At 65.0% G+C, this 68,926-nt stretch overlaps 1 protein-coding gene across 1 annotated transcript; it reads left to right on the top strand.

Annotated features, from left to right (window-relative positions):
* The first annotated feature begins 15,842 nt into the window (after positions 1-15,842).
* On the top strand, positions 15,843-45,918 carry WSCD1 (WSC domain containing 1). The gene is given in 10 exon segments (XM_053892375.1): positions 15,843-15,970; positions 22,614-23,274; positions 27,618-27,732; positions 29,054-29,177; positions 29,179-29,239; positions 32,695-32,816; positions 39,466-39,625; positions 39,954-40,118; positions 41,402-41,602; positions 42,141-45,918. Coding segments are annotated over 9 exon segments (1,728 nt in total). The 5' UTR covers positions 15,843-15,970; positions 22,614-22,847; the 3' UTR covers positions 42,494-45,918.
* The last annotated feature ends 23,008 nt before the right edge of the window (positions 45,919-68,926 follow it).

Consider the following 68,926-nt stretch of genomic DNA (forward strand, 5'->3'; position numbering starts at 1 on the left):
TCCCCTCGATTCTGTGACCGTAACCCAATTACACCAGCGGTGATGGGAAGCCGTGTGGGCGGGGCTCGGGGCCCGGGGCTGCAGACCCCGCGTGGGGGCCCCGCTCCGCACCCCGGGGCTCACAGTCTAACGGGGACGCAAGTCAACCAGTGACTCGTGGTGGCCGTGGGTCTAACAGACGGACTGAGGCGCGCAGGTCAGGGACAGGCCGTCAGGTCGGGGAACGCGGTCAGGGGCGTGGGGCCCGGACGGGGAAGAACTCTCGGGAGACGGCGGCGGGTTAAGCTGGATGACAGTGAGCGCCTACCTCTTGCCCTTCAATCCTTACGAGAAGCCCCGCACGTCGGTGGCCCCAGCCCGGGCGCGAGGATGAAGAAGCTAGAGCTCAGAGAGGGGTTTGCTGAGCACCAAGCACGCGGCCTGCATTCTGTGTGCACACGGTACCCCGTTTAATTTAATTCCTACGGGTACCTTGCAAGACAGACGTTTTTATGCCCACTTTGCGGATGAGGAAACTGAGGCTCAGAGGGGTGAGTCAGCAGCAGAGCCAGGGCCCTGACCCAGATCAGAGCCATGGCGGCTTCCTGGGACAGCACCCGGTGTGGCCAGAGGGGAGAACCCGGGGGGAAGGAGAGGGGCACAGAGGCTGGCCTGACTGTGGTCCTCTCTGATCCATGCTGGTGCGGCCACTGGACAGTTTGAAGACAACAGTAATGTGACGTTGAAAAAGGGTCACCCTGGGGGCACCTGGGTGGCTCGGTCGGTTGGGCGTCTGACTTTGGCCCAGGTCATGATCTCACGGTTTGTGAGTTCGAGCCCCGCGTCGGGCTCTGTGCTGACAGCTGGGAGCCTGCTTCAGATTCTGTGTCTCCCCCTCTCTCTGCCTCTCCCCTGCTCGCGCTCTGTCTCTCTCTCCTTCTCAAAAATAAATAAGCATTTTTTAAAAGAAAGGTCCCTCTGGCCACTGTGGCAAACCGACACCGTGGACAAGGACATGTCCCCACCGACGGCGACAATCCGAGGGCAAGATGAGGGTGGCCCGGCTGGGGGCCGGCAGGCGGCGGGCGGCCGGGACGTCACGTGAGGGTCAGCGGAGCTTGCTGGGACAGACACAACAGGAACCGACCTCCAGGAGTCCAGGAGCCCACGGGGTTTGGTCTGAGCGCCAGGGAAGGCGGGGCAGCCGCGAGCGGAGATCCGCCGGCAAAGCAGGAGCTGGGCTTGGGGTGCAGCGAACGTCCGCCGCCCGTCTGTCCCTCTGGCTGCAACATGGTCTGCTACCCGGGCCAGAGCGGTTTATGCCGCGCGCCACGGCCCCGCACGCTGTGCCCTGTGCGTAAAATGCCCTTCCGGCCCATCGTCCACCCCGCGCCCCACCGAGTCCTCGGCACCCGCCCGGCTGCCGGTTAGGGGCACCGTCTCTGTGCACACTTTGTCCACCCGGAAGGGCGCGTGACCAGCTCTGTAAGTAAGTGTCTGCGTCTCCCCTGGGGCCCAGCGCCCCCAGGGGAGCCTCGTTTGTGTCCAGACGCGTGGCCTGGCGTAGAGGCTCCGAATAAGGCCTGGGGCACCTAAGCCACTTGCTCAAGCAGTCAAGCCTGGATTTCCCCGTGTGGAATGGGGTCATGGCGGTGCCTCTGTCCGGGTGTCGTCGCAGGGGTGAGGGAACCGGTTCCTGTAAGTGCCTGGCACTGGGCCGCACGTACCGCCGTCCCTCGGCAAGTGCTAACTTCACAGAGGGACGCGGGTTCTTCCAGCGGGGGGGTCCAGGGGCCGCGTGGGGGTGACGGGGTCGGGGCCGCGGTCAGGGGGGAGCTGACTGACCCTGCGCGTGGCATGTTGAGGTCAGAGCAGGACGTGGCGACATGGGTCCCGCGTGGCCCAGGAGGGGGTCCCACACGGTGCAGCCTGAGCCGGCTCCCCCGTGTCCAACGTCTGCACCCGCTCGGTGCGAGATATCCCCCCGGGCTCGGGAGGCCTCACCTTTCCGCACAATTTACAGTATCGACCCGCTAATCTTAGACACGGAGTCAGCGGGTGATGCAGGGAAGGCGGCCTTCCGGGGGCGTCCCAGAGAGCATGCCCGGTGGCCTCACTCACACACAGGGCCAGGACCCACGGACGCCGGCCTGGGCACCCACGGCGACCTGGTCGAGGGAAGGTGTCCCTGCCCAGGCGCTGGCCGGCGGGACCAGGCTCTCCCCTGGCCGGACACGGCCGCCCAGGCGCCTGACCCCTCCCCTGCCCTCACCTTTGTGAGCCGCCCTCCAAGCCTCTACTGACTTCCTCCAGGTGGAGCCCCTGGGAGGGAGCCACCCGCCAGGCCCCTTCAGGCCTCGTCTGTCACAGGGTCCCAGCGACCCGCCGGGCAGGACGTGTGTTAGGACGACCGCACCCGGGGCAGAGCAGGGAGCCTCTCGGGGCCCCGCACGGACGCCTGAGATGGACACACCCTTGCTCCGGGACCGTGCCTGTCGGTCCCCAGACCGGGTCCCCGTCCTGGCCGACCCCGGGGCCAGGCAGCCCCCGCAGCGGTGCGTCCAGCTCTGAGCCCGCATCCCTCCCGCCCGCACCCCCAGGGCGGCCGCGAGGAACCCGGCACTAACCGCACTGAGGGCCTCCGTCTGGGCACTTTGCTGGGTGCCACAGCCCCGCCTCGCGCCCCGCTGCTCACGGCATCCCTCCCCCTGCCCCCCGCCCCCCCACCCAGTGCTGCCAGAACCAGCTGGAACCAGGGAGAAACACCTCCTTCCTCTCCCCACCCAGCCAAGCGCTTTGAGAAGCAGATGTCCTTGGTGCAGGCTCTAAACGGAGGGGTGAAGGCACCCATCTTCCGGGCCGTTTTCTGGGGCAGGGTCATCTCACCGACTGACCCCCAGGGCTCTATTCCTCCCTTGACCCTGACAAGCTGGAGTCAAGCTCAGACCGCGTGGCTGCAGCGTGTGCTTCTGTCCTCACTGGCCACGGGAGGAGGAGGCTTTTCCTCGGAGCCCTGCCTGGAGGAGGAGGCTGTCCCGCGGAGCCCTGGGGGCCAGGACAGGCTATGGGGCAGGGCCAGAGCTCAGGTCCTCCCTGTCGAGGCCAGGGTGGGCTTCTCCATGGGGAGGGGAGGTTTCCGAGGCGGGGAGCTGAGCCGCTGGAGGTGCCTTTGGGTTAAACCCAAAAGCAGCCCCGTCACGATCTCCCTCGTTCTCTTTTATTCGAGCTTTGCAAGAGACACAGCGAGAAATCGGTTCATTCATTCATTCATTCGTTCATTCCCCAGAGAGCATGTGTGCGTGATTTAATACCCTTGGCCCCCTGTGCAGGGGGAGGAAGACCCCAGTGCCTGGGATGCAGCAGCTGACCCAGACCGCCCTGCCCCCACCGTGCTCACCAGGGGCAGACAGGGGCGGCTCAGGGACGGAGCCCGGGCCCTGCTGTGTCCGCTAGGTTACTGGACCCGGGAAGCGTTTCCAGGGGAAAAGAGTCAGCTCCAAGATAGAATAAGGCCACAGTCGGAAACTCAGTGAACTTTGGGGCACCCGAAAGTGGAGGGAAAAGGGAACTTTCCGATTAAGTTGCAACCACCCTGCTCGGAAGGCGGTTGCCATGGTTACCCCAGAGTCTCTGGGGGTTTGTCGCTTGGGCAGCGGCTGGTAGGTGCTGACCCGGGGTGAGCCCGCTGACAAGGACGGCGCGGGGTGTGCTGAGCTCCGGGGCCGCGAGCAGCAAAACCGAGGCTCCCCGTGTGGCGGTCACAGCCCCGGGCACGGGGCCCACACGCCTTATTCCATCGAGCCTCACGGCGTCCTCGGGAAGGAGGTGTTATTCCCATATTACAGATGCGGCAGCTGAGGCCCCAGAGGCTCAGGCACTTGCCAGATGTCACAGCAGACGGCCGGGCCGATTCCAGGCCCCGGGACGGGCACGGCCTGCGCTCTTCAACGACAGGGTCCTGGGACTTGGACCTGGTAAGATGCCCTGGTGGCCTCTTACCGGAGCCTTCTCCTAGAGGGATGCTGGGTGTTATTCCCCAGCCGCTTGGGAGAGGTGTGCCCCCTGGACGACAGCAGAGAGGGTGCGAGGCCAGGCGGCTGCTGGTTCTCCCGTCTGACCGACTGCCTCTGGGCGGGCGGCCAGGACGGACGGACGGACGTTCTGTCTGGCTGTGTTCACCTGCCATATCCATCCCAGCGTGCCGGGCCGGGGCCCCGTCATGTCTGGTCTGTCCCCCGCACCCGGGACTCCCAGCATATTTGTAGTCACTCATCTATTGAATCATCACGCACCACGTCCCTGCTGGGCGCCGGCCCCGAGCTGGCCCCAGAAACACGAGACAAAATGCCGGTCCCTGCCCTCCCGGGCGCCCACAGTCTGCAGGGGGCGCACAGGGAACCCCAGAGTTTTGCAGAACAAGGAGTCGGAGGAAGCCACAGCGAGCGAGGGCCAGCTTTACCTGGGGGGCGAGAGGGTTCACAAGAGGGTGGCTCTGGTCTGGGAAAGGAGGTATGCACCCATCAGCTGGAGCTGTTCCGGACTGAGAAACCCACAAACCCCCTTGCGGTCGGACTGTGACCGCTACGTGGTTCGTGTGGAACGCTCGCGGTCCTTCGGGGGTGGGTGGTCTTGGGGACCCCTGGCCAGGACTGGTCGTAGGACAGCAGGGAGAGAGACGGCATTCCAGATACGGGAACAGCAGAGGCAAAGTCACGGAAGCAGGTGTGCGGTGGGGGGGAGGGGGGCGGTGGGCAGTGGGCAGGCAGTGGGGGGTGGGGGGGAGGCCGCAGCAGCGGCCAAGGAGGAAGGGACCCAGGTGACCCTTACAGACTCCCTGCCACCAGGCCACCGCCCCAGGGCCCCCGAAGTCTGGTCCAGCCGTCTTGTCTCTTCCTCCCCCACCCCGGGCAACGCGGGTGATGGTCTGAGGGGTCTGGCCCAGTGGTTCCCTACCGGGGCGGCTTTGTCCCCACCAAGGACACCCAGCAATCTGGGGGGGGTGCACTACTGGCATCTAGTGTGTAGAGGCCAGAGATACTGCCGGACCCCCACCCCCCACAGTATGTGGACAGCGGCCACGGCCAAGGGTTCCCAGGCCCCACATGTGGATGGTGCCCACCCGGGAAACCCTTCCCGGATCCGCGCAGTCTCCGAGAACTTCTCGCAGGGACGGAAGCGTTCGGTGACTCCGCACCGTCTAACGTGGCCGCTGACCACACGTGGCACCTGAACCCTTGAAACGTGGCTCGTTGGGCTCAGGACCAGTTTCGATTTGATCTTAATTTGTGCCGGGAAACAGCGTGTGCGGCTCACGGCTGCCGTGCGGAACCGAGCAGATCCACATGCCAAGCGGGATGCGTGGTTCTTGTTCTGTTCCCCGGGAGGGGGGGGTCCCCTGAGTCTCCCTCTCGTGCGGCAGGGTCTCCCCGAGAACATCCTCTGGGCAGTGCAGCTTGGAAAGAGGGGCTTGGGGTCACCCGCTCACTCTGAGCCAGAAAATCCCGCCGCCCACGCTCTGAGGTTGAGCCTGCACCTGCACCTGCTGGAGGGGGTCGGGCTGGGGGCGGGGTCAGGACTGGGGGCGGGGTCAGGACTGGGCGGGGTCAGCTCTAGCAAACCACTCACCTAATAGCCCCAAAGCCGTCTTTTCCTCCTGGAGTCTGGCAGCAATAAACCCGATATGCTTGTCTTTATCTTTGCTTTTTATTTTATTTTACAACTTGTTCAAAATCTGGGAGGGGTGCCACTTTATTAAGAGTTTCCCCAGGGCGGGGCGCCTGCGTGGCTCAGTCGGCTGGGTGTCCGACTTGGGCTCAGGTCATGATCTCACGGTTCGTGGGTTCGAGCCCCGCGTTGGGCTCTGTGCTGACAGCTCGGAGCCCGGAGCCTGCTTCGGATTCTGTGTCTCCCTCTCTCTCTGCCCCTCCCCTACTCACGCTGTCTGTGTATCTCTCAAAATAAATAAATAATCTTAAAAAAAAGCTTCCACAAAGATCCTCATTATTTGTTCCATTAGGAGGTGATAATAATAATAATAATAATAATAATAATAAAGACTGGAATTCAAGAAGCCAAACACATACACGGAAGGTTTGGGACAGCCAGAGCCTGTGGCTGTGACCTTGGGCAGGGCGCTTTGACCTTGCTGGTTTCTGGAAGCTCTCCTTAGGCTGGATGGTTGTCTTTCCTCTCTTCCGTGCCGGCGGAAAGATCGCACCTCAGGCCAGGAGATGTGCTCGCTGTGTGCGAGGCTTCTGATGCACAGCAAAACTCGGGATCCGGGAGCGCCCTCGGGAAAGCTGGGAGCTGCTCCTCACCTGGCTTTGGCCCAAGCCGAGCAAACAGGGAGTAAAGGTGGGACCCACAGATTGGACTTGAGCAGGTAGCCGGCCCGAGGACCCGCCCTGGGGATGCCGGTGCCCCCGCCGGGGCGGCTCGCGGCTGGCTGCCAAGGGGGTGGAGGGACGCGGGCTCACGAGGAGGAGGGGGGTTTCGGAAGCCGGGCGGGGGGAGGAGGCGTTCTTCGGGGTGGGGGCCCGGGAGCCGGTCACACGGAGCCTGCATCCCAGGCCGCGCGCCGGGTCCGCTTAGTGGACGCCCTTTCCCGGCCCTCACACCCTCACCTGGGGGGACGGCTAGGCTCGGGGTCCGGAGACACCTTTGGTACCAAGAGCCCCCGGCCACCGCGGCGCCCTCGGCTCAGGGGGGCACGGCCGCCCGTCAGGTTCTGTTACTCTCTCCGGTCTTTGGACCCAAGGAAATAACCGAGCAGCATCTCTGCGCCTCCGGCATCTCCAACCGCGGCCACGAGCTGAGGCCCTGCCGGGAACGCCGTGTTTCCCGCGCTCCCTGCCCTCCGGCCCCAGCGAATTTAATTCTGCTCCTTTAATCATTTCTGGGAGTGTAGATTCTGTTGGGCGAGCGGGTTGCCTCCTGCAGAAATCAACCCGAATCCCGGAGCCACACGCTGCACGTTCCAGAAGACGGAGCCCTGGCTCGCTTGCGAACGAGCGGGGGACGGAGGCCGCGGTCGCTCTGGAGGTGTGGGGTGGGGGGGGGGCGGCTGGACCCGCCCGAGCGTGCAGGGCTGGGGCTGGGCGGGCTCCCCGGGACCCCTCACACGAACTTCCTGCCTGACATTGCACGGTGGTCCCGGCACGAGCCCCTCCCCCATCACCCACGCCTTCCTTCCTTCAACAAAACGCGTGTTCCGGGCACTGGACTGGGTCTCGGAGAAGGCGCAGGCGAGGAGCGTGTGGTCCTTTGCAGCCCTCCGGGGAAATACAGGCGCGTGTGGAAGACAGGTGTGGCGGGCGCGAGGCATCCTGGAGCGTGAGGTGGTCCTTCAGTCTGGGCTCCGCTGAGAGCACCTGACCCTGGGGGCGGCGCTCAGGCCTCCCTCCCTCTGCAGGACCTTGAGACCGGATCGGGGACCTCCTCCCGGTGGGTAGAAGCCACAGGAAAAGCCAGAGGGCCGTGAGCTAACGCGTTTTCCCTCGTGGCCGCGTTGAGGAAGACGCCGGTGTGGGGGGACCCTCGTTCACACACGACCGAGAGCTGCGAGGCGACAGCGTTCAAGCAGGTGCAGGCCCGGAGCCCGGACGCCCGCATCTCCACTCCCCTCCTGGGGCTCGACAGGGAGCGCGGTGGGTGTCGCGGTCCCACTGAGGGCAGGCTGGGGGCCTTTTGTGCGAGCCCGGAGGGTTTGGATTTCACCCTGGAGGAGCCGGGGGGCCGGCGAAGGATTTTGAGGGCCTGGCGATTCGTCCTGAGTCTGTGCTCACACAGAGCCGACGGCCGTGGGCGCCACGAGGGCGAGGGGACCGTTGCTACTCGTGATTCTGACGGCGTGGTCCTCGAACACGGGCCGCTTGGGAAACTCTTGACTTGGTTGAGGACCCGGCCAAGGAAGTTCCGAGGCCGAGGTGGGGGAGAGCACCCACTTAGGGGATGCCGAATCCATTAACACGGTATTTTTGAACAAGTGTCAGCTGGAGGGAAATATTTAAATAGAAGTCATTAGTGAGCATATTTCTGAAGCCGACAGTGTCTAATAAGCCAAAATTGCTTCCCCGAAAAACGAAACCTATTGAAGATTTTCAGCCCCCTTTCTGAAGTGCTCAATAAGGGAGGGGGGAAAAAAAAATCCATCGCTCTCCCTGGATTGAAATTGCTGAAAGGTAGGAGTTGATTTCTGGTTAGGCATTGTCCGACCACGGTGATACAAATCAGCCCTTAGGATAATTTATATCTCGGAGAGGAGTTCGGAAATGGGTCTGCTCGGAGCTAAAAGCATCGTAAATAAGCTGGGTTGGGCGGCTGTGCGGCCGCACCAGCTGCGGTGGGGATTGATAGACCGGCCTCCCGGCCTCCCCGCCCCCCTGCCCCCCCCCCCAAGCTCAGCCCGCCCCGCCTGGGCCACGTGCTGCCACCCCAGCCAGGCCACGCCCATGGCCTCCTGGGAGACGGGCCTCGTCCGGGGGCAGGGACCCATCCACCCTGGGGCAGGGACAGAGTCAGGACCTCCGGACGGCTGGTGTCTCACTGGGACGCGGAGGGACAGACCAGCAGAAGAGGACCCCACGTCACCGGTAAGAATGAACTGCCCGCGTCACGATCACAACACACACACACACACGCGCCACACATCTGTGTGACTGCACGTGCAGCCATACACGTGTGCACCTCTGTGTATCGACTCACGTGGGCGCACGAATGCACGCTCGTGGGCACGCCTGCGCGCGCGTGTGTGTGTGTGTGTGTGCCTGCGTTGGGATTGGGGGCACCCAACCCAGCCTGGGGGAGTCAAGGAATTTAACCCAGGGGCTGACGGTCGCGTCTTGGGCAGGGCTGACAAAAGGTGGGGAGCAGGCCTGGCTGGATCAGGCCTGGTCTGGTTCATGGGTCCCCACCTTGCAGGACCTTGAAGGACCCCGAGTGGGAGCGACTTGGTCAGATCTGCAGTTTAGAAAATATAAACGCCCGCGCCTGAGGGGAGATTAGTTTTCTCCAACTTTTCCCTCAGAGAAGATTCCTTCCGAAGTCTGTAACAGACGCGACGCTGCCTCAGTTGTTGGGAAAAGCAGGGCCGTCTAGGGAAAGACGTGGTTGCCCGAAACCCCTCAGTCTGGCCACAAAAAATGGAAGGAGGTGAGGAAATTGAATACAGATGGAGTAACTGATGACTCCTGGGAGTCTGGCCCCGGAACTGTCGGTGTCACCGTAGGCGAAACTCTGGGAGGTTAGCTCTGCAGAGCGTGTTGGAGAGGTGGGTTCTGAGGAGACGGTCCCCGTGACGGGATGAGGGGCCAGGCCTGCCGTCAGGGAGGGCAGTCCCGGGGCGTCGGGGCGGCCGCGGCTGGACGCGGGCTCCAGGGCAGGGTCCGGGAGACAGCGGGGCCCGACCTCGGGGCGGGAGGCAGGGCCAGCGGGGCCCAGCGCCTGCAGGGGCGCGGGTGGCTCCGAGGTGGCTGCCGTGTTCACTTGGAGACGGCTCCGTCTGCCTGCAAATCCAGGTGACAGAGACTTAGTGGCTCCTGGCACTTGCTGTCACTTTCCATTTCCCGGCTCCTTGGAGCTGGGTGGGAGCTGGGTGGAGGCGCGTCGAGAGCCTGACGGCCACCTGAGCCCTGTCATCGCTCCCTCGGCGCGGCTCGGCAGGCGGGAGGCGGGGGGAGGGGGGGACCGGGCGGGGAACCAGCCGGGTCGGCCTCACCTGGGGACTCCAAGGAGGCTTGGTGGCTGCAGAAATGTCTGGAACTCAGCCTGAGACTCTGTGGGTCCAACTCATACACACAGAACCAAGAAGAGAGGGTCCCACACGCCCCGCAGAGGTTGCCATGACAACAGGCAGCCGGGGTGAGGACCCCCACCCCCGCCTTCCCCACAGGTCCACCCTGCCCCCGCCCACGTGCCAACCGGTACCTCTCAGCACCCTCCCCACCCCCCCGCCCCGCCCCCAGTCTCCAGGTTCACACCCGCCCTGGCCCGGCTGCCCACCCACCTGCGCGGCCCTCATCCGGGAACGGCCTCTGCTTCCGCCCTCGGGCTCTCCTCTGTCCTCGCTGCTCTGTCACCTGGTGCAGGAGGGGCAGCAGGCCCGTCCGAGCTACACACACACCCCCTCCCCGCGTCGGGCGCACCCCTGCCCGCATCCCATCCACGGAGGACGGCGCACGCCTCCAGGCTCCGGGGAAGCCGCGTTCTCGAACCTCGGCCCTGCCCGTGGGTCTGAGTCTGGCGTCCAGGGCGGACGCGGACGTAAAAGGGCCCGAAGGAAGATATAACTGCAAAGTGTCGGAGCGCGTGGGGAGGACAAGAAATGACAAAGTCACGGGGGAGGCGGGCGGCTCCGGGCTGAGGACCCCAGGGGCCTCGTCTCCTCCTTCTCTCCACCTCTCAGATGGGAAAACTGAGGCTCCGCGAGGCGAGGGGCTCTGCCTCGGACGCACAGCACTCGGGGAGCGGGGCAGGCGGGGCACGGTCTCGCTCCCCTTCACAGCAGGTCCCTCCCTCGGGTCCCCTTGGGGTCACACGCGGAAGGAAACAGAAGGAACTAGGACACGGCGGATGCTCTGTCCAGGTAACTTGGCCCTGTGCTCCTGCACATGTCCCGCCTGGAACAGCTTTCTCCCGACGGCGGGCTGGCTCTCTCCTCGGCCTGTCCTCCGAGGACCCTCCATGCGGCCCAGGGCCTCTCAGACACAAGCAGCCATCCCCCGCCCCATCCCTCCCGGGTCCCTGGGGCTCTGGCGGTGACATCGGCCGCATCCTCTGTGAGTTAGCAGTGTCCTCCCACAACGTTCCTTCATCTCTGACACGGAGGGCGAGCACGTGCGTGTGGCCACGAGGCGGCCGCACGGGGAAGGGGCCAGAAGCTTCTCTGGGCGGAGAAGTGACAGTGGCTGCGTGCCCGCAGGCGGGCAGGTGAGCGGTCACAGGGACGGGGCCCCGTGGGGGTGGGGGATGGGCCCCTCGCAGCCACGGAAGCCGGCCGTCCACGGGTGGCCCTGCAATCCGGCTCAGCCACTGCAACGGCACGTGTCGTGGGGGTTCGAGGAGGAGGGTGTACAGCAACGTCCCCGGCAAACCCGGGCTCCTCCCACCGCCAGCCGGGCCCAGCGGGAGGCAGAGAGCGGGATAGGTGGTTGCGGGTTCACACACGCACCCCTGTGCCTCCTACCTGGCCCCCGGGTCCCCCATCCCAGCCGCTGCCGGAGCACAGGCCGCGGGGGCGCCGGCGGGCGCTGGCGGGCGGGGAGCGTGCCCTTGACCCCCCCACGCACGTGGCGGCCGGCGCTCGTGAGGACCTCGCTGACCCCGCGCGGGCCCTCGGGGGAAAGAAACCACGTGAAGGCCCACACGCCAACAGCAGTTTCTTCTGCACCAATAGACCTTATTTTCCGACACGGGTCAGCGGGAAGGGGTCCCCCGGGGGTGCAGCCGGGGCCGCCCCAGAGGCCGGCTTCCCCTGCGCTCTGCCCCCTCAGAGGGCCGGCCGGCCCCCGCGGCCTCGCGATGGCCCCTTCCCTGTGCCGCGGAGACTCCCGAGGGCCGGGCGGAACCCAACAACCCCTTTCGTGGACAGACTTCCCCTCTTTGGAGGCTCGCCGAGGCCACCGTGGCCCCTCGTCTTGGGAGAGGCGGGCAAACAGGCGATCCCACGGGGGTCTGCGTGCGCGGAGCGGGCCCCAGCAGTTCACGGCGCTGCAAAACCCGAGCATCCACTCCTTCCGAGTGCTGCCAGAGGGTCCATCCCGGTCTCCTCGCTCCATCCCCGAGGCGGGCTGCCTCCCGCGACGACGCCGGGAGCGGGACGAGGCCTCGAGGGCCACTCCGGGCGGTGGGGCCGGGCGCCGTGCCTCGTCATCCGGCCCCGCGGCAGGGGGCTGCGGCACGGGGGGCCGTGCGTACCCCACCCCCGGGGTCTCCCAGGAGGCGGGCAGGACCCCACGGACGACGGCCAGGCTGGACGTAAACGGGGATCAGTCTGTGACCTGAGCAGGAGGGAGCACTACCTGAATTCCTGAGAAGAACCGCGGCGACCACCGGGGACCCAGTCAGATTCATTAAAAAGATGTCACGCTAGACTTACCGCATTTTTAAAAATCAATCAATTATTTACTTAATAAATATTTAGCGAGGGTGCCGATGTGCCCAGAATTCAGCTAGACCCTGACAGCAGAGTTCTGAACGAGACAGAGAGCTCCCTGTCTCCGTGGTGGCGGGAATTCTGGCTGCGGGGCCCTGGGGGTCGGGAAGGAGGCGACAGACAAGAACACAGGCGCCCCAGGTCACAGGTGCCACCCGGGAACTGGACGGCCAGGCAGGGGCTCCCCGGGGAGGTGCACGCAGCAGCCTCGTAGGTCGAGAAAGCACCCACACGTGGCGTTTCCGGATCGCAGGAGCTCGGGAGGGAGCCCTCCATACGCTGTTTGCTAAAATGCACTGTGGGCTCATCCCGCGGCAGACCGCGTGCCGCTCGGGCCGCGAGCATTCCGCCGGTCCTCCCAAGAGCCCGGCAACGGGTGCGTTTTGGAGATGGAGACAGGCTCAGACAGCTGGCGACTTTCTCAAGGTGGTGGTGGGAGGCGGGGGGGAGCCAGGACCCGCCCCCGCCTGGGCTTGTCACCCTGAGGCCGGCGACGACCAGGCTGCCTCCGTCAACGGGGGGCAGAGACGCGGGGCTGACGGCTCCCAGGTGACCGAATGCGTGTTTCCCGAGGTTGAGGACCAGGCGCGGTGGCGGTGGCTCCGGCTGGGCCTGCAGCCCCACCCTGCCCGCTGGGGTCAGCGATCTGAGCGAGGGCTCGGCCGGCCAGTCCGGGTCCAGCCTCCTCTGCTGCCACCGCCGACCTCCCAGCAGGCCTGGCAGGTTCCCTGCGCCTCCCCCAACACGCCGCGTGTTTCGTGCCTCCTACCTTCACACGGGGGGCCCCCTGCCTGGACCGGCCCCTGCTCCCTGTACCCCAGAGAGTGTTCTCTTCTCCCTTAGGAGGCAGCTGAGATGCCACCTCCTCCATGGAGCCTTCCCTGAATTCCTCCTGAGTTGGTGACATGCAGCCATCACCCTGCTTGCCCTTTGCTACTGCCGGAGGACAGTGCCGACCAAGTGGCGATGTGGTGAGGCTGCGAGCACCCAAATGATACAGCAGACCTCCTCCTCGGTGGTACGTTCTGGCTTCGGGTGTGCTTCCTGGTCCAGGTCTTCACTGGACACTCGGTGAAGGTTCTTCTCAGAGTCTCTGGCGTTCGACACAAAATCTAACACAATGGGTGCCTTGCTCAGTGAGTAAGTGAGAAGATGTGTGGATGCATGGATGGATGGGTGGATGGAAGGAAGGAAGGCTGGCCGGTTGGATGGCTGGATGAGTGGGTGGAACGATGGATGGATGGTGGAGGGATGGATGGATGATGGAAGGAAGGAAGGAAGGAAGGAAGGAAGGAAGGAAGGAAGGAAGGAAGGTTGGATGGCTGGATGAGTGGGTGGAACGATGGATGGATGGTGGAGGGATGGATGGATGATGGAAGGAAGGAAGGAAGGAAGGAAAGAAGGAAGGAAGGAAGGTTGGATGGCTGGATGAGTGGGTGGAACGATGGATGGGTAGATAACCCAGCAGATGATAGGAAGCTAGGAGGCAATGTGAATACTTGGGGTCCAATCACTGGGATCCACAAAGAGAGAAGCAGATAGAATCAAGAGCCAAACACTGTGGGACTGAGATGCGAGCCGACGGTCTGGTCCCCGGTCCCGGACCTGCAGGGGACTGGGAGGTGGTGCTTCACCGAACGGTACCTGGACACGTCAGCACCACTGTGGGCCCATCAGAGAAGCCCCCCGTGGCATTAGGGTACCTTCCGAGACACGGGCTGAGATGCCGTGCAGATAGGTGTCGAACAGTCCCGGCGATGCAGACGTGACAGTTGCGAGGCAGAGCTGGACGGGGGGCTGGGAGCGGCTCCCCCATCAAGCCTAGTCCAAGTGGCCCCCTCATGTCCTCTGATCTGTCACCACTGCCACAGAGAAGGACCTCATCCCGGCCCTGAAACGCTCCCGGCCATGCGCACCCCTTACAGGTGACCCGAGCCGCGTAGCCCACGCCTTCTCAACCACTTCCTGGATCCCACCACCCTCTTCCCTTCTCCACATCCCTCCAGAGTCAGCAGGTGCTCCTGTCTCCCCCACACAGGCGGTGCACGTCCCTGGAGGGCTTTGCACAGCAGGAGCGGCGTGGCATCGGGCACAGAAATGGCACAGACGCCCAGCAGCTTTTTCCTTCTCTTTCCTGAGGCAGCTCTCCTCCCGGGCCGCAGCCACGTCACTTCTCCGCTAAGCTCCTCTGGGCTCGGCTCGCTGTGGGCCTCGGACACTCGTCCCCCTTTGGGCCCCGGCCGCTTCCTCTGTAGAGTGGCCGCGGGAAGGCAGCCCCTGACTCGCTGTGAGATTCCAGGGACGTAACGGGCAGGAGGGAGCCTGGGGCGGCGTCACCAGCAGGACACGGGCGCAGTCACGCGCACGCGGTAAGGGAGACGCACGGGGCTGTTCTGCAAAGCCAGGAATGCCGGGCGGCACAGGATGCGTCTGTCACCCCTGCCACCCTCGCCCGGTGTCCCCAGGGCTCCAGAGGGGGCCGACTCTCTTCTGACTCCGGGGCTTGGCCTGCTAGCTGTGTGACCTTGAGCAAGCCCCTTTCCCTTCTGGTTGCCACCCGGCTGACCACCATGAAGCGGGGCTCCCACCGGTCCCCGGCCCAGCCAATCCTTACCCCCCTGCACCTGTTGAAAACAGGCTCCTGGGAGCCTCGCCAAGCAGCTCTGCCCCTAGCGGTCATCAGAGGCACGACGCTCCCTCTCAGGAAGCCGGGTTAGAGCCGCACCACCAGAGCCCTACCAGCCGCACAGCCTGTGCGGGTCCTCAGCCTCCTGGAGCATCTGGGCGGCCGGCCCCGGGTGAGGACGGGACCGCCGATGCGCCCACAGGGGTGGCCCCGTGGCTGGGGGACTGTGGGGAGCAGGGGCAGGGGGACGCTTGGAGGGGAAACGCTCAGGGTTGGACCAGCCCCGTTTCACGAGGGGGATTGTGGATGGCAGTGTGGAGGCACACCTGTCCACCTCCGAGCGTGCGTGCGTGCGCGTGTGCCTGTGGGTGGCCCAGTGTGACCACACAGGAGTGCGCCCATCAGCTGACCCCGGGTGTGTGGCCCTGCTTCCGTGGGGCACCCTGTCAGGGCGTGGGTCAGTCCCCGGTGTCGTGCCCTGAGTGTGCGGGGGCCGGGGGGCGGGGGGATGGTGTCCGTGTGTTCGTCCGCTCCTGGGCTGGCGGTTGTGTGCGCGGCTGTCCCCGCCTGTCGTGTGCACGAGGGCGTCCGCGGCCAGATGTGCGTGGGACGGTGGCCCCGCGTGTGTCTGTGCGACCCTGTGTGTGTGCCTGCCACGGGGTCCCGGGCTGTCTGCGAGCGAGTGGGACAGAGCCCGGTGTGTGTGCGCACACGCGCGCGTGAGAAAGCGTGGCTGTCGGCGTGGCCCGCGGGCCGGGATTCAGTGTCTGCACCAGACGGTGCGTCTGTCCCTGTGAGTCTGCGACCGAGCGAGCGTGGCAGCCCGGCGGAGCGTGTGCGCGCGTGCCCCGCCCGCCTGCCCGCTCCCTCCCGCGGGCCCCCGCCCCCAGCACGACCCCTCCCACGCGGCGGGCCGAGCGGGCGCCTCTAGGACCCGGCGGCGGCCGGCCGCTGTCCCCGGGCCGCGCGAGTGAGCATGTGCAGAGCCCGCCCGCCGCCCGCCCGCGCCGCCCGGTCGCCCGCAGCCCCGGAGCCTGGTGGCGGCGCCCTGTGCCCGGAGGGGGGGGGGGAGCGCGCGTCGGGCCGCTCGCGGCGGGGGGGGGGGGGAGGGTGGGGGCGCCGGGGCTCCGGGCGCTGCGGGGCCGCGGGGCTCGGTGCCCGGGAGCGGGCGCGTGGCCGCGGGAGCGGGCGCCCCAGCCGGCCGCGATCGCGGGGTGAGTGAGTCCTGTCTCCGGGGCGCCCCGCCGGGATCCCCAGCGGGACCCCCAACGGGAACCCCCCCCCCCCCGCGCGGGCGGGGGCGGGCGCGCTCCTTCCCAGCCGCCCGCGAACAAGTTTGTGTAGACGCGGCCGGAGCGCGGCGGGGGTGCACCTGCTCCGGGCGGCGGGCCGGGGAGGGGGGTGTGGGTGCGCGCGCGGGGGCAGCGCTCGGGAGGGGCCCCCGGGGGCGGGCGGGGGCGCGCAGGGCAGCTTCGGACGCGGCGTCCCCTCCTGGAATCCTCGGCGACCGTCAGTGTCCGCGGAGGGAGGGAGGGAGAGGCGGATCCGGCCGGGCAGGGGGCGAGCGCGGGGTTCGGGGTGCGCGCTGCCTCTGGCAGGAGCCGCTCACTCACCCCGAGAGCGAGGCTTCCGGTCAGCGGAGGGCTCTGCCCGCTGTCTCTGGGTGAACTTGAACCGAGGCAGAGGCAAAGGCGAAACGTAGGTATTCGCGGATCTTGTCCGGAAAATTACCCCAAGTAGTGGAGGGAGCCGTGCACCTCCCCAGGTGTGGACGCAGCCGGACTGGGGGCTGCTCACTGCGTTCTTCTTTTAAGTCTGGAGCCTCAGGGCGGCCCCGCAGGTGGTCTGGTGCCCGGGGTGGCGCGTGCTGGCTCGCCCCCCACCCCCGCCCCCGCCCCCGGGGGTAGGGGGTGGTGCAGAGGGACTCCCGTCCTTGTCTGAGCAGGGGCACGGTTGGACACCGGGGTTGGGGCTTCCACGGCCCCGCGCCCTTCCGGGGCTGCTGCGAAGATGGACAGACTGGGAACTCTGCTGTACTTTTCTGACAGATGCAGACGCTGTCACCCCTGTCGCTGGAACCGGGAGGGTCCCAGGTCGGGCTCAGGAGATGGGCCTTTTGTTTTCTCCTCTGAATTGCCTGGGAGGCCCGGGCAAGGGAAGGGAGTGAGGCGGTGGGGAGGGAGGCAGGAGGGAAGAGCCGGCCCCTTCCTGATGATTGCAAACTGCAGGAGGGGAGGCAAAGGGGAGGTTCCCCCAGTGTGCCCCTCACCCCCCCATACCCTCGGCTGGGGCCTCAGAAGCCCCTTGGGGAAGGTGTCCAGTGGCCACCAGAGCCCCTGTAAGCTGCAGCAGAGTGGCTGTCTCCCAGGCGCTCCCCAAAGGAAGCTTGGCGAGTGGCTGGGGGTGGGGGGCTGACCCGGCAGCCCCCGCTTCCCCAGGAGAAGCCCCGGCCCACGGCCGCGTGCCCCCATCCCCAGCGTGAGTATTTCCCAGCTCCCTGGAAGCTTGGTTTGGGGGTGAGGGGCTCCCCCTTTTCGGCGGCTGCTGGAGCCCTGCGGGGTGTGTCCTGTGGCCTGCAGCCCATCCGCCGGAAGGGAAAAGAAGCCTGGTTAGGCAGAAGGCCAGACCCCATCCCTGCCCTCCTGTGTGCCCAGGCGGGCGGGGGTGCTTGTCCGGGCCGCCAGTCTCCCGCCAGGTCAGTTCAGGCCCAGCCCCGGGGAGCGAGTCACAGGGGCGGCTCCCCCTGCCTGGAGCCCAGGACCGGGTCCTGCCTGAGCAGGCACTCTTGGGAAGGGCCGGTTCCCCCGTAGACACTCGCGGCCCGTGCTCCCGTCTGGCTCAGACCCCGGTCGGCCGCGGGGAGGCCGCCGCACAATGATCGGAAGCGTGCTGCTTGCGGAGACTGTGGTTGGCGAGAACCGCCTGCCGTGTGGACGTGTGATGTGGATGGAAGAGTAGGCTGGATTCATTTTGTGAGCTAGTGACGCGGGCACACCTGTTGGCTGCTAGGGCCCCTTCCTTCTCCCGGGCTTCTCTTGCTGCTGGAGACCCTCGGGGACGTGAGCCCCTCCCAGAGGGCGGCTGTCTTGGCCTGAGGGGGCCCGGAGGGTGCTGAGGACAGGGGCGCCCAGGCACCCGCCCGGGAAGCCCCCATCCCAGCGCCAGCAGGAGCCAGAGGGGCGAGGCTGAGCCTGCCCAGATTCATCCGGATCGCCCAAGGGGCTTGAATAACCCTCAAGGGTTCGCCATCGGGTGGGAGAGACAGAGGAACAAAACAGGGATCTATGAAAGAGGTGGCCCAGCGATAGACCAGAGAGGTGGTGATGGGCTGTTTCCAGAGGGTGGGTTCCACTCCTGAGTAGGGGACGGACGCGCCCCTCTCCCCTGAGCCCTGGAGGGTGGCGGGGGGCACCGATTCCTGGGGGTCTGCCCTGTGTTCCACTCGGAGGTGCCCGCAGGGGGCTCACGGGCCGGGAGGGAGAGTGGGCAGAGCGGCTCGGAGCGCTGACTCCAGGCGGGACACGTCAGCCAGGGTCAGCTCACAGAGCATCCCGTCCCGCCGTCGAGCTCCGCCTCAGGGAGCAGGAGGGCTGCCTGCAGGAGGTGGCATCGGACCTGAACCTTGATGGCCACAAAGCACGCGCGAGCCGTACGAGGAAGGGCATGGGGGCCGGGGGGCACTGTGCTTGGGACACGGCCTTCTGGAAGGATCCTTGAGAGGAAGGGGCTGGCAGACTGGGTGTCAGACCGAGAGGCCTGGGCTTGGCCGTCCGAGTCCTGGGGACACGTTGGAGGCTGCAGCATTACTGTTTCTTTCTTTAGAAAGGTCGCTTTCTTAGGCTTGGCCTCTGGGAGAAGGGGAGTATCCAAACAATGTGCACGGAGCTGAGCAGGGCGGGGGCCTGCAGGGGTGAGAAAAGACAGAGGAGGGCTAATCCAGAGCCCTGAGCCCAGCTGGAGGCTCATGCGCACCTGAGGACCCCTCCCCACCGGGCCGGCCGCGGGTCCTGGAGGCTGGGACTCGGCTGCTGGGACCCCACCGCCCGTCTCTCGTCGGGAGGGCGACGTGCTGGGCCTGCTCCTTTGTCTTTCAGGCCCTCACCCGACTGGGAGCACGTGGCTCTGAGCCCAGAGGGTCCCCGTCCCCACTGCCCCGGCCAAAGGTGCGGAGATGCTTCTGGGGGCCTCTGGAGTCTCCCTCCTCACCTGCCACCGCCTGTCCTCTCTGGCCGGGGAGGGGGAACGGAGGCAGTCACGTGACTGAACCCCGGCGGCCCGGAGTCAGGCCCCGGCCCCTCTGAGGGCTTTGTGCAGCCCCCAGGCCCCACGGGCTGCCCTTCTCCTCTCCCCGCTGCCACCGTCACCTGCCCAGTCCCCGGACCCCTCAGCCTAGCTCCCGGTCCCACCTGCAGGCCGGGCACCTGCCGCGCCCTGGGGTCCAGCCGGCAGCAAAGTAACAGGAGAGGGCTCGGGTGCTCCCGTCCCCACCGGCGCTAGGCCCCAGCTCCCTCCCGAGACCCCCCAGAAGCCCCTTTGCCCCGGCTCCCTCCTTCCTGAGTGGGGCGACCCTCCCCCAGGCCCTGCCTGCCCTTCTCCGGGCTGATGTCCTTCCCCGTCCCCCCGAAGCTCATGTCCATCCCCGTCCCCCCGAAGCACTTTGCTGGATTCCGAGATGGGAGGGGCCCCGGGGGGCGGAACGCTGACCCCCACGGCGACATCAGGGTGTGTGCTGGGGGGGGCACACCATGCACGGCACCGTCTCCCCGAGCCTGGACCTGGCTTGTTTTCAGAGGTGCTGGTGGGGGCGCCCTGAACTCCTTTCCAGAATAGTCCTGCCCGGTGTGGGGCTGGAGCCGGCGTGGGCGGGCTAGCCCCGGTGTGTGACCGAGGGGCCTTGGCGGCTGTGGCTCTCAAATGGGGACAAGCGTGGCACCTGCGTGGCACCTGCGGGGAGGGAGGGGGCGTGCGGAGTAGCCGGGATCGGGCAGGTGAGGAGCACGGTCCGGGGGGTGGGGAGCACTGGAAACGAGCAGGCGCTGGCGGCGTGGGGTGGGCTCCCGGCCGTGCAGACAGGCCGTGGTGGGTGTGCCTCCGGGGGCTGGCAGGTCCCGCTGACCTCGAGGCTTGGCGGGAGCCCCTTGTGCAGCGCCTGTAGGTCACCCAGCCACCTCCAGGCCGCGCTCACCTGCGGTCACTCCAGAGACGTTTTCCATCCCCAAGCTGCTGGCTGTGCGCTGGGATCTGGGGGTGTGGCCGGGGCCCTGCCTGGAGGGGCCAGCAGCCTGGAGGACAGGCGACGGGGTAGGGGCCAACGGCAAGTGTGACACTGGCAGTCCAGGGCAGGGGACGAGTTTCTGACGCTCAGGGCATGCCAGCCCCCGCCCCGCCCGAGGCAGGCGTTCTGGGCCCGGAACCAGCTGCGCGATTTTCAAGGTCCGGGGTGGCCACTGCTTTATAGGACCCTGAGAGTGGCTGTCCCCACCTTCACGCCCAGGCCCCCTCCGCAGACCGGGAGGCCCCTCTGGGACGGGATGGCCCTGGGGGGGACTTTGGGGGTCCTTGGGGAAGCCCGGTGTGGTCATTCGAATCCTGACTGATGGGCCACCACTTGCTTCCCGTGGCGAGTTTCCAAGTCCTGCGCCCGGCACGGTGCGGGACCCACCGCACACCGTGGTTCCCGACCCCGAACGGCTGACCCGCCCGCCCTCCGCCCCGGCTCCCCGAGCCTCTCCTTTCCACGGCAAGGCCTCCCTTCTCCCCGTTTATTTCCGCCAACAGAATCCCAGTCTTGTGACCAGGAGCCCTTTGTGAGCAGACCTGGAAACCCCCTTCCTAGAATTACAGCGTGGACGGGCCACCAGGCCACCCTCGCGTCCCTGTGCCTGAAGGAGCCGGGCTGCTCTGTGTCCCCGTGCTTTTCTGACTTCAGGCCCCACAGGATCAGGTTCCTGGTGTCGGGATGTGCCTGTCACTGTATCCGCTCAGTCACCTTACAAAGTGTACTCAGAACAAGGGTCTCGGGGCACCTGCGCCGCCCAGGCCTCGTGCGGGCACCGGAATGATAGGAATGGGTAGGGTTAGGGGGCGGCCCCGGGCCCAGAGTTGTTCACGGCCCAGCTGTCCCAGGTGCTGACTGCTGGGGTCAGGGGTCGGCACCAGTGTGTGTGTGGTGGCTGGGTGGGGGTGGAGGTAGTCAGGGAGAGCTTCCTGGAGGAAGAGACACCGGGCCGAGCCTTGGCGGACACACGGGGATTCTCTGGGCCGAGAGGGTGGAAGACACAGGAGGCAGTGGAGGCACAGGAGGTGCCGAGGAGGACTGCTCAGGTGCCTCCCAGATCTCGGTGCGGGCGTGTGTGCGTGCTCGCACGCACGTGTGACGGGAAGCCGAAGGAAGGGGCCTGGCAAGAGACGAGGCCAGATGGGGGCTGGTGTGTCATGCCGAGGAGCTTGGAGTTTATCCCAGAAGCCACGGGCAGCTACGGAAAGGGGTTCTGAGCAGGGGAGCACCGTGATCAGATTTGTGCATTAGGAGGATCACCCTGGCGGCCTCGCGGAGGGCGGATTGGAGGGCCGAGGCTGGAGGCAGCGAGATCAGGCGGGATTTCTTGGGATTTTCTCTGCGGTTTTACAAGCCTGACGAGGCTGGCCGGGGCGGGCCTGGCGTGCACCAGCTTAACGAGAAAATGAAAGGTCTGGAGGCCCCGCCGAAATGGCTTCCCGGCTCAGAGTTTAAATCCACCTTCCGCTGCTGACTATCGAGCCCACCCCACCCCCCGCCCGAGCCCCGGGGGTCCCTGCACTCCCGGGGGCTCAGGTCGTGGAGGCTGGGGGTTGAATTGCAAAGGGTGGTGCCGGTCTGGCCGCCCCGGGGACGCCAGCCCACAGGAGCCCAAACATTGTCTTTCCACGCACACCAGGCTGGCTGTTCCCTGCGCACAGAGTGGTCATTGAGGGGCTGCGGGGCCTGGCGGGGGTCCCAGGCTGCGTTAGTCATGCTGCTGGGAGCTTTTCTTCCCGGGACAAGACTGTCCTTGTGCTCAGGGGCACCCGGGAGCAGCCGCCCGGCTCCCGGCAGCTGCAGAGGCCCCCGCCGGCCCCTCGCAGCGCACTTCAGAGGCTACCGCCGACGGGGGCCCGAGCCCAGTGTGAGCGCGGAGGCCCGGGGCGGCGAGGGGCGGCCCTGAAGGCCGCTCCGGGCGCCCTGCTGCCTTCCCGCCAGGTGCCCCAGGCTCCGTAGCAGGTGCACGGCCCCACCCCCCCCCCTCTTGTGCCGAAGCCTCTGCAGACGCGGTTCCCAGAACACAGCTTGCCGTCCCCGTGCACACCCGGGAGGGACTCGGCAGGTCGTACACACGTATCGAGCGCCTGCTGGGCACTCCCGCCCTGGGCCGGGCGCCCTTGTGCGTGCTGGCGTCCATCGCTGGCCACGGTACAGGCTCTGAAACGCGCCGTTCCAAAGCTGGGCTCCTCGGTTCGCCGGCCGTGTGCCTTTGCCTCCTTTTGCGTCACCTGTAAAGTGGGGCTGCGACCGTGTCCACCCGGCTGCTCGGTTGCCCCGAGGGTTAAATGAGATGATACGCCAGGAGGGTTCGGTGCGGAGCCGCCTGAGCCCTTCCTTCACCGCGGCCCCAGTGGAGGGCCTCACGCCCGCTTTGTGCGCGGGGAGGCCGGGGCCTAACGGACCGGGCCGGTGTCGCTCCGCGGCCGGTGGCCGGCGGCCGGGCGGGGACCGAGCCCCCTGTCCGTCGGGTGCTCCTGCAGCACCGCCGGGCCCTGGGGCGGAGGGGCTCCCGGCCCTGGCGCGGGGGCCGCGGCGGGCCCTTCGTCGGCGTCAGCGCGCGCTCTCTGCTCTTCCAGATCCCGGAGCTCGGCGATGGCGAGGCCGGCGACCCTGGGGCAGAGGCCGCAGCCGCGGGGCCCCGTGGCCGGAGCCGCGTGACCGAGTCGTCGGAGCACCTGCCGGACGCGGGGCGGGAGCGCGGCGGGCGTCAGGATGCGGGCATGAGGCCTCTGGAGACCCCGGGCTGCCCCCCGGCCGGGCGCTAGGAGCCGTGCCCGGGGCCCCGGCCGGGAGCCCTGCCGCCCAGGGGCATGGCCAAACCCTCCTTCCGGCTCCAGAAGCTGCTTCGCCGCACGCGGTTCCTGCTCTTCTTTCTGTCGGCCGCCTACCTGATGACGGGCAGCCTGTTGCTGCTGCAGCGAGCGCGGGTGGCCCTCCCGCCCGGGCCCCGGGCCCCCGGCCCCCTGCAGGCCCTCCCCGTGGCCGCCGTGGCGCTGGGCGTCGGCCTGCTGGACGGCCGGGCGCTGCGGGCCCCGCGGGTCAGCCCGGACCTGCCGCTCGGCGTGGACGTGCCGCGGGGGCCCCCGGCCCGGGCCCGGCCCGGCCCCCGCTGGCTCCGGACCCGGAACCCGGAGCTGCGCCAGCCGCGGCGAGGCTGGTTCCACCACTTTGTGGGCGACCCCCAGGGGGCGCCCGCCCTGCGCCCGGAGGCCCCCGGGCCAGCCGTCGGGGGACGAGGTAGGTGGCCGGGGCCGGTTGCCCTTCGCGTGGGCGGGGCGGCGGGGATGGGTGGTTGGGGGCGGGGGCCGCTCAATGGTCCGGCCCTGTGGCTGCCTGGGCGGGGGAGGCCCGCGGGGTGGGGGGGGGGAGACGCGATACGGCGGAGGACTGCGGCACAGTTGCCAGGGTCATTGCCCGCGTTTGCATTCCCCGTGGCCGTGGCCTGCCTGGGATGTGGCCCCAGGACACCGGCAGGAAGTGGGGACGAGGCAGGGAAGAGAAGGCGGCCAGGGAAGGCACTCGGAGGGGGCGCGCATCTCAGAATGCAGCCTGGGGGCGGCTGGGGGGGAACGAGGGCCTGGGAGTCTGGCTTTGCTCTCAGGAGGTGAGACGGTCCAGGGAAGAGAGGGAGGAGCCCGGTGGCCCTCGAGTCAGTGGTGGGGGAGGAATGACCCCGACAGTGAGTGAAGCCCTGAGGATGCTATGCTCCTGTCTCCACGGAAGGCAGTTTCTCCTGAGGTCACAGAGGTCGGAGCCCTTGCTGTGGGATTCCTCAGCGAGGCTTCCGCCCAAGAATGAGGGGGTCAAAAGGAACTGATTCTGCAGCTCACATTACACAGGCCTGCTTTCTGTAGACCTGCCCCGGCACACCAGGAAGCTGGGTCTCTAGGCAGACTACGCCACCACTCATTTAGACTAAAATGTGAATGGCTGACAAAGTCAACACGGAGTCCTCGAGAGGCAGCCATGGAAAGAGCACAGGTGTTGAAAACAGACCTGGGTTTCTGTCTTGGTGTTGCCGGGTTTTGGCTCTGTGACCTTGAACAGATTTGCTGCAATTCCCCGCTGTTTCTCAGTCCATCCTGTTGAGGATCCATGTACCGGTCTAGTATCCTCTGTGTACTCGAGGAGCCCAGGGTGGGGGCAGAACCAGATCTGCACCACAGGACTGGGGCACGGGCCGAGGGTCTTTATAACGTAGCCAGCAGAGGGCAGGGCTCGGGCGACCCAGTTACGGCCCTGGGAGCACCTTTGGGTTCAGGCCGTGTCCAGGGACCTAGAGAAGCCGTGGGCGGGGTCTAGCGACGGCCGAGGAGACGGGAGAGACTGCACGGGCCCGGAGGGTCGCACGGAGCAGCAGGGTCTTGGCCGTTGTGGGCCGGTTGGGCCGGTGACCTCCCCGAGCCCCCGGGGTGCCCCGTGGGAGCTCTCTGGCTTCCTCCCCAGCGACCCCCAGCCTCCCCATGACCCAGCACGTGAAGGGTTCGCGGCTGGTGCAGCAGGAATCTGAGGCTCCCCCTGCAGGATGCTGGGGGCTCTGAGCGGTCAGCGGGTCAGCGCCCCCTCTGCTGTAGGCTGTTAGAACAGGTTTGAGCTCCCCCCCAGAGCGCGAGGATACATTTGTGTTCCGGGGAGGCCGCAGTGTCAGGGGGCTGGAGGGAGAGCGTCACAGGAGGGGGCGCTGGCCTGGAAGCACCCCCCCCCCCCCGCCGACCCCCACCGGCTCCTCACGGCGGATGGCGGCCTGCGGGCCAGCTGCTGGGGCCGCAGACAAAGAGGGCGTCTCTTTGCGGCCGGGCAGCCCGCCATGCTCCTGAAAGGGGTTCCTGCAAGGCCCGGGAAGCCGCAGGAGGCCCCATCAATCACCGAGCATTTCATTATACCTTGGACAACATCCATAATGGAATAAAATGTCAGTAAGTTTACTAGGGGAGAAATAGTAACTTCTCCGTAGCCAGTTTGTTTTTTATTGATAGTGATTTCCAAAGACATTCCAATATCTCCAAAGCCATCGTTAATAGCCTCACGGCGTGTCCATTCTGATGTGCAAATGAACAGATGCGGAGTCACAGACAATAATGCATTGCCTCCGTTTCAGCCGAAAGTAATAAATCCGCCTCAGAATGTGTCCCAGTGTGTCCCTCGGACGTCCTTCCTCCGCCGCACACCCTCGCCTCCGTCAGAGCCGGAGGAGTCATTCGGTGTTTTTCCAGGAGGGAGGCTCCCCTCCCCCTCGCCGCTGGAGCGCGCGCGTGGGTCCCGGGCCTCCTGCACCCCCGCCCCCGGCCGCCCCAGACCCGGCCACACCTCGTTGTCCGGAGAACCCAGGCCCGGCTGCTCCCCTTCCCGCTCCTTCGTGTGTTAACTGTGCAGCTACTATTTTCCAGTCCGCCGGCTGGAGCGCAGGACCGCAGGGATGGCCGTCCCCGCCCAAGAACTCATTCACCTCCGCCTCCAGACGGCCGCCCGACGAGGAGGCGGTGTCCCCTCTCAACCCTCTGTGAGCCCGTGGGGCCACGAGCCCACTTTACGGATGGGGAAGTTGAGGCACAGGCAGGGAGGGGGCTGCACGGGCCAGGCCTCGCAGCCTGGGGGTGAGGGGCCTAGATTCGTGCCCCTCACCCCGCCCCCAGACACACGTTTCACACCCGCCAGCCTCGGCCTTCGGGGTCGTGAGCCCGGCCCCCTTTACACGCTTTCGGTTAATTTCCCATCAACGGTGATAAATGTTTAACAACCCCTGAGCTTATGTTTTGGATGTTTAATTGAAAACCGTAATAGACGTTCTTCTTTGCCGAGCGGCACGCCAGAAATTTCTCAAATATTAGTTTTCTTTCGCTGAGTAAGCCGGCCAAGGATAGGCGTTTATTCCCGCTGTGGCCACTCGGGTCTCAGTGGTGCTGACACGTATGTGACCCTGGGGGTCCCGGGTCCTGAGCAGGTGTGGCCCGACGTGTGATGGGCGTCCTGGGGCTGAGGGGACACAGAGGCTCGTCCCGGCGGGCAGACCTTGACAAGGGTGACCTTTGCTCCCCCCGCTGCCCCCACGTCCTGCAGGTGAGGTGTCTGCGTGCCTCGACCGACCCTGCCACCTGCTCCCCTTCCCCTGCTCTGCCTCTCCTAAGTCGGGGCCCCGGAGCCGCGTCCGGCCTCTGGGAGCTTGTCGGCCTGGTTTCAGGAGCCCTGGGCCACCCCTGATGTTGGGGTGGGGGGGGCTGGTGCTGACGGTGTGCCAGACCCAGCAGGGCCCTGGTGGACACGGGACGCATGGGGATAAAGCAGCTTTAACAACAGCAGGTAGTGATAAGCATTATCGTCGTCATTGGGCGTTGACCCGTGTCAGAAAATCTGACAAGGGGTGGCCACGGTGGCTGGAGTGGTCGGGAACGCCCGTCAAGGACAGGCAGGAAACAGAGGGTGGGCAGGAAGAAAGGGGCTGGTGCCGGGTGAGGCAGGTGGGTGGGCCTTTATCTGTTGGACGGTTGGGGAAACTGAGGCACAGAACGTGGCCGTAACTTAGCTGAGGTCAGGGGTGGCGTCAGGTGTGTTCACAGACAGGACGGTTGTTCTGGATTCGGTCCCAGGAGTCGGGCTTGGTGGGTCCACTTCTGCAAACCCCTCAGCAGGGGGATCAGGGACGCTGCTTGGGGCCACGATCCAGGCAGGGGCAGCCGGGAGCCTCGCCTGCCCTCGGGGTTCCCGGCCTGGTGGGTGATCCCACCGTGGAGCCATCTGGGAGCCGCTGCCGGAGGGGGGCCCTGGGCGTGTCCCCCCCCCACCCCCCAGGGGCAGCCCAGTTTCGGAGGCTGCGTGTGCGTGCGGCGTGGGACCGTGTGGGCTCCTGCACAACGTGGCTGTGCGTCCACACACCGCACGTGCCCGCCCCGGGCGTCTCTGGGAGACCCCTCCGAGTCGGGGTGACAGGCAGGGCTGTTACAGGCTCCCTCTGGCATGTTACCATGGGGGCAGCAGCACCACCGCTCGGCAGGATCACGTGCCCCCCCCGTGTCCCCTTCCAGGGGTGATGCCCGGACGGGTGAGGGCTCAGCCGTCCCTTGGTGCTGTCGGTTCTGCACACGCTGCTGACACGTCCCCCCGGCAGCGCAGGTTTTTTCTTGACATAGCTCTTCCCCTTTGCCAGTTCTTTATTTTAGCGAAGGTCAGACTTTCCGTAACTGATTTCTTCCCTGTGGGTCATACGGAGGTGACAGAAACCGCCCATCGGCACATTTGTGGAGGGAGGCCTTTCCAAACCTAGGGCGGGGAGGGAGGGCGGGGAGGGGTTCAGGGGAGGTGATAAGCCAGCAGACGTGGTGAGCTGGGGCCGGAAGAAGAACAAGGCGTTCAGGCTGACGCCAGCCCCTGGCAGGCGTGTGTGGGGACGGTGGGCCGTTAACCGAGGAAAGAGGCAGGAAACGAAGGAGGCGGAGGGGTCCAGAGACACGGAGAAAGGTGAGGCCGCAGCCTGGTCTCCGGGGCCTCTGAGAAGAGCCTGGGCTGGCTGGTCAGTCCTGGGGGGTGTCCCACGGCTAGGACCCCTCCCGTCCCCGGGGCCTGAGTCTCTGCTGTGCTTCCCGCAGGTACGTACGTCGGATGCTTCAGTGACAGTGGCCGGGACAGAACCCTGAAGGGGGCCGTGTTTTTTGACTTGCGAAAGATGACCGTCTCCCACTGCCAGGATGCGTGTGCTGAGCGGTGAGTGTGAGTCCGCCGGGAAGGAGGTTCAGACGGTCCCCGAGCGAGGCGGTCCGTGGCGGCCGGGAGCTGGACGGATCAGACCGCGGGTGACCGACGAGGGCACGGGCTCGCAGGGAGAGCAGGGGCTCCCCGCCACGTTGGCGAGTTGCCCTCCTTCCCTGGGCCTCGGCTTCCTCCGGTGTTTCAACTACAGTAAAGGGCCTCTGCCCGCACGTCTCCGGGGACCCTTCTAGCTCCGCAGGAGAAGCGCGTTTCTATCTTGGACTCCACAGCCAGATCCGCTGATTCTGCTGCTGCCTGTTCCCCCTGCTGTTAGCAGACAGCAGTAGTGTGGCTGGAGCGGCCCCTCCCGCCGAGGCACCCCGCTCACTGTGGGCGTGCACGCGTGCGTGCTCACACTCGGGAGCCGGGGCACCAGAGGCGGCAGGGGCTCCTCGTGTGTTGTTTCTCTGACATTAGATTTGTCTACATTTGCTGTGACTGAAGTCCTCACCACCTTCTGGTTGGTTGCAATTAATTGTGCCCATTTTATAGACAGGGAAACCGAGGCCCGGAAAGGAAAGGGCGGTCCCTGCTCGGAGGGGCTTCTACAGTTCGGACAGCATTAAAACTGACAGCGACGGTGTCCTCTCCTTCTCCGGCAGTTGGGGAGACAGACGGGGGGGGGTAGTAAGTGGGGGTTGGGGCCACGCGGCTAGCAGGCGGCCGGATGGGGATCAGTCTGGGTTTGTGGGCCTCCTTCCAGAGCTAACATCCCAGGTGGCACGCAGCAGGTCCCATTTGTAATCTCGGCTTCCTTGGGTCCCCGTCACAGTGGGAGCAGGTAGAGGACCCCTTTGGCGGCAGGTGCTTCAGACTGGTGCCATCTCAGCCCGGGCACTGAAGTCTTGTAAATGTCGTGAGCCCGGGGCTGCGCCCTCCGTGGCTGAAGTCGTCTGCGCTGGGATATTTGCACCAGGGGGACTGACACGTGCCACAGAATCGGGCTCTGGCCCTGCGGAGCCGAAAGCGGGTACACAGCGCACCGCGGCGCTGGACCCGCAGCTCCCGCAGGCGGTGCCTTGGGGACAAAGCTCAGGGTGACCAGAGCAAGGGTGGGAGGGCTGCTGATGGGAGTCGTTTATCCCAAGGAAGGGCTGCTCCCCTACATTCAGCCGATGACCCTGACATCCGGCTGAAAACGCCCCTAAGGCCAGCCGTGTGCTGACCGCCGCCGTCCCCGCCTCCTCCCCAGACCTGACCCGAGACCACCCTGACCCAGACCTCGGTGGGTGCTGCGGTACCTGGGCAGGGGCTCAGCAGGGCGCTCTCCCGGCAGGTCCTACGTCTACGCGGGCTTGGAGGCGGGGGCGGAGTGCTACTGCGGGAACCGGCTCCCTGTGACGAGCGTCGGGCCGGAGGCCTGTAACCACGAGTGCAAAGGGGAGAAAGGCTCCGCGTGCGGGGGGCGTCGGCCGGCTGTCGGTGTACCGCGTCCAGGAGCTGCAGCCCGGCTCCAGGAAGCGTGAGTGTGCGGCTCCGCCCTGTGTCCCTCCCTCAACCACGCCCCATCGCGCCGCGCCCCGCCCTCAGCCCCGCCTCCCCGCGCTGCGCCCCGCCTCCGCAGCCCCGCCTCCCCGCGCTGCGCCCCGCCTCCCCGCCCGCAGCCCCGCCTCCCCGCGCTGTGCTCCGCCTCCTCGCCCTCAGCCCCGCCTCCTCGCCCTCAGCCCCGCCTCCCCGCCCGCAGCCCCTCCTCCAGACCCCGGCTGGGACTCTGGGAAGAACCTGTGCCCTCTCTATCCCAACGCCTTTGCGGGGGGCGGCGAGCTCGCGTGCGGACTGGGGGGGCAGGCTCACGTGGCGGCGAGGGGCCGCTTAGGCTCTGCGAAGGGCTGCTTGGGCTCAGGGCCAGGCATAGCTGCCTTGTGGGCTGGCGGGAGAGAGCCTCTGATCTGGCGGCCCAGGTAGGTCTGGGACATGCCGTGTGGCCTCAGGCAGCTTGGTCTGCCTCTCTGGTGCCAGTCTCTTCCGTGAAGTGCTCAGGCAGACCTAGATCTGCAGCAGTGAGGCCTACCGGAGGGCCTGGAAGTTTCCTAGCTGTCGTTTCTCGTGTGCAGCCGAGCTCCCACCAAAAGAAGGAAAGCGAAGCTTAGGGTTTAGCGTCCAAGTCGGGCAGGAAAGGAGGCTGTGGGCCTGTGGGGTGGGGTTGGACTGAGAGCTCCGCGCACAGAATTCCACTCCAGTATAAATCTGTGCAATCTTAGATTCAAAAGAAAATACCACCTACCAGTTCAGAAAGGGTACAAAAACCCATGTGTTTTGACCTCAGCTGCAGGTGAAATTAAAAACAAAACAACAACCAAAGCAAAACCCTTGCTAAGAATTTGTAATCGCAGGGTTGCATTTGGGTGAGTTTTGCTTGACGTTCAGATTCTTTACCGCCTGTCTGGTCCCGATGCCCCGGCTTGACAGCTGGCTCTGGGCGGCGTGGAGGTACCGACACAGCAAATGCAGTCTCTTTAGAGCTGCGCCACCGGCCCAGGCGAATGGAGCTCCCATAGATAATTCCTCACTGAAGACGAGCTTACGATCCCAAATTACAGGACACAGGAGGCAGTCACCAACCGCGAGGGGCAGTGAGCTGACGCTCCGGGCAGCCACAGCGAACCCCCCAGATTTCCACTGCAAGTGCCCAGCGAGGCGCGACTGAAACTCCAATGCATCCTCACTGCAAGACGATTCAGCCCGGATCCCCGTAACGTGATCGTCGAAAGCCTCTTTCCAAAATACCTGCCCACGTCGGAGCGTCCTTGTCGCGATGGGGACGGCCAGGCTGGGAGTGGGAAGAAGTCAGAACCTGGGAGACCTCCCCCGCCCCTGGCTGAGGTGGGACCGCCCAGCGTCCGCTACAGTGCCTCCCGGCCGTGGCATGCTCCCGGAGGGCCGGGACCCAGCTTGGAGGAGGGCCGGGACGGCAGGGGGGTCCCCGGCTCTCCGTGCCACCAGCCAGCCTGCCCAGCGGGACGGAACCCCGCTGCTCCGACTCTGGGTAATCGTGAAAGCCAGTGCTGGCGCTGTGCGTGGTGTCTGTGTTCAGACAGGATGCGATCAAGGACTCGGGACGGGCATCCGCGACGGCGTGGAGGTCCTGACCACGCACTGTGGATTCGCTGATGAGCCGTCATCTCAGCGGACACGCGTCGACGCCTGTCCGTGGAGAACCGGAGCCCTGCACCGTCACCTGCACGTTTGCGTGGGCCTCCTGGCTGGCCTCTCGGACCTTTGACCTTCCTGGGTTCGGACACTGTCCACACGGGGGCTCCGGGCTGCCCTGCCGGCCCCTCCTGTGTGCCCCGCCGACGACTCAAACGTCGCCGTTTGGCTCCAGGCTGCCCACTCACTGGGGCCACGTGGCCCGGTCACTCAAGCCGGCCCCAGGTCTTGGGTCGGCTGCGCCTGCCGTCACGGTTAATGTTGAAACGGTGTGAGGCTGCCCCTCCCGCAGGCTGTGGGCCGGCTGGCTGCCCTTCGCCCGTCCTCCTCAAGGGACCGAGCAGACAGGGTCTGAGTCATGAGCTGCCCGGGTGACCACCCGCCTTAAATTTCAGCTTCTCGCTGGCAGGGAGCACTCACAGGAGGGAGACCCACGGACGCGCCCCTGGGCAGTGAGTGCCCAGAAGTGCAGCTCAGCGGCGCCTCACCTTGGAGGTGCCCTCGTGCCCCGGGAGGCCCTGGACTGTCCCCTGGGCGCAAGGGGATGGCGGGCTCTCCCCGGCCAGTGACACGGTGCCGTGCACAGACAGCCGGCGCCACTCAACCACCAGCCTGAGGCGGGTTACCCCACGCCTCCCGTGCCCCGTCCCCTGCCGTCCACTCGCTGGGCACTTGTAGGGCCCGCTGCAGTCGGGGAAGGGGCCGCGCCCTGGTGCCCAGGCCACAGAGCCGTGGCCCACCGGGCGGGCTCCCAGGCCCCAGGCCTGGTCCTGTTCCACAGTTGTGCACGGAGACGCCTCCGGGGGTGCCGGCTGCTGCTGGGGCGTGGGGGGCACAAGAGTGAGGCAGGCATCTGAGAAACCCTGATGAATGCGGAAGGGGCACGAGCCCTCGGAGCCGAAACATTCCAGAAGGTTCATCGAGGAAGCTAGCTAGGGGCTGGACGTTTCCACCAGAAGGTCTGGATGACGACATGGCTGGAGGCTTCCTCTAACACGGGCTTGAGCATTCGTGGGGCCTGGTGGGAATTCAGGATCAGAGACAACAAGCGGGTCTGACCTGGCAGCACAGCGGTTGCTGGTGGGGTGGGGGGGGGGGGGAATGGTGGCGGGATTTCACATCAACAGATGTAGTTCTCACACCTGTGCTGTGGGAACATAGAATTTTCCAGAATACCGGCCTCTTGGGTCACGTACTATAGAATCTGGCATGTAAGGGATGCTTGATCCAGATTTGTGGAAGGAAGGAGAGAGAGAAGGAAGGAGGGAGGGAAGGAGGGAAGGAAGGAGAGAGAAGGAAGGAGGGAGGGAAGGAGGGAAGGAAGGAAGGAGAGAGGGAAAGAAGGAAGGAGGGAAGGAAGGAAGGAAGGAAGGAAGGAAGGAAGGAAGGAAGGAGAGAGGGAAAGAAGGAAGGAGGGAAGGAAGGAAGGAAAGGAAGGAAGGAAGGAAGGAAGGAGAGAGGGAAAGAAGGAAGGAGGGAAGGAGGGAAGGAAGAAAGGATGGACCCCATCCCCAGAGCTGGCAGGAGAAGCAGGCCTGAGGTCAACAGCTGCAGCCACGTGGCCCCTGTGACGAGGGTGACCGCGGGTGACAAGGTTTGGGCACCGTGGTCTCAGGAGTCCGGCTCGCCCACACCCTCTCCGGGGCGGTCTGCTTTCTGGTTTGAAACTTGCCCCTCTGAGCATGTTAGCACCCATTTCAGACCACGAAGCCACCGTTTCCCGGCGACGGGCACCATTTCTCACCAGAAACCGTTTTGTCCCCGCAGGGAGGACCGTCACGTACCGCGGATGCTTCAGGTTGCCAGAGAACGGCACCCACAGCTTCCCCGACTCCCTGTTGCAGCCCAACGCGACAGCAGAGGCGTGCTCGGGATTTTGTTCCCAGAAAGTAAGGTCCTGTCACGAGTGTGTGCGGGGATGCGGGGGGCGGGAGGCCGAGGGGCAGGTGCCGTGCCGGATGCGGATTCTCGGGACCGAGGAGACAGGAGAGGGAGGGCCACGTGGCCGTGGCTAGCGTGGGTCCCCCAGGCTGGCAGGGGCGCGGTCGGCGGATTTGAGGCTGGCGGGACCGTGCCTTCCCGTATGGGAGCTCCGACACAGGTGTCAGTTGTTAAATGATGGGGTTTGTTGGTGACACGTGCTGGCTCGGGGATCGGGGACAGGGCCGGGCCCTGAACCTGGCTTCAGGGACTGTGGGCACAGGTGCACCCTTGGCCCAGCCCGGGCTCACGGGAGGTGCGACTCTGCAGAGGCTGGGCTGGGCTCTAAGGCCACTGTCCCTGCCTCACACGGTAGCTCTGGGTGGGACACCCCGTCAAGGCCAGATGGGGCTCGTAAGTGACGAGACCCGCAGAGCACGGAGGTCGGGGGCTGGGTCCAGCGGCCAGCCCCACAGTGGCCCCCCGGGGGGTGGCAGGAAGCCGTGGGCGCTGGGACTCTGCGTTTGTAGCAGTGGGAACGCAGGTCGAGAAGCTGGAGCACGCTGCCCGAGGTCACGGCACCCCTACCAGGGGCAGCCGGCATTTCTGACCCTGCAGACTGGGAGGTGCAGGAGGCAGGCTGGGGAGCCCAGAGGGACGCACCCTCCCTGGTTCCTCTTGAGATGCATCCCTTGGACCCCAGACGGAGCCTTTCGTGTGTACTGTCCTCCCAGACCACAGCCTTTGACGCGGGTCTCTGCGTCTCTGGCCGTTGCGGGTGCTGGGGTGCCCTCGGGCTCACAACTGGCCGGGGCCCCTGCTCCGCTGCACAGGAGCAGAGCCGTGGGTAGGGGGACAGTACACCGGCTGTCACAGACCCCCCCCTCCCCTCCCCCGAGAGCCTCCCCCACCCGGAATCGTAGGGACTCGGCAGGCAGGTCCAGACCAGGCTGCCTCAGTCTGCAAACCTGGAGGTGCCCCGCGTGACCTGCTTTAACCTCCCGGGGTTCCGAGGGGACACACTCCCCCGAGGGGGACCCCCACATGGCCCCAGAACCAGCCGGCTCCGGGAAGTGGGGCAGGCGGGGCCCAGTCTCCACACCGCGCTGGGCTTCCTGTGCTGCCCTCCCCCCTCCCAATGGCATGGGGGGGGGGGACGGGGCAGCTCCCGTTCCTGGGCCGAGGACCGCTCCGTGCTAGCACCGAGGGGCCTTCCGGTCCCCTGTCCCCCGCGCGGACATCCTGTAGAGTTAACCAGTTGCCCGCTGTTAAGCGTTCTGGCTGTTTTCGCCCCCGGGGGTGCGGGCAGAGCCCGGGGCGGGGGGACACGGGGGTCACAGCCGGGGAGGGGCCGAGGTCGGCGCCAGGAGCCGGCGAAGGGGCCTGGGGTGGTCCGCAGCTTCGGGGAGGGACGGAGCCGGAGGACGCGGGCGTGTCCCCGGGAAGGCGAGGGGGCGGGGGCTGCGTGTGTGCGGAGGGCGCCGGGCCACGCCCAGGCCGGAAAGAGGGCCCGTGACCGTGCGCGGCGGGGCGGGCGTGGAAGGAGCTCCACGGCCGCAGGTGAGACGCCCTGCGGGTGCTCGGTGTGGACCCTCGGGGGACGGCCGGCCGGGGGGCGGGGGCGCAGCCGGGGGGCGGATCCAGGTGGGCGGGGCCGCCGCGTCCAGGTAGAGCCACCTTCTACCCAGCGGAGTGGCGTTTGCTGCCGGACCGCGGCCCCCTGCCCCTCGGCACGCCCCGGGGCGTCGTGTAACGGGGTTCGCCCTCGGGGCGACCCCCCTCCGGCAGCCCTCGTGCGGTTTCCGCCTGAGTCTGGGGGCTCCCGCCTCAGTCCAGGGCGGGGTTCCTGGCGCAGTGAAGGCGCTTCGGGTAGATCCTCGTTTTAGGACGAGTCGGTACCTCCCACCCCTACCCGCCACCTGCCGGCAGCTCCCCCACCCTGTGTGACAGCCGGACTGTCCCCTGCGGGCGGAGCCGCCCCTGGCGAGCGCCACGCCCCAGGAAGGCCAGCGGCGCCGAGGCCACAAACCCCGAAGATTTGGCGGAAAGGTTGCAGACACCTAGGACGCGAGTACCGTGCGCCGCGGGCCACACGGCCACCGGAGGTGTGTCCACGGGCTGCGGTGCAGGACACTCACCGTGGAGCCACGGCTGGGATCGGTGGGGCTTCAGGAAGGCCAGTGAGGGAGGGGGCCGCCTCCCAGCTCCCCTCCCCAGCGCGGAGGATCGCCTCTACTGTGGCTTGCCGGTCGGTCGTGAGGTTTCAGGGAGCTCCGGGGGTGTGGCTGGGCAGAAAAAGAACAATTCGGGGTGCTCTCCGCGGACGGATGGCCTGACTCTGCCGGCAGGGGTCCGTGTCGTGTGAGCGTGAACACAGTGAAGCCGTCTCGTCGGATTTTCGGGGGTCGTGGGGAGACACCCGCCCGTCTCCGTTCTCGCGGACGCTCTGACCTGCTCCATCGGGCCAGAAGAAGGTGAACAGGGGAGCTCAGGTCCACCAGCCTGGACCTGGGGTGGTCGATCTCGGGCCCCGGTGTTTGTGCGCAGGCCCCGTGGCCGGGCCGCCGAGGGAATTCAGCTCCGTGGGCAGGCCGGCTTGTTCTCTGCGCCGCCGTGGCCCTGCCTGACCCGCCTGGATCCCGGCAGGTGCAGCCGGTCCCATGTGGGCCCACGGCCTCCCCGCTCTGCCAGAGGTTGGGTCTGTCCGGGTCTGGGTTCTGTGGATTAACCGCCTCGATGTCGGGACGTTTTCCCTTCGCGAGAAGGCTGCGCTGTCCTTTCAGGAGGCCGCTGTCCGGCTTGGCTTTGTGTTTCGTACCCTTTCTGTGCTAAACCTGTCCACGTTATACTACGTGTGTCTTTAAAGAACGTTTACCGGTTTTTGGTGGGGGGTTGGTGGCTACAGAAGTAATGCATATCTATTTTTGAAAATTTAAAAAATTTGGAGACGCACAGTTAAACCTCACCTATAACTGTAGCAACGTCAGAGAAAACCACCAATGAGGTTTCCCGTCCTCTGGTCTTGTATTCCAAGTGTACGGGGATTCGTTTCTTGAAGATTAAACCTTGCCCTCCGTTTCTTCCCTGGGCTGGGTGCGTCCCGCGTGGCTGCCAGGACCCTCGCCCCCCAGTGCTGGGCCTCTGGGCTCTGCCTTTGCTGCCCGGCTGTTGCATAGATCTCGTTCCCGAAGGCCCACCTGTGAGCAGGGTCCCAGCTGTTTCCTCGGGCTGTGTCATCAGACGTTTCTGGAATTGCCGGAGTGAAGGATTTGTGCATTTCTTGCGTGTGCTCGTGAGCCTTCCGGCACATTCTGAGAAGCGACTCTTCTGGCCCCATTCCGAGGATGGACCGTGGACGGTGGCTTCAGAGTCAGCGACCCGGGCACGTGTCCCTGCATGGCCACGTCCCGCCTCGAGGTCCTGGCCAGTCTCATGGCCCCAAGCCGTGGCATTCTCACGGATTCTCATGGACGCGATTCGAAGCCACAGGTCCTGCCTCCACGGCTGCCCCTCCACCCACACGGTCCCCACTTTGCAGCCACGCAGGAGGATACACGCTCAGTGACAGGCTCAGCAGACAGGCTCCCGTTCGCCCTGACTCGCCCTCCTCCCGCAGCATCTCTCCCGTTTGGGCCTGGATGTCCAGACCGGCCTCCGGAGAGAAGGGTCACGGCGAGCTCCGTGCTGGTTCAAAGATTTCACCAAAAACCCCACCGTTCGTGTGTCCGTGTCCACGGAGTTGAACGTGGTGTGTGGCAGAACCCGGGGCTGGGAGTCCAGAAGCTTCTGTCCCTGCTCGCCCTCTCACGGCCTGAGGTCTTGGGCAGCCCGCCCCCTGCTTCCACGCCTCAGTTTCCCCTTCTGAAATCTCACGTCTTTGTAATTCCCTGTAATCCTGGAGACCCTGAGAAAGGCGCTCCAGGAGGATGGAGACAGAGGTGATGAGACCCAGACGGCCCGGTGGGACGTCCCCTCCCTGACCCCCGGCCGCGACCACCCCTCGCGTACGGAGAGCCCAGCTCTCGCTGTGACCCAGTGCCCGTTGCCCACAGGCAGCCCCCCACCCCGCACGGCAGGCCCCGCACGCAGTTCCGGGGGCCGTGCACCCCCTGACCCCACGCAGCCCGAGCAGGCTCCGCTTTGTCCCTGTTACGGAAACAGCCCCACGTCTCCGTCCTCCACCTCCTGCCTCCGTCTCCCATCGCCGCGCTCTCTCCTCTGACTCTGAAGCCCGGGTGGGGGAGGGGGCAGCGGGGAGGCTGGCGGAGAGGAGATTCATCAATATTTAATTTTTATGGAAATCGTGTCCTAGAAATCCCCAAGGGGCTGAAAATTGTTCTGTGTTTTCGGAATCCGGTGATGTCCTGAAGCGGTTATGTTGTAAATAAAACCACATTACTGTCTCCAGTCCCCCTTTGCTCCGCACACGACAGGGAACTTGACCGTTTAATCCACTCGAGGGAGCGGAGGGGCCAGGGTCGCTGCCGGGTGGGGCGCAGGGTCGCGGGGCAGCCACCGCAGCTGGCGAGGGGTCCCGCGTGCTGGCCTTTTCGTGCCTGAGCAGGACGTCCAGGACACCGGCGCCCGGGAACCTGGTGGCAGGAGGGCTTAGGTGGAGCTGGGGCTCAGGCCACCCCAGAGGGCTCACCCCCAAGTGTGTTACCAGCACCTGTCGGTGGGGGGGGCGCTTCGCCCATTAGTTCCTTCCCTCCTTCGCCGTTCGTCCCTCAGGCATCCGTTAGGGGTTCTCCGGGGCGTGGTCTCTGATGGGGATTTGCACACGTGATTCTGAGCGAAGGGAACCAGATGCCAAGTTCGCACCGAGGGATCCTGTCCATAGGACGCCGTGGGACAGACTGGATTGGCCCAGAGGCCGTTGGCGGGAGGGAGGGCGTGGGGAGGGCCGATTGAACCGCGCGTGTGAAGGAACCGCCGGGGCCTTGCTGCGTGTGCGTCAGAGCAGACTGGACAGTTCTCGCGGGGCAGAGTGTTTCACTGTGGTTCCGAAGTCCCACCTCGCAGTGAAGCAGAACCAGAGAGCTCAGCAAGGGCACAGGGGTCCTGTGAGGGTGGGAAGGGCGTTGAGGCACGGAACAGGGTGGCCAGCGAAGGCCTCTCTGAAAAGTGGGCTTGGAAAAGGGTGGCCGGGGGCAGGACATTCCAGGCCGAAGGCACAGCAGGTGCAAAGGCCCTGAGGTGGGCACGGGCCTGCCGTGTGTGGACCAGTAAGGACCCCGGTGTCAGAGCTCACCAGGCTGCCTGAACAACGTCCCGTGGACGAGGGCTTGCACGACACAGGCTTGTTTCTCCGGTTCTGGAAGCCAGAAGCCCCAGATGGGGGGTTTCTTCTCAGGCCTGTGGGCTGAGATGGTCTTTTCCCTGTGTCTTTACACGGTGTTCTGTCCATCTGTGTCTTAATCTCTTCTTACGATGACGCCAGTTAGATTAGATTGGAGCCCCCCCCCCTTCCCCCGCCGTATTTTACCTGAACTACGTCCGCAAAGGCGCTGTCCCCGGATACAGTCCCGTTCTGAGGCTGGGTTAGAACGTCGGGTGGGGACATATTCCGCGTCGTGCTGAGGGATGGTGGGGGGTGATGCCCCCCCCCCCCGCTGCAGCTGCTGGAGGGCTTGCCAGGCTCTGCTCTGCACCCCCATCCAGGGCCCCGGCCCTGCACCCCAACACTGGCTGACCCCGGCCCCGTGGCCGAGCGAGTGACCGGTGAGGGCTGGGGCCGCTGCAGCGGGGGATCTTCACAGGGGTCCGTTCTCGGTGGGTCTGACCTAGAAAGAGCATCACACGCCCAACAGGGGGGTGGTCTCCATCCTGGGCTTTGGGGGCCTGGGAGGGGGGCCCACGGGCAGAATTTCAGGACTCAAACTGTCAGGTGCCCCGAGCATCGGAGGACGGCAAAGTCCTGAGATGGGAGCAGGGGCCCCTGGGACGCGCTGGGCCCACGCGGGGCTGTCCCGCTCTCAAGCTTCTAACACTGGGAGGGGGCGGGGAACACGCCCAAGCGGGCTGGAGCCCCCACCCCAGGCTCCGCATCACCCTCCGGCAACCGGGGCCCGGGCCCGGTGACTTTTCTGAGTGTGGACAGAGATCCTCGGCTTTGCCAAAACCACACGGAGAAAACACTATTGATTTTCTTTTATTTATTTATTTATGAGATTTTGCTGTGGGCAAAAAATAAAAAGGTCTGTGCAGCGTTGCTGAAGCTGCGAGATGCTTCCCGTGCCTCCCGTCTCCCTCCCTGGACGCTCCCGGGCTGCCGAGAGGCAGGAGCGAGTGGGGCTGAGTGCCCTGAGTGTCGTGCAGGTGTCGGACCCTCCTCGTCCCGTCCCCGAAACAAACATGCAAGGCGGTCTCCTTGCCCTTGTTCGGTGGTGAAGTCCAGAGAGGTGCGGCACCTTGTCCGAGGTCGCCCAGCGCCCCCGCTGCGCCCTCTGCGGAGGCGGCCTTCCCAGAGGGGACAGGGGACTGCAGGAGAGGCCAGGAGCCGGTCGCGGGGTGGGACGGGGAGGATGGGCCTCGTCATCCCCGCCGATCCCGCGTGTGCCTCCCGGCATGAGCCGCCAAGGCCCCGCACCCACCCCGGATGCGTCTCTTCCCCGCCAGGAGTTCCCGCTGGCCGTCCTCCGGGGCCGGGAGTGCTACTGCGCTTACCCCACGCCGCAGTTCAGCCTTCGGGACGCCGTGGACAGCTCGCTGTGTGGCCGGGGGCCCGAGGCCCCGAGGCAGGCTGAGTACTGCGAGGTCTACCAGACGCCGGTGCAGGGTGAGTTCGTACCGCGAGGACCCTCCCCTCCTCCCCCCCGCCCAGGCTCTACCCCCGTTTGCGCCTTGCGGGTCTGGAGATGCCCCGGGGCCGCGTGCGGAGCCGCGGCGGGTGGGGGGGCATCTGGGCACAATCCCTAGCCTGGTGGTGGGTGGTCCCATCTTGGGGCCGTGGTGCGCAGAGGTCTCGTCACCACTGGGGCTGTCTCTGCGGCCGAGGCACAGGTGGCAACCCCCTCCCCGGGCCTCAGTTTCCCCGTCTGGGAAGTGGGAGTCTGGGGTCAGCAGTTCCTGGCGGGGCGGTCCGTGGTCAAGCTCTGGCCTTTCAGACACTCGCTGCACGGACCGGAGGTTCCTGCCCACCAAGTCCAAGGTGTTCGTGGCTCTGTCCAGCTTCCCGGGAGCCGGGAACACGTGGGTTCGGCACCTCATCGAGCACGCCACGGGCTTCTACACCGGCAGCTACTACTTTGACGGGACGCTGTACAACAAGGGTGAGTGGGGGCCCCGGGCAGGGGCCCCAAGCAGCGAGTGTAGACGGGAGCCAGGGAGGGGCTCCCCGGGCCGTGGTGCTGCGCTCGTGTGGCCGGAGTCTGAGTTGCAGGAGATGCATTTCTGGGTCATCGGGCGCTAACGCCAGTTTCTCTGGGATTCTCGCCTGGACTCTGGTTCCCTAACGCCCTGGGCTCGGCGGTGGGTCTGGTCTGGTGGAAGAAGCCAGGGGAGTTGGTCCCTGAACCAGGCCTCTGGTCCTCGGGTCCCAAGTGTCACCTGTACCCACGGCGGGGGTGGGGGTAGTGGCTGGACGATCCCGCCCCGGGGTCCTGCCCGCTCTGACCGACCCCCGCGAGGCTGTAGCATCACCTGTGGTCCAGGGGGCCTAACCTGTCCACACAGCTGGCGGTCTCCATCTGCCAAGGGGCCCGGGGGCTAGAATCGCTGCACGCGATGGCCCCGGAGGCTTCCCTGTGAGGCTTACGGGGCCGGTTCAGGGTGGCCGCTGTGGGAAGGCACCTCGGTCCCCAGGGTGTCAGGGACCAGATCTCGTGTTTACAGCCGTGGTCTGGCTTCGGGTTCCCTGGAGCTCCCCAGCCGTTCGCCAGAAGGAGCCAAGGTGAAGGCCCCTGGTGTCTGGCCCGTGGCAGGGGTGCGTTTGAAATGTGTTGAGTTCCAGCGGGCGAACCCACGTTCACAGGGGGCCCGTGCTTCCCGGCATCGGAGAGCCCCTGCCTGTTTGCTCCACGTACAAGGGCTCCCGCCTGCTGACCTGGGTCCCCAGGAGCCCAAGATAATCGTGTGTTCGTTTCAGGAGCACGTGTCCCGGGCTGGCCGACCGGGGCTCTGTCGGGGCACGGCCGGGAGTGCGGGTTCAGGGACACCTTCCTGGGAGTCCTTCAGTGACATCCCTCTGCACCCCCGACCGGCCCCTTCCTCCGTGTTCCCATGAGCCCCCGTGCTCAGCATGGCCCCAGGGCTGCTGTTTAGCCAGACCCAAGCTGAGCCCCTTTACCCCCAACCTAAAGTCCAGCACAGACGGGCACACGGTTGTCTTAGTCGGCACGTGTGTGACTGGCTCCGCGGCTGTGCTGCTGTGTGATCGCGGGCAGGTCCACACCCTCTCTGAGCCTCTGTCTCTTCCCTGGCCAGCCTGCAGCCGTGACTGACTCGGGTCAGCCTCCCGGCCTCTGGTGTCTTGGAAGTGGGTTCAGCTCCTCTTCTGCTGGGGGGTGGGGGGGAATCCCGACGCCTCGCTCAGGGGCCTCCCCCGCCCCCGCAGGGTTCAAGGGCGAGAAGGACCACTGGCGGAGCAGGCGCACCATCTGCGTGAAGACCCACGAGAGCGGCCGCAGGGAAATCGAGATGTTCGACTCGGCCATCCTGCTGATCCGGAACCCGTACAGGTCCCTGGTGGCCGAGTTCAACCGCAAATGTGCCGGCCACCTGGGCTACGCGGCCGACCGCAACTGGAAGAGCAAAGGTAGGCGGGAGGGGTCGGTGGGCGGCCCACGCGGGTTCGCTCCCCAGATCTGCCCGGGGGGCCCCGGGTCTGGCCCGTGGGCGATGGGTCGAGGAGACACGGGTCAGGGCGGTGAGGACGGGGAACCGAGCGCTCGGAGGGGCCGCTGCGTCCAGCAGGTCCGTGCTCGCGTCCCCGTGGTCTGCGCCGTGGCCGCCAGCCGTCCCCGCCCCTTGCTGACCCCGCCCCCCCGGAGGCGGGGAGGCTGAGCTCTGGTCCCTCCTTGGCTCAGTCCCCTCGTCCCAGACCCCGGGGCGGCCCTGTTCCGGCAACTGATCCTGTGGGGGTGATCTCGACCTCTGCACGTGTCCCCCTCCGAAACAAGCCGGAACAAGACGAAAAGCCCACCTGGTTTCTTAGCTCGCGGGCGGAGAAATCTCGCGGGGCTTCGCCGCGGGGCTTGGCCGCGGGTCCTGCCGCCGGCGGCTGGCGGCTCGTGCTGGCGCCCCGCCCCCGCCCCCGCGGGACACGCCCGACGCCCGCCTTCTCCCCCGCGCAGAGTGGCCGGACTTCGTCAACAGCTACGCGGCCTGGTGGTCGTCGCACGTGCTGGACTGGCTGCGCTACGGCAAGCGGCTGCTGGTGGTGCACTACGAGGACCTGCGCCGCAGCCTGGTGCCCACGCTGCGGGACATGGTGGCCTTCCTCAACGTGTCCGTGAGCGAGGAGCGGCTGCTGTGCGTGGAGAACAACAAGGAGGGCAGCTTCTGGCGGCGCGGCCGGCGCCCCCACGACCCCGAGCCCTTCACCCCCGAGATGAGGGCCCTCATCGACGGCTACATCCGGACGGTGGACCGGGCGCTGCGCGAGCACGGCGGGGCCGGGCTGCCGGGCGAGTACGTGCCCAGATGACGGCCCGGCGGCCTCGCTGCGGCCCCGAGCCCCGAGGCCGCCGGGCGGGCACCCGCCGCGGGACCCCCCCAGCGCTCACACGCGCGTCCGCACACGCCGCCGCTCGCCCCGCCCGCCCGCAGGTGCCCGGCCCCGCTGCGGGCTTGTGCCCGGACACCAGGCCACGCGGGCATCGGCGCCGCGGGCAGCGGGTACCCGGCGTGGGCGGGGGGGGGCTCGTGGATGCCGCTGACTGCACGTGACTCCGGGTGACTGCGTGTGGGGAGACCACCAGGCACCGCGGTCCGCAGCCCCGCCTCTCCCCTCCCCGCGGACTGGCCGGCAGCGCGGGACAGAGCGGAGCCCCCCCCCGCCGTGCACACAGCCACCTCAGGACCTGCCGCCAGCTCGGTGCCCCCCCCCCCCCCCCCACCCCATCCAGCTTCGGCGCTTGGAGGGGCCCCTTCCCTGGCTTCTTCCTCCCACGTCCTGGGAAAGCTGGGATTCACGCCGTCCCGGGTCAGGGTGAGGCGGGGTGGGTGGAGCCCAGACCCAAGGGGTCCATGGGCCGGCAGGAGGGGGCTTGGGGTGGACGTGAGGAGACCAGGAGGGACTGCCTTGGGGGGCCACCTGGACTGGTTGCCCAACCCATCTCGACGGCCCTGCTCCCAGTGGGGTCCCGTGCTGGGGGCACGAGAAAGGGGGCGGCCGGTTCCATCCGCACGGTCCTGGGGGGGGGGGGGGGGGGGGCGGGAAGGCCGTGGCTGCAGCTCCCACCTGTCCCCGAGACCGAGCCCCCGTCCCTCGTTGCCACACTGTCTCTGTGTGTGGGAGGCTGACGCCGCTGCCTGGTGGGGGCCCCCACTCCCGGCTCACAGCCTTGCGGGGGGCAGGGGAGGGGTGGTCACAAATGGGAATGAGAAGGCCAGCAGCAGAGGAGCGTGTGATGTGCCGGCTCCGGGGTCACCGTGGGCCTGGGTCTCGGGAGCGCACAGCCTGAACCGGTCCTGAGCAATCTGTGGGAGTTAACCCGGCAGCCCAGAGGGAGAGGGTAGAGAGAACAGCATGTACAGAGGCTCAGAGGCTCCGAAAACCCTGATGCGTCTGCAAAATAGGTGAATGGGGGGGGGGGGGGGGTGTCTCCGAGTCTATGCAGCAGGAGGACGGGAGCGGGCGGGTGAGGACAGAGGTGGGGACCCAGGACCGGACCGTCCTCACGGCCACTCGGTGCTCGGCCTTGGGGGCAGCGCCGCTGATGCCAACTTGGGTCTCCCTTCAATGGCACCTCGGGCTCCGGCACAAGGCCCTGGAGACCAGAGCTCGGGTCTGGACACGGGGGTGGGCCCCGAGCTGGCTGCAGGGTCTCGACAGCTGCATGCCACCCCCTGTGAGGCGAATGATGGTGGACAGGCCCACGCCCAGCGGCCCCTGCACCCCGCAGCAGCTTCTCCAGGTCTGGGGTGACCCCAGCCGGGCCCCTGGGTCTGACCTCCCCCAGCCAGAGTCAGGCTGCACTGCGGGAAGAAAAGGGGATGTGAGATTTTAAGGACCAGGCGTCAGAATGCCCTGACCCTGCGTTCTCTGCCGGCCACGGGAAGCTGAGAGCCACCACGGCCAGGGGTGGGGGGACCCCGGCGGCCTGCCCTTCGCCTCCCTGCCCTTGGCTCACCAAACCCGCCCCCGCCCCCACCCGTTCTGGACCCTCCTCCCCACAGCCTCCCTCTGCTCTAAGCTGGGAACGCCTGGGTCTTCTTAAAGGCTTATTGGCTCGGCTGTGGCTCTGCGGTCCGGTCCGGGAAGGCCGCTGATGAGGCCGTTTCCCTGGGGTCGTAGGAGGGGGTGAGGCCCACCGAGAGTTCACGAGCCTGCCCTGGAAGGCGGCCCAGGGGCAAAACCAGAGACTCCGAGGGGACGGCGGCACCCACTGACGGAGGGAAGCCGACCGCCTCCTGTGACGGGCTCCCCAGCTCCGGCCCTCACCCTTCCCGTCCACCCAGATGACCTCGGGGAGAAGACCCAGGAGCCGGGGAGGCCGAGAAGGGCAGAGGTGTAGCTGGAGGGCCAACCCGGGCCTGGCCCTTGGGCTTCCCTCCCCCCCTCCCCAGAGTCAGAACAGCCACAGTGCGGGCCGTGCCTCCTGGTAGACGGTTCATTCCCTGCCCCGGGTGCCCGAGACCTCCTCCCCTTCCGGGTGGACAGCCACCCACTCTGATGGCCTTGTAGCTCACGGGGCACCTTAGCCGGCCGTGCACGTGAATACGACGGGGTCAGGGTCCACACAGGGGCCCGACTGCCTGTTCTCAGCGGCCGGCACCACGGCCTGCTCCGGGGGGAGAGCCTGGAAGCAGGGGAGGGACCGGCTGTCCTCGGGACACGTCCGTCGGGTCTCTGCGAGTGCAGCCTCCCAGAGCCCTCCGCTTCTACCCCAAGCGGCCAAGGAGTAAGAGCCGGTGTGAATCTGGGGGGAGACCTGAGGCAGGACCCCGACTGCCTCCAGGCCCCACCCTCAATGGCCAGGCTGCAAAGTCACACGAACCTGTGTGAAAACATAATTTCCACGGGGTCCCTCTCCCGTCGCGGATCAATTTGGGAAAGCCAAAACGGATCAAAAAAAAAAAAAAAAAGCAAAAGCTAAGACACATTTATTTCTGATAATCGCAGTGATGTGTCAATGAGAGAAAACAGTCAGGCTCCCAGACCCCGGGGAAGGAAACTGCTTAATTACATGCGCGTCTCGTAGCGAAGTGTCTCACAGCTAAAATCAGATCCTGAGTGCACGAACGTTTGCGCACACGATGCATTTTCCCCTGAAAAGTAGCAGGAGCCACTCGGCTCCTGGGGGCCCCCCACGGGGAGAGGGCAGTGCTGGGGGTGGCCTTCGTGGCCGTCAGAGCTCTTGGGACACAGGCTTGTTTTCTTCCGGTCAGAGGTGTCGGGACAGTGGCCTCCAGCACAGTTCGCTGGCGTCCAGGGATCAACTGCCCTGGACGCTGGACACACACAGGTCACCGCTCAGCACAGGGCGAACTGGTGTGTAAGATGCAGGGGTGTGGTGGGGGGCGTTGGCTGTGCCATCTGCTTTGCCAGCAGCCCCCATCTCTGCTGGGGGGGGGGGTTCAGGGTCCCCACCTCCGGGGTGGAACCCCCAGCCTGGACGAGGCCAGCAGCTCCTTCCGACACTCTGGCTACGGGGTGGTTCACAGACACAGCTCGGCCAGAGTGACCCGGCCACGTGGGGAATGTCCAGCAGAGACCGTGTTGCTGGCGTGAGGGGTCGTGGGTGGTGCCCCATCCTTAGCCTGAAGTGGATCCCGCTGTGGGGACAGTTGGCACAGAAAAACCAGGTCCTTGGTGGCATCGCTAAGTACTTACGATCAAGCTTTGCCGGCTTTTGCGCTCCGTGTGGACGGTTTTGTTACGTGAGCCAATAAATCCCTTATTGTTTACGTCGGCTTGAGTTGGGCCTTTGTTACTCACAGCCGGCGGCGCTGGGTTCACACCGTCTCCGCCTCTGTGGCCGTCGGTGAAGACCCAGCCCCACACCCGCAAGAGCTGGGGGCCGGGAGCCGCCGCTTCCCCGGGTGGGGCCGGGGTGAGCTGCTCAGGAGGACCAGCCGCGGCTCCAGTCTTTAACCGGGACTGGCTGTTGTGACACACGGGGACACCGATCTGAGCGCCGTGGACGGGTGGCCCCGTTGCCTCCTTCCGCGGGGGAATAATGTGCGGTGGCGTCGAGAACACTCACCGTCTGGACTGGACGTGGGGTGGCCTGGCCGGGCGGGGAACTGCCCCTGGGAGCCGGTGGGTGCCACGCAGCTCTGGGGACGCTGGCCGGGGCACGTGGCTGCCGCCGGGGCGGGGGCTCAGGCCGCCGAGGAGCCCCCTCCTCTGACTCTGCCCTTCCCCCTCTACCGCACACGGCGGGCGGCACCCGCGGCGCTTCCGGCCACCGGGCCCCAGGGGCGGTCGCGTCTCCTACGGGGTCACTGCGGGAGTGCGGGCCGGTCCCCGGAAACCGCTCCACGCCCCTCCCCCCCCTCGCGGCCTCCCCGCGACCCGGCGACGCTGCTGGAGCCGCGACTGTGCACCTGCACCCGGCACCTGGCAGCGAGCCCGCTAGTCCCCCCCCTTCCCCCCCCCCCCCACCCCCGCGCGCGGAAACGCGCTCGGGCGGCGCCGGAGCTCAGCACTGAGGACCGTTCGATCGAAGCACGGCGGGCGCTTGACCCGCCCAGGAGGAGCAGGGCAGGGGCCGTGACGTGCCCGGGGTCTTCACCCTCAGTCACCACACCCGGGCAGCAGACGGGTCCCGCTCGCGCAGCCGCTGGCGGACGGCCCTTGGGCGTGTTCGCATTCGCGTGTGCGCGCAGGGGGCGCCGCGGCTACCCTCGTGCCTGCCGTCCTGACCACAGGACGGGCCCCTGCTCACCCAGGCTCCGGCGTCAAGAGGCTCGATGACCTGCCCCCCACAGCCGGAGCCCCCGGCCCAGCTGACGCGCATCGGAGGAAGCCGGGGGGCCGCACATCAGAGGCCGCTTCCCTCCCTGCCCACCCCCTGCCGTCCAGACTGCACCCCGGGATCGGCCCCACGTCGACACCACACCTCCCCAGAATCACCTGAGTCGGTTTTCCATGGCCGCGTGACAAATCACCACGAACCCCGCAGCTTCAGCCGGCCGGACGGGCACCGTCCTGCAGCCCCCTGGAGTCGGGCAGCTACGTGAGGCTCCGCCGGGCCTCCGCTTCCGGGCCTCCGCTTCCGGGTCTCTGCTTCCGGGTCTCAGGGCGTCTCCACTTCCGGGGCTCAGCCGGGCCTCCACTTCCGGTCTCCACTTCCGGGCCTCAGTGGGCTGCACCCCTCGCAGACGCTCGACTGCGGTGGCGTCTGCGCCCAGCCTCACCCAAACTCTTGGCAGGTCTTAGGGCCGAGGCCCGGGTCCCTCCGGGGCCCTCCAGCCCGCGCCCAGTCCTGACACGTGGGCCTCTCCTACGAGGGTCGGCAAGTGGCTGTTGGCTTCTGTGGGGCTGCCGGGAGGGGGACACGGGGTCCCACCTGTGTCACAGCATCACGGGAACGCCACCCGTGACCTATGCCGCATCCCGTTGCACAGGAGCCTCACAGCCCTGCCCTCACCCCGGGGGGCAGGGGTCCCACGAAGGCACGAATGCCTGGAGGCCGGGCCCCCAGGGACCCCCCTCTGGGTCTGTCTGCCCAGCACCCATGTGGGAAGAGTCCAGAACCCGGTGCCTCCATCACTCCCCATCGGCGGCAGAGTGTGGTGGGCGTTTGGGGGCGTCAGCGCCGGTCAGGGCTGTGTCCCCAGTCCACACTGGCGTTTGTAATCAGTCGTGCACCGCACATAGTGGATCTTCCACTCTCTGGGCTTCAGTGTTGCCCCCACCTCCCACGGCCCCCTCGTCCCTTCTCCAACGCTCACTCTCCGGGGCCGGGACTCTAGACCCAGCCCTTGGGGGCCGTCTCTCAACCCCACCGCGCCGGGTCTCACGGCCGTTCTGCACTTTGATTGTCAGAAACTGTCATTTGCTTTTCACCGCAAACACTTCCCTCCAACCTACCTGTTGATTTCTGTAATTATGTGAGTTTTTTTTAATTCCTGGGGCTTCTAAGTGATTCCGATCACGATCTGAGTGGCTCCGTGGATGGTGCCCCCTCACGCCTACTCGAGGATGTTAAATACACTCAGAGCTCTGTTAGCTCTGTTAACTCTGTTTCCTCAGGTGTGAGCTTCTCCGTGTCCACCTTGCCATCTCTTTCATGAAAGCTCCTGGTTTTCGTGGATCAAATGTTGACGGCTGTGCGTTCGTTACAGGCGAGAAGGAGGTTCGCCATCAAGTCAACCACCCTGGCGATCCCGGGTTTGGGAGCGCAGCCGATGACCCCGTGGAGCACCCCAGGTCGCCTCCAGCTCCCCCACCCCGCTGACTCCCAGTGGGACCCGCCTGCTTTCTGAGGCACAAACCCGGCTGTGTCCCGGGCTCTTACCGCCTCCTGTTTCTCTGTTTGCTGCCTCTCAGGGTGGGCTCCGTTCCTGCCTGCTGCTCGCCCTCCTTGTGCTCCAGCACAAACGCGTCACGGCATCCATTTGATTTGGGGACGGGAGGGCTCAGCACGTGCTTGCTTCCCCAGCCACCTTGGGATCCAGATCCCTGGTGGTGAAAAGCAGATCAGGTGACCTAGGAGCATCACATGCAAGCACTGTGTGACCCTGGACGACTGTCTTCTCTCTGAATCTCAAGTTCCTTGTAAAAAAAAAACCAAAAACTCGGGGCGCCCGGGTGGCTCCGTCAGTTGAGCATCGGACTTCGGCTCAGGTCATGATCTCGCGGTTCATGAGTTCAAGCCCCGTGTCGGGCTCTGCGCTGACGGCTCGGAGCCTGGAGCCTGCTTCGGGTTCTGTGTCTCCCCCTCTCCCTGTCCCCCTTCCCTGCTCACGCTCTGTCTCTGTCTCAAAAATAAATAAAGATTAAAAATATTTTTTAAAAAACCCAAACCCTGAAAAGTTTGGAAGAACTAAGACCTCATCCAGCTTGGGCGTTCTAAAATCCTGATGTCATCCGCACAGCCTGGCCAAAAAGGACCACCCGTGCCCGTGCTCAGGACGCTGGCCTCAACAGTGACACCATCACGGCCAGACCTTCGCTTGAGAGGCTGGTCTCTGCCAGGTCTTCCCAAAAATGGCTAGTGCCCGCGAAAAGCATCAAATACCCTCAGGATGATTTTTGTGTATTCCTCCCATTCCTTATGTTTTAAATTCGATAAACAATCACCATTTTCAGTTCACTAGAAAAGCTAGATTTTACATGTTCGCCTCACTGGCTTTTAAGCCAGCGAGGATGGGGACAGTCCTGTATTCCGTATTTACTTTTCTGGCCTCAGCTCCTGGCACGGGCCTCGTATGCAGGGGGCGGGGCAAACATCAGGGGAAGGAAGCAGGGTGGCGGGACAGTCCCGGACCATCTGGCTTCAAAAAGTTTTCCAGGAAAACAACCACTTCCCGGAAAACGCTGCCTCGCGCTCCCGTCTGTGAGCTGGGGGCCGTGGCTGAAGCGGCAGGGTTTTTGTCCAGGGCCCTGCCGGTGGGTGTTCGGGAAGACGGCCTGAGGGCCTCCCTCCACCTTCGCCCCCGGTTCAGCCGCTCGGCACCTCAAGCTGAGCGTCAAACCCACGGCGACACCTGCCCGAAATGGAAACCTCCTTTCCGTCGTGGGCCCCGAGGTGTAAGACGGAGACACCCCTCCTCCCGAGGGCAGCAGAGGAGGGGAAGCGCGTTTGGCTGCGCGTAGCAAGGAGAGGGCGCACAGCCCCCCGGGCGCTCACACACACACGCCGGGCCCAGGCCGGGGGCATCGGGCACCTCCTCCCAGCCCCACTGCCCAGGGGAGGGGGGCAGGGGGGACGTGCAGGGGGTCTGCCCCCCCGGAGGCCGGAGCCCCCACCCCAGCGGCACCGCAGAGTCTGAACCCGCGAGTGACCCGTCACCGTGCCACAGGTCGCTCCAGAACAGCCACGTTAAACCACGGCTCGGAGCAAACGCTCACAGACTCGGAGTCTCTGTGGGTCGCGAGTCCAGGCGCAGCTGACCAGGGGCCTGCAGCCCGCGGACCCACAGAGCCCTGAGGGGGCTGACTGCCGAGCCCCTCGCCCGCCGTGGACAGGATGAGGCTCCTCTCGGGTGGTAGGACAGAGGACTCCCCCCCCCCCCCCCCCCCCGCAAGGCCCTCACCCACGTGGCTCACTCGCTCCGTCGGAGAGAGGAGGGGGGAGGGCACAGGGTGTGAGCAACGTGGACGCCAGCCTTGTGACCCAGCCCCGCGGGTCCCATCACTTTGCGGAATTTTCTAGAAGCGCCCAGAGGAGGGGCCACAGGGGCACGTGGGCCGGAAGGCAGTCCCTTCGGGAACCAAGCTCCGTCGGAAGCCCCCTCCCCATCGCCATGGGCCCCGCACATCCCGGCCAAGCGCCGTGGCCCCGCCTCTGCACGCCCCGCTTCCTGCAGCCTCCGCCCTCCAACTGCAGATGCGGACGACCGTCCAGGTCCCCACATTCAGCCTGGAAGGGGACCCGCGAGGGCGGAAAACGGTGGCCAGGCTTCAGGCTCACCCACAGAACAGCCCAACGTAACCCACCGTCCCCGCCGCCCACACTCCCCTCTTCCGAGGCCACGTGAACCTCCATCACATAATGAAGGGTTTGGCTCTCGGTGGGAGACCTGAAACGTCACCTTTCCGCCAGCCAGTGCGCCCCTGAATGACACAGAGTCTAATGAGATGTTCAAACGGAAAACACTGAGCGACTCCTCGCTTTTGTCCTGACGCTCACTCAGCCGCGCCGGCCCGACTACCACCCCCCACCCCCCGCTGAGGGCGGTGTCGACCTGACCTGGGCGGTGCAGCTTGATCCCTGGAAAACCACCCACGTTGTGCCCCTCGCCTTGTTAGCATTTATTTACCATGACAGATTTCCAGAAGGATGGGAGGATGATATGGTTACGTGTCAATTCTTGTCTCAAATGGCCCAGCAGCCGAGGGCAGGGGGACCATCCACGACCCACAGAGTCGGGCGGAGGAGGCGTCCGGGTCAGGCTCCGTCCCCTGCCCCTCAGGGCACCGACGAGGCTCATCCCAGCCACGGAGGCCGGGCCCTCGGGACTCTGCCAGGACCGCGCTCTGTCTCTCTGTCTCCGTCCTTGTCCTCAGGCTGAGCTGTTACACCGCTCAGGGCCCGGATGCTGCGCAGGGAGCAGGCAAACCCTCAGACCCGCTGGTCGTGCTGGACAGCGGAGCCCGTGAGCAGACTGCCTGGTGCAGAGCACAGAGGGGCCACAGGTGGAAGTGCTGTGTTCTGTAAAGAGCCACCTTCTGCTGGGAGTCCCTCTGTTCCCGCAGGAACGCCTGTCTGAACCCACAGATCACTGAGCCGTCCTGCCTCGAGTCACCAGACCTCGGACACGGGAACGAGGAAGCTCGGACGAGCGGACAGGCCACCAGGCCCGGGATCTGGGGGCTCGGGCTCTGGCGTCTGTGCTCTGACACCCACTCAGACCCCATGACCTTGTCCCCTGACCTGGCCCGGGGCAGTCGGGCTCTCTCTTTCCAGCACCGGGACTTGGGCCCCAAAGACCCCAGCACGTCTGCTCGTGCGTGAGGGGAAGGCACGCGGTCGTAGGTCTCTCCCTGCGTGGAAGCAGGAACAGCACCCTGTGCAGAGACGAGAGCCCAGAAGGAAATGCCCCGGGGAGGACCGGCCGGCGTTACGATGACAACAGAAACCCGAGACAAAAATTGCGCCCCTCGTCCCATCAAAACCTGCACTCGTCCCTGGGGCGCCCAGGTGCCTTTTCGCACGCCGACCTTGTCCCCGTGTGGGCGGACGCAGCGCACGGCCGTTTACGTTCCTTCCTATGTAGCGTGCTATCGCGAATATCTTCTCGGTCTGCGTTGCCTTTTTAATCCCTTGTTGTCCCCCACTCTTCTCCTTTTCCCATGTTCCCGTCCAGCCCCCACTGTGCTTCCGGGGGGGACGGCGGAGGACCACCCCACCCACCCCGTTCCGTGCGCCCATACAAACGCACAAAGGCGTCCAGACCTACATCTCTGCGCCCGTAAACCGTTACCCGCGGTCCGCAGACCGAGGTAGGAGAATTCTGAAGGCCGTCGTGGGTTTTTGCAGCGACGTGAGCGCACGAGGCCCAGGCTTTTCTGTCTTTGTAGTCTCCAACAGGCGATGTGCTCGAGGAACGCGGCATGACGTCGTCCCGCAAGGCCGTCCGACGCCAGGCGCATACGCCCCGTTGGCAGGAGGAACAGACATCCAGTGTGTTGGTCCATCCCTTTAAAATGTCTATCTTCCGTTTGTCTATAAGACATCCGGTCACACAAATGCACACGCACACCGTGGAGGTGCGAGCTGGCATTGACGGAGAGGCCGGAAGCCCTCGGAGACCAGCAGTCTACAGCAGGGGGGGTTCTTCCTTCCCGGCCGCCTTGGGCGGGTGTGCACACGGCTTCTAGCGGGGCCGCCACCGTCTACGTGCCAGCCTGCGTTGCTCTGCACGGATGTCTCCTACTTCAGGACGAAGGGACAGACCCCCCAAAAGTGCATGCCGGCTCAGAGGCCGGGTGGCGTTCTCATCGTGATGGATGTTGGGTGGCCTCACCCTCGAAAAGTCCGTAGCAGTTCATATCCCCACCAGAACGTGCAAAAGGCCCGTTTCCCCGAGTCCTCGTGGTTTGCTGATCCGGCAGGTGGGGGTGCCAGGTGGCTCTGATCCGACGGGCACCTTCGAGGGTGAGTGAGGGCGTCCGGCAAGGTGACGGCCGAGCTCTTTCTTGCTCAAGTGTCCACGACTCTCTAGTGTCTCTTCTCAGAGCTCACCTGCTACAGGTGTCTTTCCCGGCCCCAGCCAGCCGCTCGGGAGGCCCAGGGACACGCGCAGAGGTGGCAAAACCGGCGAATCGAGGGCCAGGAGGAAGGAAGGAAGGAAGGAGGAAGGAGGAGGAAGGAAGCTGAACGCCGTCCAGAAGATGGTCTTTCCGACCCAGCTCAACCGTACGAGACCACGTAGGCCAAATCCCAGAACAAACAACAAAGAGCAGTGTGCGATATTTGCAAGATGAGCACATTCGTAGTAAATATTTTAAGATCAATGGCTGCACAAAATGCATTTCCTGGGAGTTTCACTACAATCGCTTTGTCTTAAAGGTGCCATTTCAATAAATATTCATGGGGAAACTCATTGATGTGTTTTACCACTTGGAGCGAAACTTCAAAGGTCCTAGAAGAAAAGATGTAGGATGTGTGTTTTACCCTCTTGGGAGAGAGCGTGGAGAAAACCCCATGATTCGCTTCGGTTTTCCGTGATGACAACCCCTCCAGGGCCAGGCGCCCTGTCCCGCCCACCAGCCCTGGGCAGAGCCTGCTGGCAGGAAGGGGTGCGGGAGGCAGGGGTGCAGCAGGAAGGGGTGCGGGAGGCAGGGGTGCGGGAGGCAGGGGTGCGGGCGGCAGGGATGTGGGCAGCAGGGGTGAGGGAGGCAGGGGTGTGGGGGACAGGGGTGCGGCACAAAGGGTTCCGAGCTGCAGCGGCGAGGGTGGCAGGGTTGCAAGAGGCACGAGTGGTAGGCAGGGGTGCGGGAGGCAGAGGTGCTGGGGCAGGGGTGGGGCTGGGCCTGCTAGCCTGTGCTCAGTGTCTTAGAGGCCCCACCCACAACTGCCCGCTAAGAGCACCTGCAACCCCGTTGGGTGCCCCGAAGGTCACATTGTCCCAGATCCTCCCCACTCGCTGTGACCGCTGTGCTGTGCCCACTTCACCCACGGGGTCACCCTGCCCCGGCCCTGCATCACAGGGTGATGTCGGGCCCCACTGTCCCCTTGGCTCCGCCCCCACCCCCCTCCCCCCGCCTGGGTTTCTCACCCGGAGCTACTCCGGGCCTCTAGGAGCCACTGAGGCTGTGAGGATTGGAGGAAGCCAGTCTCCAGATGCCACGTGGGTCACCTCCAGGCCTCGGGGCCCCTGGCGGGCACAAGCTGGCTGCCTGCTCTGGACAGGAGGCCGCCGAGCTCCCCTGACGTCACCCTTCCTGGCCCCTTTTCCTGAGGCAGGAAGCGGACTCACAGGCAGAGCCCTGAAAATCTGGCCGCTTATTCCTGCCAACTTCCTTAGTCTTGGGTAGACGTATTTACCGTTATAATGGCAAGTCGTACCGCTGGCAGTGATCAGATCTGCTGCTCCTTTGTTTAAGACGCTGGAACCACTCCCGCGGCGAGACAATAAAACCCAGACGCCCACTTGGCTTGGCATTCAAGGCTCTCTGTCATCTGGCCACACAACCGTCCTCTTCGTGGCCGTCATCCCCAATCTGCTCGGCCGCTCCGGACGGCTGGCCTTCCACGCTCCTCCGTCTTCCCGGGATGACTTTCCTCCCCGTCCCTGACTCCGAGCGTTTAAACAGCCTTCACGGCCCAGCTACCTGCCTCCTCCGGCGGCCTTCTCTGCCCCCCAGGCAGAAATGGTGGGCGTCTCCTCCATCTGACGCGTCGCCAGCTGCTCCCCGTCACGGGCGCCCTTCCTACCTGCCGTTGCCGGACTGTGAGCCTCCGCGGGGTGGGCGCCTGACTCCTGGTTTGACCGTGACAACATCAACGCCAGTAACGGCAGCTAAGAGCCGGGGGGGCTTTAACATGTGATTCCACTGGCTTCCCCAGATCGGTCTCCCGAGGCCCATACTGTGTTTACGCCCATTTAAGAGATGAGCAGATGGGGTTCCGAGAGAGAGGGTGGGTTGGTAGGGCTGGGATTCCAACTCGGTTCCTGATTAATGGCCCTGACCCACTGGCTTCACTAGGTGCTCATTAAACGTTTGCTGACTGAATATTCGGACGCCGGGCCGCAGCCGTGACTTTGCCTGTGGGAACCACAGGCGCCGGCAGAGCGGAGGCCGCTGGGGGGACGGGGGAGGAGCGACCCGGGTCTCCGTCCCAGACGAGCCTCCGGTGCTGGCGAGCACGTGGCAGACACGCTCGGCTCAGGGAGCGGCCACGTGCACCCGGGGCGCAGCCAGGGACAAACGCAGAACGTGGCCCACCTGCCCGCTGGCCACCGCCCAGCCTGACCTGACGCTCAGAGGGGGGCCCCGCCCTCCCATCCTGGGGACTTCTGGAGACACGGGAACACAGGCATTCGGTCATACACACTCACGTGCACACCCGTGTTCACACGCACACGCACACACACACGTTCGTGCATACTCACGTGCACACACATGCAGACACACTCGTGCACACATGCGCACACACGTGTAATCACACTCACACGCACACACACATGCAGATGCACACGTGCGCACACACACGTAATCACACACACACTCCGAGGGTTTGTCAGGCTTCACGGCACAAGCAGAGGGTGGGTCTTGTCTCTGGAGAGAAGCTCGTGCTGAAGGCCGGTGAGCGGGCGCCTCCCTCCCGAGCCGTCTCCGTTCCCGTCCGTGCTGGCTTCTGGCTTTGCACGCAGAGGTCAGAGACGGGCCGGAGTCCCGGGGGGGATGGGCAAGGGGAGCAAGAAGAGAAGGAAACACGTTCCACGTGGGGGATTTAACTTCCACTCGGCAAGAGCGAGATCCCTTCCTAAGGTGGTTCTGGAAACACGGAGGCGGTTCCCCTCCTGAACCAGGAGGGTCTGGAGGCCGTGACCACCTCCCCTTGGCCCCTGGTCTTCTTGTCACGAGAGCCGGGAGTCAGGGGTGGGGGTGCGCGGTCTCTGCGGGGACCACACGGAGCGGGACGTGGCAAGTGCCCCCGTCCCAGCCACCCAGCCACGCAGCCAGCACTCAGCCCGCCCGGGGCACTCACTCCTACGGTGACCATTTATTCTCGCTTGTTGTGTGTTTCCCTTTGGCCAGGGCTGGGGGTCCCCGCCCCCCAAAAGGACCTCAAGTCCCCTCTTGGTTACCGACGGAAAGGACGGGAAACCAGACGGGTCACAAAGGCTCATCCTGCTTTAATTCAGATGCCCGACGGAGGCTCAACCCCCTCGGGTGTGAAAGCGCGACGGTCAGTCCACCCTCGGGAAGGGTCCTGTTGACCTGCTGACTCGTGTGAACGCCCTCCACGAACCCCACACCTTCTGCCTCTGGAAGTCTTTCTTCTGGCTTTCACGAGGGGAGGAAGCTGAACAATTATGTAAGACTGTTTTTTTGCAACAAGTTTATGGATATATTTTGAAGGAGGCAAGCATATGCCTATTAAGCACGGGGGAAATTATCAGTGAATGTTTTAAAATGACCAATAAAAATGAAATTATCATTGCTCATTGTTTTTTATGGATCGTAATGTGTTTTGGTTTTTTGGGTTTTTTTTTCTGATGGAAATATCCAACAAACTCCCCTCCTAGACGCTGGCTGCTAATTACACAGTTAGCACACAGTAATCCATGCAAGCGGGTTCTCGCCTGTCATAATTCATCTTCGTAAATGTAATTGGCCCAATGAAAGAGACCACAAAATAACTCACAAAGAGCAGACAGATTCAATAAAAACCGAGTTTACTCTCCTCTCTTCCAAAGCCACAAGCTTGAGACGGGAGCTTTTAAGCCCGAATCGGATTTCTTCTCAGATCGCCACTCCCCCCACAATGCGATCATTACCCGACTATTTATCGAGGACCCCCTCCACTCGAATCACTGGCTAAGTACCAGGGAAAAGCAAAACTTGGAACGAACTCCCGGCGGCCGGCGAGGAACCGACAGCCAGGCCGGGAAGCACGTGAGCGCGGACGGAAGACACAGCGGAGCGAGCTGGACGGTAACGAATGTTCCAGAAGAGCCGCAGAGGTGGGGCTGCGGTGCAGAGGCCGCGGGGTGGTTTCCTGCAGGAGAATCTGCAAGGGCTTCATGGAGGAAGTGGCGTTTGTGCTGAACTGTGCAGGGTGAGGGGGTGGGGAGGAGCTGGGGCGGGCAGGCGTGCAGACAGAGGGGCTCAGACTCACACGGGGGCAATGTTAGTGGGGGGCCACCGGGAGGGCTGGGGGGCGGAGCCCGGGCAGCTGGAAGGCTGTGGGGGAAGCAGGCCTTTACGTTTGTAAGTCAAGGGCGGGCCCCTTCCCCCGCTGCGTGCGGACCCCGCCTGCCACACCCTACGTGGAGGTGACAGCCACCAGCCTGTTCCCGGGGGCTCGGAAGGATGGAAATGCCGTGGCCGGTGCCACCGAGCTTACGTCTGCACTTACGCGTGGACGCTGGAGCGGGGTCACTGCTCAGGTGCGGCCGCAGGTCACAGAGAAGCCCGCCACCCACCCGACCCCAGGGAACAGCAGACGCTGTTAGCGGGAGGCTGCAGGCGCTTCCAAGGCAAGACGTTGGGCCATTTACCGCCAAGCACTTCTCTCCGTCTCCGCCGCCAACATTCTCCCCCTCGAACGAACGTTCCGACGAGCCAGGAAAAGACACGGGGAAGGAATGTTCCGGGAGACAGGAGGGGAATGTAAATGAGTCACAAAGCCGGATCCCGGGGCAGCGGGGGCTCTCGGGAGGGAGAGGCCGTGGGCGCCACACGCGGACAAGGGAGTCTGAAGAGTGCCTGCCGGACTCGGAGGCATCGGGGCCGCGGGACAGACGTGTCAGAAGAGCGGGGCCGCGGGAGCAGAGCCCGGGTGGCCACAGCGCGAGGAGAGAGCTGGCGTAGGAGGCGCACAGTGCGCGCGGGTGTCCTGGACGGCCGTCATGGGGCCGTGGGGTCTTTGCTCACCTAAGACCAACGAACGGTGGGGAAACGACAGATTTTTGCTTTTCCACCGGGGGAGGGGTGTGCTGCTCTGCCCTTTCCACCTGGAGGGTCTTTGGGACGTGTGCGCTGTGTCCCTCGGGAACTAAAACCTCGCTTGGCGGCCTGCGTGCGTCACACACGCGCCCGTCTGCTCCCCAGCTTGGCTTATTCCCTCTGCTACTCCTCCGTTGATCTGCTCCCCACTCTCTACCCCGTGGCTTCCTGGGGGACAGACTGAATCTTGGGTTCCAACACTTCACTGCTTTGTGACAGATTTTACTCACATCACAGCCCCACGGCCCTCCCCACTCCCTGACTTCCGGGTAAACCACGTGACTTGTTTGGGCCAATGAGATGTTAGTAGATGTGATGCAACCAGAGGCTTGCAAGGACCTTGTGCAACTGAGGTCGCTGTTTTTGTAACTCCTGTGATTCACGGAGAAGATTACGCACCAGGTAGAGGACATCACTTCAGACGGGGCCCGGGAGAAACGTGGCAAAGAGACCCGCGTCTACCCCGTAGCCTGGAGCCCTGCCCCGCTGACCTATAGCCTGAGTTAGATTAACCTAGATTAGCCATACTGCCATCAACCCTCACATCCTTGGTTAGAAGAAATGCTTTTTGCTTTAAGCCACTGAGTTTCGGGGAGGTTTGTTACACAGCACGGCTGCATTCGCTGACTGACACAACCCTGCTCGTTCAAGTCCTCCACACTTACTCCATAAGCCCGACTGTCACAGAGACAATCACTGGAAATAAGAAAGACTCCCCCCGTCAGGGTTATTCGGGATTTCTTCGAGAAGGCTTATTCCCTAAGTTCGTACACTAAACACACAGATGCTCGTGCTCAGCCTTAGCAGGAGCGACGGAGGTCAAGCGTGGGGTGGCTATAAATTAGCACGAGACTCATTCTGTTTCTTTAAGCGAGGGAGACAGGCCTGTAAGCAAATAATCACATCCCAAGTACCGGCCACGTTTCTTATCCTAAGGCAAACCAAGTGGAGATTTGCAGATCATCATTTCTGCAAATGCCCTCGTTTACACTTAAAAGAAATTATCTGCGGGTATTGAAAAAAATAAGAGAAAATCTACAGTAATTACGAGTTTTCCTTCTTCTTTCTCACATACCAGGAGCCAGCGAGGAAGCGGAACACGGTACGGTCTTACCATATGTCAGTATCAAATACGTTTTCCTTTAAAGTGTGTTTTGTGCCTCCTTCTGGAAGATGGGGAATGAAACGTTCTCGTAAACAGACAGAAATGATTCACGGGATCATGATTGCTTTTCATCAGCTGTATCAATTATGCACAACGATGGGACGTGGGGAGGTATATTTACAACTTGCTAAGAACACTCCTTGGAACAATTCAGACCCCATTAGGTCCTGGTGTTCTCAGCCGAACACGGCTGGGCTGGCGGTCGCCTGAACCTGGTCCTCCCAGGCTGACCCGGCCCAGAGGGACGGCATGCGGGGGTGGGGAGTCTCTCGGGTCTCCTTCCACCGAGAAGGAGGAGCGGGAGGCCGGCTGCGAGACGGGCACAGATTGTTACCGGGTCGTCCGTGAAGCATTCGGTCATCGAGCCAAATAGTAACTGTGCCAGGTGATGGGGATACAGCAGCAAAGCCCAAGAACCAATGCGCGGTCCCACCCCCGTCCCCACCCCCACCCCCCCCCCCGCCCCCCCCCGTTTTACCACGAGCTCCTCCATCTACTGTGTCGTCTACGGGAAAACATGACCTGACCTGCCTATCCCTCAATTCCCTCATCCGTAAAATGACATCATGGGACCGCTGCCAGAATGACATAGACCGATGCGCATTATACCAGATGCAGCCAGGTGCCCACCCCATACCCACAATCCCCTTCTTTACTAGGAGGACCCCAATTTTGTTGGGGTGGCTATGCATCCGGATGGAAGGCTCGCCTTCCCGGGCTCCCTCGTGGCCACGGGGGCCGCGCACCTCGGTTCCCACCCGTAAGAGTAGATGGAAATTTCGGTGAGCGCATTCCTTCCTGAATAAAGGCACAGAGTTTCACGAGAGACACTGCTCGTTTGCCGTCTCGCCAGAAACGCACATTCAGGACATCCAGCCACCCGGGCCCGATGAAGCCACACGCCTGGGATGACCCTGACCTCGGACGCCCTCCTCGGGCACCTGCTCCAGCCCTGTTCCCGCGTAGTTCCAGGCAGCACTTGCTTCGGCCACTCTCCGGGGGCCTCGCGCTCCACGCGGACCAACGTATTCCTAACCGCAAACAAGCAGAGCGTGGGCACGCCTCCAGCGTTGTTGATGTCGTGCCCACAGAGCACGACAGCGCGGGGAGGGGAACACGGGATGTCAGACACTTGGCGGGGCCTCCGATCCAGGCCAGAGGGAATGTTCTTGGGGAGAGAGGCCGGCGAGAGTGCCGTGGGCTCCGAGTCCGTGGGCTCCTCCAGTCCCCTGCCGTCCTCCTGTCTCACGGGGCCGTGCCCCGTTTCTGAGGCCTCCTGCCTTCAGTCTCCCACACTTGTTTCCAGACAGATTCTCCCACCGCGGGTCTGCTCACATCCCTCCTCCAGGCGAGAACCCCCCGAGGGCCCCCGGAGGCTTCCGTGCATCGGGCCCAGAGCACCAATGCTGCCCCTCCACGGAGGCCCCGGCACAGCTTGGAAAGGAGCAAAATGTGTCTGAATCTAATTCCAGCCTTAAAAACATCACGTGATACGTTCTCGTTGGTTTCAACAGACGGGAGTTTGAACCCCCTGCTGATGGGCTCAATTCGTACTCCAGGGAGACACTCTGTCTGCAGCCAGTGGTTCTGGGTGTCCCTGCAGTCCCCAAGCTCCCTGTCCTGGCGTCTGGACGGGACCCGAGGGGCCTCCCGTGACACCTCCTAGCCTTTCTGCGCACCATCCCCCCCTCCCCCCCCCCCGCCGGTCCGGCAAACTCCCGTGGGTGCTCCCGTGTCCGGGTGGTGATTAGAGCCTCCGACCGTGACACAAGGGCTGAATTTTGTTCATCACGGGGAGTTTTCTCGCTCACTCTGGCGAAACAAACCGCCCCAAGCAACCGTTCTGTTTGCTCACAGTTTTGTGGTCGGGGTTCCGAAAGGGCTCCGAGGGGCGGCTCTCGCCGGGACGCTGTTATGTGCTCTGCCCGTGCACAGGGTCACCTGAAGGTTCCAGGGGCTGGGACGCCCCAGGGGGGGGCCCTTGCATCATGCGGGGCCACGTCCGGCCACATCGTACTGTCTTCGAGCCAACGCAGACTCGGGGAGCGGAGAACCAGACCCCAGCGCCCGACCAGGGCACATCACAGTATTTAACCCAGCTTACGACGAGCCAGCAAGTGAGTGAGGGTCTATGTCCTGAGAACGGGAGGCAAGTGCATTCTCTGTTCACCGTGCGGACGGGCCGCCTCTCTGAGGCTGAAGGACCAAGTGCGGGGGGCAGGCAGGCGGGGAGGGAACGCGTCCGGCTCCTGGGAAGGCCAGGGATAAATGATGAATCAATCTCCCTCCCCCGGGGACCTCCTGCCCCCACGTGCCGCAAACAGGGAGCGGAGGGCGTGACGTTGTTTGGGGCCACCTCGAGGGTCGGTAAGGGAGACGGCATTCGGGTTCAGTAATCCACGCTTCCCGACCGGAGCCACTTCTGTGACCCCCCTCGGGGCCCCGGCAGAAGAGGGGTGCTTGGGGCAGCTCCTCTGAGCCCCTCCCGGGGCCAAACCCCGCACCCCCGCCCCCACCAGCGGCTCAGCCTCCCGGGAGAGGCCGCGGCCGCCGACAGAGCTCGCCTTCCCCGGTCTGATATCCCCACATCTCCCATTAGGAGTTCAGTTATGGGAGCCTTCATAGCAGGTGTCATTAAATAGACATTAAGACCCAACAGGGATGTTTTTACGGGACCATTACCATATGCCTGATGTTTGCGGTGACAAATGGAGATCCAGCCGACCACGCGTGTGATAATGGGCCCGGAAACACCCCCTGGGGTGAGGTAATGTGATGGGGGGGGTGAGGCGCGCACGGGCTGCCTGGTGCCCTCCACCCACCTCTTCCCGCCAGAGGGGGCTGGCTCCTGGCGGCCGACCCGGCCCGGAAGTCAGCCTCACCCCGGCCTCCCGGGTCCGCCGTCCGGCCACCTGGCCAGCCCGAGCATGCTCCAGAGAAGCCTGTCCTGCGACCTGAGGACAAACGGCCATGCTGCCTCAGTTTCCCTCAAGCCGACCGGTCTTTGGGAACCAGACGCCAAAGACTAAAAGCGTGCTGAGCTCGTTCATCCTTCTGCTGGTCTGGAGGGCTCGAGGCCCCATCCGGGCGAGGAGAAGCTGTCCTCAGTGACCCTGCACGTCATCACAGGTGATGGGTGTCTGCCCACACACCCATGCGCTCGGAGCCTCCGGGACCGGCAGGCGTGGGGTTCTGCCTTCCCACGGTCAGAGGGCCGGCTCTGTGACTTGTCACGCACACTCCGCTTCCCCATTTCCCTTCCCCGGGCTTCCCTGGGTGAGGACCATCGGCCGGGCCAGCCCCTTCCAGACCGTGACCTCGGGTGGTCCTGCGACTCACCTTTCGAACCCCCGTCTCAGGCTGGCACTTTCTGCGGGCGAGCAGCCGGACAGGCGGGGGGAGGCTCGGGACCGGGCTCCGGGGAGGGGGGTGGGGAACCCGGGTGAACAAGGCCATGTGCCTGCTGGGAAGGAGGGGGGCGGGGGCCGCCCTGAGCCCGAGGCCCCCGCAGACCCCGGCACGTGTCACGTTGACTGCCGCTCCGTTATTCGTTCGTTTGTCATCTAATTTGTGAAACTCACCTGTGTTGAACAGTCCAGGTCACTGGCAGTCCGGGTGTTCCTCGACACCTGGTCCTGAAATATCGTCCTTAGTTACCCCGAACTGACTGAGCGGTGAGCGAGAGCTTCCAGAACTTTAATATTTTGATACCCTTTTGGATTTACAGAACAGCCGCAGAGACGGGGCAGAGAGCTCCCGCCACCGCCCCCCGGGCACTAATAGAGCCTCATGGGATCGGGCGAGCTCGTCGAGGCTGGGACACGAGCCCCAGACCCCGACGCGGGTCCCCAGGGTCCACTCTGCTCCCCGTTCTGCTCCCCTGCGACTCAGCCTGACCCCAAGGACAGGTTTCCGTGGGGCCCGTGGGCTGCGAGCCCACCACACCCGCCGAGTGCCTGCAGGGCAGAGGTGGTGCATCCTCCCAGAAGCAGGGCCTCTCGGGGCCCCTCACGAGGCGGCTTCTCCCCTACGTGGAGCCCCAGGCGCCGTGCCCCAACCCCGCACGGAGGGGCCGTCTGGAGAAGCAGGGCCCGCTGCGGCCGTGGACGTCCCAGGACCCAAGGGCTTAGGACCGCCGCGGTGCGCGTCCCGCGAGGTCCTGGGCAACGAGGCCCCAGGACCGGGGCGGCCATGCCGAGCACCCTGTGTCGGGAAGGGGCGGGGCCTCCTCTGAGATTTCCTGACCGGCCCGTCTGCGTGGGCGCTCCAATCCCGCTCACTGACGCGGGCGTCGGCATCTGCCGTGGGGGGACTGGTGGCCCCCAAAGAGAGGCGTCTGCACCCCGACCCCCGGAGCCTGTGGCCGTTACCTCAGTGGGAAACGAGTGGGTCTTGGCCGACGTAGTCAAATCACGGATCTCAACGGGACATCATCCTGGATTACCCCTAAATCCAGTGACAAGCGTCCTCACCAGAGACACGTACACAGGGGAGAGGCCACGTGAAGGTGAACAGAGACGCAGGGTCGCGGCCACAGGCAAGGACACGTGGGGCACGGCAGCTGGACGGGGCAGGGAAGGACCCTCTCCCAGCGCCTGTGGGAGAGGCTGTCCTGCCCACACCGAGTTTGGACTCTGGCCTCCAGCGCCAGGAGCGAATGAATTCCTGCTGCTGGCGGCCAGCACGCTCGCGGCCCCGGGAAGCTAACGCAGGATCCCTCGGGGAACCGTTAAAGAAACTGAGTCTCAGAGCAGCTGGGTGGCTTGTCAAAGTCAGGCGGATACTGGGCATCAGAGCCAGGGCCTGCTCGCGGCCCGGGCGGCTCTGAGGTCTGCACTGTGTGGCCCTCGGAGGCGAGAACCACCTCCCCCCGCCCCCGCCCCCGGCCCCGATGCCGGGCCACCTCGATGCCAGGCCCAGCCCTGCCGCTCTGGAGCCCTGCGATTTGGGGCAAAGTATTCAACCCTCACCCTCCCAGTTTCTGCATCTGTAAAATGGGGGGCGGCGAAAACAGCACTTTGCTCCCTGGGCTGTTGTGGATTTAAGGGAGCAGGCGGGTGGATCCTCGGACGGCACCGGGAGCCATGCCCGGAACGCGGCGGCACCGGGGAGGCACCTGCCGTAACCATGGTCAGCGGGGTCCCCGCCCCCACTGGGACCAGGGTGTGCCACCCTCGAGGCCGTGGACACTGTGGGGTGTCTGGCTCTTTGTTGAGAGGCCCCCCCCGGCGCTGTAAGATCTGAGCCACGCCCCTGCCCTCCGCCCGCCCACCCCCAAGTCCCGAGGAACTTGCCGGATCTGAGAGACACCCCAGCCCGCGGCTGGATCTCCTGCAGGTGGCAGGACGTGGGAGACAGGGCTGGGCGTCAGGCCCCAGCGACGGAGCCATCAGGGACCCTCAGCGGAGGCCCCCGGGGCGGGGAGGCCACCTGGGAAGCGGACGGATGGTGTCGTGAGCCCGCACCGGTGCCCCGTGTGCCACTGACTTTGCAGTCAGCGGGGGCAGCAGAAGCATCAGCCGCTCGTGGACACGGGCCTCACTCGGATCGTCAGGTGCGAGACGAACGGTGCGCGGGGCGCGGGGTCGGCGCCCGGTCTGTCCCGGCCAGCACTGCGCTATGTTCGCTCTTCCTGTTCTTCCAGGCTGGCGAACTGACCCACGCAGGGACGGGGAGGGAGAGGCCCCAAATCAAATCGGAGCGCGTCTGATGGCCACCGACAAATAGAACACACACGCCCAGGACGAGGGTGGGAGCTGGGCGCGTAATGTAATTTAGAGGAATGGCTTTGCCAGAGCAGACGGAAGCCGTGAGAGATTTACGCCCATGTGACAAAGGTTCCCGAAAGCAGCGGCTCGCCCCCACCCCCGCCCCGGCCTGAAATGATGATATCTGCTGTTGGCAGACGCAGCTGAATTGGAAAAAGAGAGACCGCGCTCGAGGATTGTCACTTCATTTTACTCTCCTGTGGCTGCCATCCAGCCGGCTCAAGTGCCAGCCCCTCTCGGGCCCCTCCCAGGGTCCTTCCTCTCCCCCTCCCCCCTCTTCTGCATAGAAGCCTAGAGAAGGAAGTGCTAAGGCCCCGGGGTCAGGAGGTCTGAGTTGATGTGGTTCTGCACTTTGATGGCTGTGTGACCTCAGGCCAGCCACCTGCCCCTCCACTGGCAGGGCTTCCCCGGCAGGGCTCTACGGGCCTGCCTGGACCACTGTTATTTTCTGAAAATAACAGCAGCAATGATGGCACCAATACTGTTTACTAAGTATTTATTCCAGAGCCCACCTGTGTCATGTCATCAATTCCTCAGGAAAACACGAAGGGAGGTGACCTCACTACTCCCATTTTGCAGAAGAAATAGAGGCTTAGAAAGGTAAGATACTTTGCCCAAGGTCAAGCAGCTCATCGGGGCCACCTTGTATGGTTGTTCAGGTTGTGTACTGCACAAAGGAGCCATGCCTTAGAGGATGACATTTACGTTACAGACAAATGCTGACTTACAGCATGAAGTGGGCACAGGGCTCTCGGGCGCCCCGGGCACGTTCTAGAACGACATCCTTCATAAACGCACCCAGACACCCACGACACGTCCCCGCTCAGGAGCACGGGCACTCACACCGTCTCTTGGCCTGACTGCCACTGACTCCGTGAGGTTGCCTGGCTGGGGGATGAAGCAGGTGCACACCGGGGTCCCCGAGACCCGGAGCCCGAGGGCATGAAGCGGGCCGACCCCTGGCTGGGTTGTGTCTCGCCCTGGGCTCCCCAGAGCACAGAGCCCAGGAAGAGGCTTACGTACCAGCACTTTCGGAGGACTGTGACCCCCACGGGCGCCCAGACCCGGCGGCTTCGAACAACACCCCGCTCTTCTCTTGTGGTCAGGAGGGCAGAAGCAGTCTTTCCGGCCAAACCCAGGGGTCTGCGGGGCCGCACTCCCTCTGGAGAAGCCGATCTCCTGGCCCTTTCCAACCTCGAGAGCCACATTCCCTGTACTTCCCGGACTCCTGGCCCGGCATCCCGCCTCGCTCCCCGAATTTCCTCCTCCTACAACCAAATCTCCCTCCGCCTCACTCCAGAGAGGACCCCTGGGCTTGCACTCAGGGCCACTGCGGTCATGCAGGGTCACCTCTCATCCCAAGACCCTAAACCCAGTCCTATCTGTGAAACCCTGTTTGCCTTTCCAGGAGCAGGACCTGGGTGGGGCGGGTGGCGGTCATGCGGTCCAGGGGGCGGGGCTGTTATGCGGTGCGTCCAGGGGGCAAAGAGGTGACGCATCGCCTGCAGCCTGTGCAGGAGGCCAGCCGCTTGGCTGGGAGGGGGCACCGCCGGGGTCGGGGGGAGAGGAAGCACATTTCTGTGACCCCACCCGCTTCGGTCAAAGGTGCGCCCGTGGGGTGTGCACACGGCCCCACTTCTGGGTTGTGCCCAAGTGCATTCTGAGCTCGGGGACGTGGGAACAGACGAGGCCTTCAGGCTGTGGACTGGGGGCAGGCCCTGCTGACCTGCACAGCCTGGGGGTTGCCCACCCGAGCAGAGCTGGGAGAAGCACAGGCCCAGGGGGCTGCAGGCGGTGCCCGAGAGGGGTCCCCTGCAGGTGCCCAGCTCTGTCCTCAGGTGTGAGAACAGTCCGGACGGAGGGAGCACATGTGAACTGAAGCGGGAGGCTGGCAGCTAAACCCCGGAACCCGCATCCTCTCCCCCCGCCATGCCCCTCTGACCTCTCGCCCCACCTTCTGACAGGGCGGCCGTGCTGGGCCATCTATTAAGTGGGGAGGCAGCACCCCCCCGCCCCTCTCCCCGCCGTATATGGGGCTCTAGTTGTGACTCCAATTGTTCTCTAGTTGTGACTCCAATTGTTGACCCCACACCATCACTTTTAGCTTGAAGGAAGAGAGCTGTTTTGTTTGGCTCTGTTTTCAATTGGCATTAAGGTCTCCTGTGGGCCCACCCGGCCCTGAACCCCCGGCCCTGACCCTGGCCCTGAACTCCAGCCCGGACCCTGGTCCTAAACCCCGGCCCTGACCCCGGCCCTGACCCCAGCTGAACCCTGGCCCTGACCCTGACCCTGAACCCCAGCCCGGACCCCGGCCCTGACCCCAGGTGAACCCTGGCCCTGAACCCTGGCCCTGACCCTGGTCCTGAACTCCGGCCCTGAACCCCAGCCCGGACCCTGACCCTGAACCCTGGCCCTGACCCTGGTCCTGATCCCGGCTGAAGCCCAGCCCTGACCCCAGCCCCGATCCCGGCCAGACCCTGGCCCAGGCCCCTCCAAAGCCCAACACAAACCATGAACTTGGCTGCCCCCTCACAGGTCACAAGAGCCCAGAGTCGCGAGCCTGCTTCTCTGCTCAGGGTCGCAGTGCTGCTGGGGGAGGACCACCGGCTGAGCTGAGGGCTGGCCTCGGGCACTCCAGGCTGCTCACCCCCTCCCATCCTGCGCTTCCTGCTCCCAGAGGCTGCTCCAAAGACAACGCCTTGACCAGTGCCGTGGCGGAGAACACCTGCACCGTCCGCGTGACTGAGCCCCGGTGAGGCCTCCACATACACCATCACCATGTGGGGTGCGGATCAGAGACCCACCCGTCCGGCGGCTGCCTGAGATCAAACCTGCCCCCCGCCAGCCCGGAGAGACGTCGCTGTCTCCCGTCTCTCCCTGCCCTCCACCAACGGGGTTGGTCATAGATCACACCCAAGGAGCCTGCACCCTCGACCCTCAGGTTTTGGTCAACAGAGAGGGAGCCCTAGGAGAAGGGGCAAGTGCCCCATCAGGAAGAGCATGGGCAGGGTCATCTGAATGACCTCGGAGGGGCTTGTGGGCTCCTGGGAGGAACTGAGCCCGTGAGTGCATTTCAGGGAGACGCAGGTGCTCCCGCCCTACAGGTGGGAGGTCCAGGGCACCTGCCTCTTGGGGCTTCCCCGCTGACCCTGGGGACCAGGAGAGAGGCTGGGCCCCGAAGAGGGCTCCCGACCCGGCCTGCCCCCGTGTCCTTCCCAGGTGCTTCCATCCCCAGTCCTGCCCTGCCCCCTGCCCCATGTTCTCACCCCGACCCCTCCCTCCTGCACCTCTGCTCTCCGCTGACTCCTCTGGCGGCCCGGGGATCCCAGTGAGACTGTGCCCCAACCCCTCCCATCTGGAGGCGCAGGCCGGCTCTGGCTGCCCAAGTGAGGGCATCTGGCACCATCAGAAAGTTCCACAGAGGGACAGTTGACCTGACCTCCTGGCTTTGACCTTGGCCTTGACCATGACCTTGGTCCAAGTCCCAGTCCTGCTGCACTCACCCCAGGTAACCCCTCCACTCTGCCTCAGACACACCCAGAGGGCGCCCCCAGACCCGGGCTGGGCCCCAAACATAATCACCCCCCAGCCGGTTAACGTGAGTTCCTGGTTTAAGTGGGAAGACGGACAGAGCACCCCCTTCAGACTTCAGCTCCTACGTGTGGGTCTGGGGTCTGCCTCCAGGCTCCGTCACTCGCCAGCTCAGTGGTCAGGGTAGTGTTCTAAGAGGCAACTCTGTGGGCCTCAGTTTCCCTTTCTCACCTCACAGGGACGTCCTAAGGGGGACCGCAGACCCTTTGCGGGCTGTGGAGTGACGGACCGTTTCCCAATTTCTTTATCCCAGATTCGGGGGCTCCCCGGGGCCGATCGACCACCTCTCCCCGGCCAGGAAGGGCAGTTCCCCCGACACCGCGGGCTCGGGGCCTGTCGTCCTTACACAGGGCTCTGCGAGCCCCGCCCGCTACTGCGACCTACTTTCCTTCCCCGTAAAAGTGAGTTTGCTCTGTGCTGACGCACTTGTCTCTTTATTAGGGCAAACCGGGCCCTGGGAGGCAGCGTTGCAGGCCACGGCTGGCAAGGTTGCCATGGAAATTATCCACTTTCACTGAATTATTCATTTATGCAGTCCAGCTAGGACGTCCCCCAGGCTCACTGCTGTGACAGACAGACCCTCGGACGGACAGGCGT

Source organism: Panthera pardus, unplaced genomic scaffold, assembly GCF_024362965.1.
Source record: "Panthera pardus isolate Hobbes unplaced genomic scaffold, ASM2436296v1 HiC_scaffold_3, whole genome shotgun sequence".
Classification (NCBI taxonomy): Eukaryota; Metazoa; Chordata; class Mammalia; order Carnivora; family Felidae; genus Panthera; species Panthera pardus.